At 43.7% G+C, this 72089-nt stretch overlaps 1 protein-coding gene and 1 long non-coding RNA gene across 5 annotated transcripts; both read right to left on the bottom strand.

Moving 5' to 3' along the window:
* Positions 1–21708: 21708 nt before the first annotated feature.
* LOC308467809 lies at positions 21709–26333 on the bottom strand. The gene is made up of 2 exons (XR_013981303.1): positions 25357–26333; positions 21709–22003 (listed from the first exon to the last, which is right to left on the bottom strand). It is a non-coding gene; the product is annotated as an uncharacterized lncRNA (long non-coding RNA).
* Positions 26334–26859: 526 nt separating this feature from the next.
* Positions 26860–40969, bottom strand: LOC308467746 (RNA-binding motif protein, X chromosome-like). 4 transcript variants are annotated; one of them, XM_080989450.1, is made up of 9 exons: positions 40804–40969; positions 40512–40618; positions 39092–39260; positions 38036–38155; positions 37282–37396; positions 31390–31515; positions 31201–31302; positions 27770–27870; positions 26860–27292 (listed from the first exon to the last, which is right to left on the bottom strand). In XM_080989450.1, exons 1-9 carry the CDS (start codon positions 40910–40912, stop codon positions 26982–26984), a joined length of 1260 nt encoding a protein of 419 aa, XP_080845576.1. In that variant the 5' UTR covers positions 40913–40969; the 3' UTR covers positions 26860–26981. The 4 variants fall into 4 exon arrangements, with proteins under 4 accessions (XP_080845576.1, XP_080845577.1, XP_080845578.1 ...); XM_080989451.1 differs by having other exon boundaries at positions 26861–27292; positions 27770–27855; XM_080989452.1 differs by lacking the exon at positions 31201–31302 and having other exon boundaries at positions 26866–27292.
* Between the last annotated feature and the right edge of the window lie 31120 nt (positions 40970–72089).

The raw sequence follows: 72089 nt of genomic DNA, 5'->3' as shown, positions 1-72089 counted from the left end.
CGATGACATGGCTGACCACTGGCACTGGGTATGCATGGGCCATGAGGGCCTTGTTTATGGTACATTTGTAGTCTGTGCAGATGCGGACCGAACCATTAGGCTTGACGGGTGTGACAATTGGGGTTTCCCAGGGGGCATTAGGCACAGGCTCCAGCACTCCTTGCTCCACAAGCCGGTCCAATTCCTCGTCTATACGGGGTTTCAGGGCGAACGAGACCCGGCGGGCCTTGAACCTGACAGGTCATACTGCGGGGTCAAGCTGTAGGGCAATGGGGGGGGGCGTATACTGTCCCAATTTCCCATCGAAAACCTCCGGAAATTCCTTGCATATGGCATCCACGTCCACTTGTAAGCTAGTGTGGTTCACCCCAGTGACGGCTAACCCCAGTGGTCCAAACCATGCCAATCCCAGTAAGTTAACGTAGGGGCCCTTGACCACAAGCTAGTCCAGTTGCCGCATCTGCCCTCGATATTGCACTCTGAAGGTCCCCACCCCCATTGTGGGGACCTTACGTTTCTGGAAGTCCTGGAGGGTGAATGGGGCGGGCCTGAGTTTGGGACCCCCCACTTGGGCACAGTTTCTTTAAGGTCCTTGCCGAGATTATGGATAGAGTTGAACCCGTGTCAAGCTCCATGCGGCACGGGGCCCCCTCTCTCTGTACCTCTACATAAATTTTCTCTATGCTGGGGTGGGGCAACTGGTATACCTGGCAAAGGTAGCTATATGTTGAGATGGTACTGTGTGGGAACAGGGTCCCAGGTTGGCTCCTGATATAGGGAGTTAGATTTATGTTCACTGCCTGCCAAGCATTAAGTAGTCCTTCAGTCTAGCAAGCAAGGCCATGGATAATATCTCAAGTACCAGATGTGCTTTGTGTAACCCCAATAATATATAAGTTCCATGAACACTTCTGCTGGTCAGAACCTTATCTCTGGATAGCCATGACTCTAGCTCCTACTCCAGCTCCTGTTTCAGGATTCATGTCTGTCACTGACAGGATTCTCAATGAACAAAAGAAGAGACGCAAAAGAATTGCAGTGTTCTAGCTTTCTGCTAGTTAGTAAATAAAATATTTCGCCTCCACCCCATTTGTGTGTTCATTGTGTTCCAAATCAAAAAAGAACCTCCCTGTCCATTGGCAGAATATCATATGTTGTTGTTTTCTGCTTACAACCCATCCAGATGAAGGGCAATTTAGAAAACATTAAAAGAAGTAAAATACTGATGGTTTTGGAAAGTTTGCATAGCCTTGAGCACTAGGTTGTTCAACAAGTGACTAATATATGGTCAAAAAGAACAAGCAAACCTTTTAACTCACTTGGACAGAATTTTAATACAATACCTAGAGAAGGCATCTGAATTCTGCGGCTTTTAAATTAACATTTATAGTGTAATTCTCAGACCACTTATTTTGGAATTTTCATTCACTTTATGATAAACCAAAGGGACCACTGAGAATTGTACTTTTTAGGTTCTTAATGGCGTTCACAAAGTCTAAAGTCTATTATGAAATAAACATATAAATAACTTTGAAAAACTTTTAACTATCCATTTGGATCCCTTCCAATCGGGATTCAGGCCTCACCATGGGACTGAAACTGCCTTGGTCGCGCTGGTTGATGATCTCTGGCGAGCTAGGGACAAAGGTGAGAGTTGTTTCCTGGTTCTGCTGGATCTCTCAGCAGCCTTTGATACAATCGACCATAACATCCTTCTGGACCGTCTAGAGGGGCTGGGAGCTGGGGGCACTGTTATACAGTGGTTTCGCTCCTTCCTCCTGGGCCGTGTTCAGAAAGTGGTGGGGGGGGGATGAGTGTTCAGACCCCTGGGCCCTCACTTGTGGGGTGCCTCAGGGTTCCGTCCTCTCCCCCATGCTTTTTAACATCTATATGAAGCCGCTGGGAGAGATCATCAGGGGATTTGGACTGGGTGTCCATCAATATGCAGATGATACCCAGCTCTACCTCTCTTTCAAATCAGAACCAGTGAAGGCGGTGAAGGTCCTGTGTGAGTGCCTGGAGGCGGTTGGAGGATGGATGGCGGCTAATGGATTGAAGTTGAATCCTGACAAGACAGAAGTATTGTTTTTGGGGGACAGGGGGCGGGCTGGTGTGGAGGACTCCCTGGTCCTGAATAGGGTAACTGTGCCCCTGAAAGACCAGGTGCGCAGCCTGGGAGTCATTTTGGACTCACAGCTGTCCATGGAGGCGCAGGTCAATTCTGTATCCAGGGCAGCTGTCTACCAACTCCACCTGGTACGCAGGCTGAGACCCTACCTGCCCGCGGACTGTCTCGCCAGAGTGGTGCATGCTCTAGTTATCTCCCGCTTGGACTACTGCAATGCGCTCTACGTGGGGCTACCTTTGAAGGTGACCCGGAAACTACAATTAATCCAGAATGCGGCAGCTAGACTGGTGACTGGGGGTGGCCGCCGAGACCACATAACACCGGTCTTGAAAGACCTACATTGGCTCCCAGTACGTTTCCGAGCACAATTCAAAGTGTTGGTGTTGACCTTTAAAGCCCTAAACGGCCTCGGCCCGGTATACCTGAAGGAGCGTCTCCACCCCCATCGTTCTGCCCAGACGCTGAGGTCCAGCGCCGAGGGCCTTCTGGCGGTTCCCTCATTGCGAGAAGCAAAGCTACAGGGAACCAGGCAGAGGGCCTTCTCGGTAGTGGCGCCCGCCCTGTGGAACGCCCTCCCATCAGATGTCAAAGCGATAAATAACTACCTGACATTTAGAAGACATCTTAAGGCAGCCCTGTTCAGGGAAGCTTTTAATCTGTGATATTTTACTGTATTTTTTGTTTCTATGGAAGCTGCCCAGAGTGGCTGGGGAAACCTAGCCAGATGGGCGGGGTACAAATAATAAATTATTATTATTATTATTATTATCCAATATGTGTGCTGCATTATTAACAAGACACAATTCACAAATTTCCAGGGGAGGAAACTAACAAGAACATTTAATTATCTCACTCATTACAATCACTAGAATTCAATTAATATATGTCCCTGTTGATATTATTAATAAAGCTCCTGATCAAATTAGATTTTGGCTACAGAAAGCAGAATAAACTCTTGTTAAGAGCAATGTGCATATGATGAGGACTGAAAATACACTTCTAACTTTATTAGGCTGCTTGGCATTTTGGTAAGTATGCATTTCATTGATCCATTGGCCAGAAGTGTCTGACTTGTTCTGTGTGGTCAGTGTACATTTAATACATTTAATGAATTATTATTTTTTTTAGCAGGTGTAGATTACCATGCAGGGATGAAAAAAGATGCCTTTGCTGAAATGTCTCAGCTGATAGAATCTCTTCACCAATATTTGGAAGTACAGTTGTACCTTGGATCTCGAACGCCTTGCAAGTCAAATGTTTTGGCTCCCGAACGCCACAAACCCAGAAGTGAGTATTCCAGTTTGCGAACGTTCTTTGGAACCTGAATGTCCAATACGACTTCCGCGGCTTCCGGTTGGCTGAACATTTTCAAACGTTTTGGAAGTCGAACGGGCTTCCAGAACGGATTCCATTCGACTTCCGAAATACAGTGGTACCTTGGGTTAAGAACTTAATTCGTTCTGGAGGTCCGTTCTTAACCTGAAACTGTTCTTAACCTGAAGCACCACTTTAGCTAATGGGGCCTCCCGTTGCTGCTGGCTCGCCACCGCTGCGTGATTTCTGTTCTCATCCTGAGGTAAAATTCTTAATCCGAGGTACTATTTCTGGGTTAGTGGAGTCTGTAACCTGAAGAGTCTGTAACCTGAAGCGTCTGTAACCCGAGGTACCACTGTACCACTATATTAATAGCTTGGACTGAAATGCAATTCAAGTGAAACTAAATCTGACATTGGGTGGCTCACTTGAATTAGGAGACAGTAGACTGGTTCTGTAACATAGCTGTCAACTTTTCCCTTTTCTTGCGAGGAATCCTATTCGGAATAAGGGAATTTCCCTTTAAAAAAGGGAAACATTGACAGCTATGTTCTGTAAGGATCTATAGTCCCCCTTGAAGGGTCCTGATCATAGCTCAGGGATGCTCCTGCCCCCAGCTGTGTTTCTGGAATCTTTTTGCTAGGACTCAGAGAAAATTGCCTACCAAAATTCTCCACACAATTTGTGAGCAGTTAATGGGGGGGGGGAGGGAGAAGAGATTTTGCTTACAATTATTGGAGGTTAAATTCCCCTGCAGTTTGCTCTTTTCTTTAGGCAACCATGTCCTATATTATTTATTCATATGGGTGGATGAAGAAAACAATGGGCTAAGAGAGATGGTCAAGAAGGACTAGGAGCGAAGACCATTGTTCCCTTCCACATTAAAATAACATTAAACATTATTAAAATGGAATCCGCAGCTGCACACAACGTTCACGAATGGTAATGTTGGCCAGCGGGTAGGTTGATAAAGAACATTTGCAAAATCTGTCAGAAAATTATTTTCTGGGAAATTTAGGCTCAGCCCTACATTTGTAAAATTTCTGTTGGTGTGTCAGTAGCACCCTCTCCTGGGGAGCCGGGATCAAGTCACTTTGAGACAGCACCGAAGGTTGTTGGTTGAAGAGCATAGGAGCCATTTTGTTAATGATCTGCACCAAGAGTACACTGTAGCAAAATGTACAGTGGTACCTCGGGTTACAGACGCTTCAGGTTACAGACTCCGCTAACCCAGAAATAGTACCTCGGGTTAAGAACTTTGCTTCAGGATGAGAACAGAAATCATGCAGCAGTGGGGGGGGGCAGCAGCGGGAGGCCCCTTTAGCTAAAGTGGTACCTCAGGTTAAGAACAGTTTCAGGTTAAGAACGGACCTCCGTAATCTTACATCCCTATCCATGGCATTCTCTGTACTGGTACCCTCACTATGGAACGTCCTTTGGGCCAATTTATTGCAGGCTTTAACAAAGGGAGTGCAAATGTTCCTTGCCCCCACCCTCCAAGAAAAAAAAAAAACCACAGACATTTGTAGCTTAGACAACTTGTGTGCTTTTTTTTGTTGGTTTGTTTTCATTGAATTTTTTTTATGGATAACAATGGTTCATATACCATCTCTGTTTTCAATTCAAAGAGTCCTTTCTACAGGTCAGTTACATTCAGTGTGAGGTGCTGCTGTCACAGACATTGTGAAGTTGGGCAGAGAGAGATGTGGGAGAAAGAAGGGGAAATAATGATCTTTAATTATTTTGCATAGTGTATGTGCAGAGTTTTGTGGCACTGACAGGTGGATAGGATCGTTATTTTTATTTTTAAAAACATATTTTTATTAAAGATTTCTTGCTTTACAAAAGTATGTGCAAGATCTCTTTTTTCAAGTTATATTTTCTACAGATCAGTTTCATTTGTTGAAACATTAGTGTTACATTAGGAAGAAAAGGGGGAAGAGGGGGAGGGGGAATGGTGGGTGGGGTGGGGTTGGGTGGCAATGCTTCTGTTCTACTTGGTGTATGTGTGGGGTTTTGTGTCAGCGTCGCTTGTGTGGGTTCTGTTTGCTATTCACTTGTATTCCTTTGGTGGTGAGAGAGGTTGGGGTTGGCCTAGGGTGTGGTTGTTTGTGATTGGCTGTGGTGAACTTTGTTTCCATGTGTGAGTGGGGTGGGTGGGTGTTGTGAATCAGGTTAGCCAGATCAGGGGCGAAGGAAGGCTCTCCGGCACCCGGGGCGGGGTGTTGAGGGGCAGGGCGAACCACCCACAGGGGCAGGGCAAACTGCTCAGTGGTGCATGTGCAGTGTCGCAACGTACGGCACCAATATTTTGAGAGGCTTCAGGCACCATTATTTTTTCCCCCCAACCCAGATATTTTACTCTTGGTGTGGTGGTACAACCATTGGCCCCACCCATGGCTATGTAGCTTTGGACTCCCAGAACAAAAATAGCTTGGCACCTGTGGCTTGGGTTGCCGTCAGTAAACTCGCTTGATGAATGAGCCAGCTCTGCTTCCTCCAAGTCTCCTCACCTGCTATTGTAGGGAGCTGAGAAATTGTGCTTTTATCATGTTGTCTGAAGGAAATGGGGAACATGTATCAAAGAAGCGGCTCTGTATTTTTCAGTTCTGCTTTCTATTCCTCCTTAGAAAAATCATGAGCAGAATGGCAAAAAGGCACATATTATTATTCTTTTCATCCGAACTGAACTGGTGGAGTGAGAATTTTGAAGCTGGAAAGTTTAGCATTAAATACACTCTACCTAAAGGGGATATTTTAACAGCTTGGAAATGAGTAAGGAGGAGGAGCTAAAATGCTTCAGGGGCTCAACTACCTTCCCTAAAAGGAAAGTCTGAAGTGTGAAGGGATTCTTCATTTGGGGCAGCGAAGAGATGAGACAGCCCATGGGAGGAACTGATGGGAATTTATAAAAATATATCATGTTATGGAGAGGTGGAAAGTTATATATTGTTCTCTTCATACAGTACTAGAACTCAGATTCACCTAAATGGGTTGGTCAATAGTAGACTCAAAACACACAAAATTTAATAATTTATAGTTATCTTACGGAATTCATTGCCACTGAAAGTTGTGATAGCCACTTACTGTTAAAGAAAGGAGGAGTATAGGCTGATCAACTGCTATTACCCACCACCATCACTGTCATCATCTTACTGTATACTGTCCTTCCTCCCACAGGAGGGAACTACTAAAACAGGGGTAACTCACAGGCCCCCTCTGGTGTTCAGGGCGGTTCTCAGGTACCTTCTATACCTTGCAATCCTCAGGCTTTTGCTCAGTTCTTTTCTGCTTTTGAAACCTTCTATCTACAATGCAGGCCAACGGTCGCAGGTACCTCCGTGGCAATTTCATGCACGCAGGACTGCACTCCGGACACCCCACTTGTGAACAGGGCCGCCCAGGTTCATCAGCATCAGGTTCCGGTGTGGCACAGCCTAGTAGCAGCTCGGGCAACCGCCCCCTCACACGTTCTCAGTTTTCATGCATCCAGAAATCTACCCCCAGTTCTGGGGGTGGCAGAGCAAAATTGGCTAGGTCTAATTGTTCTATTCCACAGCAGCAGGTTCTGGATGTCCCTAGCATATTTCAGGACACACCGTCTCAGCCCACCCCCACGGAGGGCGGATCTGGTTCATCATCCAAGGAGGAGGCGCAGGCACAGGAGGAAACGCCTGCAACCACTGAGCCGGCCCCGGTCGTCAGCGAGACATGGGGGGGCGGGGAGAGAAAAGCAAAGAAGAAGCACATTTTGAAGAAGAGTAAGAAGAGTAAGCCTTCTGACACTGAGGACGAGTCAGGTAAGTCATCTTCAGACTCTGACAGTGACACCCCACTGGAAGAGTACCTGGGCGAGGATATTTCTGGGGTCCCTCTTCGGGTTCACAAGAGGAGGGCTAATTCACATCGTAAAACATTTAATGGGTCCTTGGAATGGAAGGGTGGTGCCTTGGTGGAGGACGTTAAGACGTCCACTAATGTTTCCACAGACTTCATTTTGGACAATCACCTGTCCAAGAGGAAAAGGACCGAGATTCTAAATGGGGATTATGTAGATATGTTCATCCTGCTTCCACCAACGAAAGTGTCAGGGAAGGGGGAAAAGAAGCACACGTATGGGAAACGAAGGTACAGAACAGAGCGCAATTTTGAGAATTGGCTGGATGGTTTTCAGGTTTTCATGGGAGTAATTTCTGCTTGTTACCCCAAACACAGTATGCATCTGGCAGCCTACCTGGCCCACGTAAGAAGGGCCTATGCCCTGGCCGGGGAGGTGGCCGCTTTAACCTATGATGAAGATTTTCGCAGAAACGCTTCTTTGCTACCCACTACCCGCTGGGACCTTAGAGACCAGAACTATTGGATGGAGCATGTGGGTCCTTGTGTCGAAAAGAAACCTCAGGACCCATTTAAGTCTGGGAAGGTCGAGCTAAAACGACGTAGGCAGTGTTGGGAGTATAACCGCGGAACTTGTGTGTGTCCAGGTTGTAAGTACTTGCATGAATGTGAAAAGTGCCTGGGCAATCATCCGGCCACATCTTGCTTTAAAGGTAAGCAGCCCTTTCGGGGTGGCAGGGGGCACTTTCACCAGGGAAACCGAGGTGCCCCCGGTCCCTCCCAAAGGACAGCCAGAAACAGCTACTAATACATCCCTTTGTCTGGCCTTCTCTCCAATTAAACTGCAACCTCTAAAAATTCTCCTAGATTTATACCCTAATAAACAAGCCACCAGGTTTCTATTGGAGGGGTTTTCCCTTGGCTTTAGAAACCAGTATCATTCACACCTAACCCTGGGAACCCTCCTAATCAGAAATCGGTAAAAGACATGCCTGCTATCACTAAAAAGAAAATACAAAAAGAAATAAGGGCTGGGAGGGTAGCTGGCCCATTCGCAGTTCCTCCCATGGAGGGCTTACACATCTCATCTTTGGGCATTGTTCCAAAGAAGGCCCCTGGGGAATACCGCATGATACACAATCTTTCTTACTCTAGAGGGGGCTCAGTTAATGATGCTATTCCGCAGGAACTGTGTTCAGTGAAGTACGCTTCCTTTTACCAAGCGGTAAAGCTCATATGTAGTTTCAGGAGAGGAGCCCTGTTAGCTAAGTGTGACATTGAGTCTGCTTTTCGCCTCCTTCCGGTTCATCCAGACGACTACCGTTGGCTAGGTTTTTAATTTGAAGGGGCGTATTTCATAGATAAAGCCATACCCATGGGTTGCTCAGTAGCATGCGCAGCTTTTGAGACCTTCAACACATTTTTGGACTGGGCTCTTCACTTTAAAACCGGTTCTGAGGGGGTGGGACATTATTTGGATGACTTTATTCTCGTGGCAAGTAATGTGCCAGACTGTTTAGCACTGCTACAAGCCTTTACATCCCTGGAAGAGGAGCTCGGAGTTCCTTTGGCAAATGACAAAAGTGAGGGCCCAGTCACTACCATGATTTATTTGGGCATAGAGCTGGACACAATCGCTTAGACTTCTCACCTCCCTAAGGAAAAGTTAATTGCCCTTAAGGAGTTTATTTTATAGCTGCTGCCCCTCAAGAAGGTCGCATTAAGGCAAATTCAATTGCTCCTGGGTCATCTCAACTTCGCCTGCCAGGTTGTGGCCCCGGGCCGCCCTTTTTGTGGGCGGTTGGCAAGGTAGTCAGCAGGTCTGCGGGCCCAACACAGGGTGCGACTTCCAAAGGAGGTCAAGTCGGATTTAGAGGTTTGGCTCGAATTTTTGGAGGTGTACAACGGTATCTCACTATGGCAGGACAGCCTGTCGCTGCAGGCCGATTTTCAGGTGCAGTCCGATGCGGCGGGTTCCTTAGGGTTTGGAATCTATTTTAGAGGTCAGTGGTGTGCGCAACCATGGCCCTCGAACTGGCAAGGTATGCCTATAACCAGGGACTTTACCTTCTTAGAATTCTTTCCTATTGTGGTCGCGGTACATTTGTGGGCGGAGCAGTTTAAAGATCACAGGGTATGCTTTTGGACTGACAACCAGTCGGTTGTGTCAGTCCTGTCTAGGCAGTCTTCGCGTTCCCCGGGAGTCTCAGTCTTGCTGCGGTCCTTTGTCCTCTTATGCCTGAAGCTAAATATTTATTTCTCGGATAAGTTTGTACCAGGTATTAATAACGACATTGCGAATGCTCTGTCTCGTTTCCAGATGGATCGCTTCCACTCGTTGACACCGGATGCGCAGCAATTGCCACAACCGTTTCCGGAGCACCTTTGGAGCCTTGGGAGCGAGAAGTTCTAAAGGGAGTATTAGCATCTGTGGCACCATCAACTCTTAGATCATATAAGAAGGCGTGGTCTGACTTTTCAGCATTCCGGAGTAAAATGGGGAAGGATAGACTCAATACCCCCCCCCCCCTGCAAGGGCAGAAGTTTTAAAATGCCTAGTGCATTTGCGGGGGTTGGGTCGTGCTGCAAAGACGCTTAACATACAGTCTGCAGCAATATCCTTCTTTGTAAGGCCATGTACTCGATTGACCCTTGTGCTGACTTCCTGGTGCGAAAGGCGCTTGAAGGCTGGCGTAGGCTTCAACCCCCCAGCACCGATAGTAGAAGGCCCATAACATTTGATATCCTATGTCAAATTCATAAAAAACTAAGGACAATTTGTTGGTGAAAGTATGAAGCACGCCTATTCTCGGCGGCTTACTCCTTTGCCTTCTTTGGCACCCTGCGCATAGGCGAGGTCGTTTGCGATGACCAGCATGACCAGCCACACCCGGTCACGAGGGGGATCCTATTAAAGGACGTAGCGTTATCTCCCTTAGATCTGGTTCTTCATATTCGGAGCTCTAAAACCGACCAACTAGGAAGAGGGGCTTTAATTCGGCTTTTAGCTACGCAAAAGAAGGGTCCATGCCCAGTAAAGGATGCGAGATGATACTTATATGTGAGACCTAACACCCCCGGCCCATTTTTCATACATTCAGATGGCTCCCACCTCACTAAATATCAATTTACACGCGTGATGCGTAAGGCAATTGCGGCTTGCAGTCTCCCTCCAATGGAATTTGCCGCCCATTCATTTCGAATTGGGGCAGCCACTACTGCAGTACACTTAGGCCTACCGGCAGAAAGGATAAAGAACATGGGTAGATGGAAATCCGATGCTTTTAAGGGTTACATTCGGAAGACTTTTTGACTGGTTTGCATCACCCCTGACCCCCCCCCCCCCCCATCTTCTTTTCCTTTTAGGTGGCACGATTGTGCGTGTTTGGATCGTAGGCCATAGTATCGTCCATTGGGCCAGAAACAGAGCTGTCAGCCGTGGACGAGGGGGCGGTTTAGACCTACCAAAAAATGTTGAAATATCATGGATCACCCGCCGTGGAATGCGTTGGGTGGAATTTCTGCCTGCAGTCAAAGCTAGAGCCGCCACAGAAGGCACTGGTCATCCAGTTGAGTGAAAACAATCTTGCTTACCGGAAGGGAGTGGACTTAATGTGGAATATTTTTTATGATTTGGAGGATTTGTGAATCTCTTTCCCGAATCTAATTGTAATTTGGTCATCACTGCTAGAAAGGTGCACTTGGAGAGATTGCTGATGTCCTGTAGCTGTAAACAAAGCCAGGAAGATCCTGGAGCGCTCGGTGGCTCGTAGAGCGGCAGCACTGGGGGGGCGGGTCATAGACCACCCTGACATCCAGTTTAGCAAGGTGGCCCTCTACCATGAGGATGGCGTGCATCTTTCCGATGCGGGAAACGATGTTTGGCTTGCAGATATATTTGCTGGGATTAGGAACTGGTTGCAGGTTTGAGGGTATTGGCGGCAAGCTTTGCTCGAGTGGTGGTTAGGCATTGGTAGGGGTATTATTATGTAGATGTATTGGGGGGGAGCGCCATGACCTCCCCCAAATATTGAAGGGTAGTCCGGTAAAGGATTCTGGGGGGCGTTGCCTCGTCCGAGGCCTATGGAGGTCAGGGCCTAAAGCATGCCCCCGAGCGGTGACCCTGGGGGAGTCCCTAGTTGATGTGCATCAGCAGGGTTCCCCCTGCTGGTGTTAACCCTTCCCGGTCTTCATGCAAACAGGCTGAAGCCGGATAGTCTGATAGGACCAATGCCTAAGCCAATACCGCTCATCACCTGTAACCAATAAATTTGTGGCCAATTTTAGCCCATTAACCTAAAATATGGTGTCATGTGTTGTTATTTCCACTGGTGGGAGGCAGGAACTCGCCACACAACATTATGCCCTTCAGTTGTAGGGTACAAAAGGCTCTTTGTTGACTTTAGCAACAAAAACTGCATTAATAGACTATGCTTTACTGCTCGGGGGAAAGCGGAGGTGAATTGTTAGGTTTATGAGTCAGGCACCTTTATAATAATCATAATATAATTATACATATTCCTGATATTCCTCTTGGTCAAAGTTCCCTTTCCCTCCCCATCCCACCCCCACAAAAAAGCTTCAATATCTTCCATACTGAATGCTTTCATAAATGCATTACGCTTTCTTTGACATAGCCCAATTAAATCTCGCGCCCCCCCCCCCCCCAAGCTGGCTATCCTTTTTCCATAACTAGGGCTATCATGCCATTTCAGATATTTAAATATACCCCACATGGAACAACCACATGCTTATTAAGTGCAGGTGGCGCTGTGGTCTAAACCACTGAGCCTCTTGGGCTTGTCAATCAGAAGATTGGCGGTTCAAATCCCTGTGATGGGATGAGCTCCCATTGCTCTGTCCCAGCTCCTGCCAACCATTAATTCTAATAAATTGCTCAATTTTAGCATTATCTTCTTTACCCTTTATGTACAGTTGTTTATAATATTTCTGAAAAAATCTTCTTATGTCCACAGGGTTCTCCACAAACTTTCCTTCTGATACGATGCTTGTGATAGTGCTTTGTTTTTGCCTCTTTTGTATTTGCCAAGCCAGAAGTTTCCCACATTTGTCTGCAGATTCAAAGTTCCTTTGTCTCATCATCCTTAATTTCCATTCTATTTCTAGATTAATAATCTGTGAATATTGAGTCTGTAGAGCGTTAATCTCCTTTTGTGTCTGCAAATTCTTTGGGTTGCCTCTGAGGATCTTCTCTTTATCTTTCAGTTGGTCCAAAAATTTATCCTTTTTCTCATTCTGTATCTTTCTCCTAATTGAATTTTGTTGAATGAGGAATCCTCTCATTACTGCTTTACTGGCGTCCCAAATAACCCTTGTTTCCAATCCCTGGTTCATATTATTTTCAAAATAGTCCTTTAGGGCTTTTTGGGCTTTATTTACAATTTGGTCACTCCTCAACAAATCATCATTCATTCTCCATCTGAAGGTTCCCTGTAGAAATATTTTCATTTCCATAAAAACTGTGTTATGGTCTGAGCAAGTTTTAGGACAAATTTCCGTTTTTGATACTTTAGGAACCAAGTCTCTGGATATCCATAGATAATCAATTTTCGAGAATGATTGATTTGCATCTGAATACAATGTGAAGGCTTTTTCAGTTGGATTTCAAACTCTCCATATATCTGACAGATCAAATTTATCAGTTATTTCGAAAAAGTCTTAGGTAATCTGCCAGCATTCAATATTTTTTGTCTCTGAGTTCTATCCATTAACGTAGATGCCACTCCATTCAAATCTCCCATTAAAATTAATTTATAATCCAAATGTTCCAAAAGACTTGTTTCCAGATTCTAAAAAAAAATTCTGCTTTGCCATCATTAGGTGCGTAGATTCCCAATAACAAATATTTTTCGCTTTGTGCTGTAATTTCCACTGCAATGTATCTTCCCTCCTCATCTTTAAAGATCAATTTTGGATTCCATTTTTTTTTAACATAGAAAACCACTCCTCTTTTTTTCACTTTGTCTGAAGAGATAAATTCTTGACCAAGTTTCTTATTTGATAAAAAATTTCTATGTAATCTTGTAATATGTGTTTCCTGTAAACAAATTACATCCAAATTCTGCTTTGCCAAAACATAGTAAATCTGCCTCCTTTTCTGTGGAGAATTTAAGCCATTTACAATTCAAGAATAAATTCTCAAAGCCATGATGATAAATTAAAGGGTAGCTGCTCCCACCCCTGGCAACTGTGGGCTTTCCAATCCAAGTTCCACTGAGTACTTTTGCAGAAATCTGTCTTTCTCTCCAACAGTCTTGATTCTTTGCTTTCTTCCTCCATATTTAAAGGATGGACCCTCTGGGAATTCCCACCTAAAGAAAATATTTTTCCTCCTCAAAATGTTTGCCAAATCTGTGAAGTTGGATCTCAGGCTCAGGAAGTGTCTGGGAATCTCTTTAAAAGGACGATGGCTTTGTCCTAAATTTTAGTAATGCAGTCCCAAAATGGTATCTCTTTGTTCTTTGGTCTTAAAGACAACTATACAATCATAGGTGATTTTTTAATCCTTTTTGGGGCCAAATCTATAGGCCTTTTCTATCCACAAGTCTACTTCTTCTTTTTTCAAGTCCCACCATGCCACAAATTGATCTGTCAACCACTCCTTGAGTCGCTCTTCTTCCTGTTGAGGGACACCTCTCAATCTTAGATGAGATTCCCGTTCCTTCATCTGAAGAAATGCAATCGAATTTGAATTTTCATATTGTAATCTTTCCAAATCAGTAACTCTAACTGTCTCAAGCTGTGTCAGCCTTGTCTCATGTGTTGTAACCTCAGTCTTCACCTCTTTCAGTTCCACACTCAAATCTTCAAGCTTTTTATTTAGTTTTTCTATACCCTCTGAGTCACGATTCATATTGTCTTTAATTTCAGACAACAGTTTGAATTACAGAGTCCTCAAAAGCTGCACTTTTAGAGCCTCGTCTTACAGGTCCCTTGTCTGTTTGATCAGCACTCATAGTTGCTCAGGCATTTCAAGGTCAGTCCCACAATAAGCGGGAAAGAAGAGAAAAACAGATTCCCGCAATCCCACAGGAGTCAGTTTCAGGCAGCCAGCAGCCTCCCAGCTCCTTATTACTAAAAGGCAGGCTGTAAGAAAAAAAATTCAATCCCTTTTCGTATTTAAGAGGCAATCCTGGAGGTAACAGATACTTTTTGCTACTTAAAAACAAGTCCAGACAGCAGCAGGATACAATATATCAGAGTCAATGGAAAGGAAAGTTGAATGTTTCCTCTTCCATTGTGACGTCACAATGGAGTCTAGACTTTCCCTGCCGGGAGGTCCGCTGCAAAATGAAGGAGCTTCTTAGTCTTAATGCACAGTCTCGCATGGTTTATAAAGCTTAAAATAATTCCCCCCCTCTTCCAAGAAGGGGGGCTTTAAACTTAACTCGCAAACTTTCAAACAGTCTTCTCTCTCTTAGGGCTTCGGTCCTCGGTTACCGACTCTCCTTTAGTTCAGCAAAAGGGATCGACCTCCGTTTTTAAATCCCTTTCTCTCCCAATATTGGTCAAATTTAAGTTTCGTCCTTTACTCACAGTTCCGAATTTTATTCCTTTTTTTTTTTTTTTTGAGGAATTGGCCGCTTACGATCGCCAGACTCGGAGCTTCACGCTGTGAAGGAAGCAATCGTTTCCACTGTGCTGCGTCTCCAACCCCACTCGCTCTCGGGGCTATTTACGAGCTTACCGGGGAGTGGGGAAGTCGCCAAAAGGAACCCACCGGATCACCAGGTCTTCAGAACGCTTGATCTGAGGTTTTTTCCTGGAGGACTGCATCGCTCTCGCGGTCTCCCCTTGCTTCACTGCGCTGGGGCTCTTTCAGCCGAAAGAGCTCCCATCTGCCATTACCGGGTGACCAACCGGAAATGGATCCGTGGGTTTGTGGTGTGGTGCAGGCTGTCCGTGTGATTTGACAGTGAGTTAGGGGTGCCCCATTGCAAGAACCCTGAGGATCCATGAGGATCCGTTCTTCAAAACCATGTTTTTGGGCCATGTCACCAGGAAGTCGTGGAACTGCATTTCTTTTGGCACAAGCTGTGCCCATAGATTTGACGTTTAAGTTGACAGTAAGTTAGGCATGGCTCGATGCAAAAACCCTGAGGATCCATGAGGATCTGTTCTTCAAAAACATGTTTTTGGGCCACGGTGTTGCCAGGAAGCTGTGGATCCGTGTTTTTGGGGGTGCAGGCTGTGCCCATGGATATGACGTGTGATTTTACATTGATTTAGGGTTCGCCCAATGCCAAAACCCTGAGGAACCTTGAGGATCCATTGTTGAGAACCAGGTTTTTGGCCCACAGCGTCGCCAGGAACCCGTGGATCCATGCTTTTTATGGTGCAGCCTGTGCCCATGGATATGACGTGTGATTTGACAGTCAGTTTGGGGTGGCCCAATGCAAAAACTCTGAGGATCCATACTTCAAAACCACGTTTTTGGACTATGGTGTTGCCAGGAAGTCGTGGATCCATGATTTTTGTGGTGTGAACTGTGCCCGTGGACATGACGTCTGATTTGACAGTGAGTTTGGGGTGGCCCATTGCAAGAACCCTGAGGATCCATACTTCTAAACCACGTTTTTGGACCATGGTGTTGCCAGGAAGTCGTGGATCCATGATTTTTGTGGTGTGAACTGTGCCCGTGGACATGACGTCTGATTTGACAGTGAGTTAGGGGTGCCCCATTGCAAGAACTCTGAGGATCCATACTTCTAAACCACGTTTTTGGACCATGGTGTTGCCAGGAAGTCGTGGATCCATGATTTTTGTGGTGTGAACTGTGCCCGTGGACATGACGTCTGATGTGACAGTGAGTTAGGGGTGCCCGATTGCAAGAACCCTGAGGATCCATGAGGATCCGTACTTCAAAACCACATTTTTGGACCATGGTGTTGCCAGGAAGTCGGGGATCCACGTTTCTTTTGGCACAGGCTGTGCCCATAGAATTCACGTTTAAGTTGACATTAAGTTTGGGTTGTCCAATGCAAAAACCCTGAGGAACCATGAGGATCCATGGTATGGAACCACGTTTTTCAGCCACGGTGTCGCCAGGAATCCATGATTTTTGTGGTGCGAACTGTGCCCTTGGACATGACATCTGATTTGGCGGTGTGTTAGGGGTTCACCAATGCAAAAACGCTGATGATCCATGATGATTTGTGCACCGGAACGTTTTTGGGCCCTGGTGTCACCAGGAAGCAGTGGACCTGTGATATTTGTGGTGCGAACAATGCCCATGTACATGACGTGTGATTTAACGGTGAGTTAGGGGTGCCCCATTGCAAGAACCCCGAGGATCCGTTCTTCAAGACCATGTTTTTGGGCAATGGTGTCAAGTTGTGGATCCGTGTTTCTTTTGGCATAGGCTGTGCCCAAAGATTTGACGTTTAACTTGACCGTAAGTTTGGGGTGATCCAATGCAAAAACCCTTGAGGATACATGCTCCAAAACCATGTTTTTCAACCATGGTTTCTAGGAAGCCGTGGATCTGTGTATTTTGTGGAGCACTCTGTGCCCATGGACATGTCGTGTGATTTGACAGTGAGTTTTGGGTGGACCAATGCAAAAACCCTGAGAATGCATGAGGACCCGTTATTTAAAGCCATGTTTTTGGGCCATGGTGTCCCCAGGAATCCATGTTTTTTGTGTTGCAGGCTGTCTCCATGGACAAGACGTATGATTTGACGGTAATTTAGGAGTGGTCCAATGCAAAAACCCTGAGGATCCATGATGTGTGATTTGAGGTTTGGGTGTTTCCGGAGGTGGGAAATTGCTGAATCCCACACGGCCGGACTCCAGCCATGCCGGAAATTCAGGGCTGATATGGGGGTAATTAGCCCTGGCAGTCTCCCCAGGGTGCGGGAGGACTGTCTTATAGACCCACGGATTGTCTGAGATTGCCAACTTGCATCAAGGTACAAGTGGCAGTACACTGGGTTGCAGAGTACGGGACGGCTGGGACTCTCCGATGCCATTCTCATAGCCGGGAACATTGTTTGAACAACAAACAAACAAACATTGTTTGGACAATAAACAGACATGGACTGGATTGAAGAAGCTTAAGAAAAAACCTGCAGACGTGTACAGTCCCTGGGGGTTTAAGCTTGGACTTGGAAGCAGGAGTTATGTGCTGGGTGATTTTGCAACGATTTGAGATACCAACTTGGAACAATACACAGTGCAGCCGTTTGCAGAAGTTTTCATATTATGAGGGAGAGAGAAGGCCAAGGGCTGTCTAGCAGCCCCCCCCCCAGGCCCAGAGGGTGGATAGTGCGGTCCCCAAAGTCTGATCGATTGCCAAATGACTGATATTTGCGGAATACAGTTTATCTACTTTGCAATATTGCAAACAGTTTTGCCTAACAATTTAACTTGGAAGGTACTGGTTCAATAAAGCTCAAAAGGAAGGTTTGGACAATTAATGATTGTGTGCTGGTCCCGTGGGTTACCCAAGAGGCGAGGTCAAAGTCCGGTCTGTGGTCAAAGGTGCAACGTGGAGGCAGTCCGTAGTAGCCGATGCTGGGTGCAGGGTAGGAAGTCGGGTGAAGTCAGAAACAGGCTTGCAAGCAGGGAGCCAGGGCGGGTTAGGGTTCAGGCAGGAACTAGCAACCAACAACGTTGCTCCCACAACTTAGGACTGCCCAGCTTTTATCTGCCCCGAGGCACAGAGGGACCCTGATCCTCTGGTGACTCGCCTCTCCTGGCCTGGAGGCGAGCACTCCTCCTGCGGGAACTTAGTTCCCTCCACCTCTCTGCCCTGAGCCTCTGCAGCTCAGGAGAGATTGGAGAGTTACAATCTCTGACGTGGCTGAGAGTCGAGCACCTGCAGGCAATGGGTCCTCCATCACCTCAGGAGCCAGAGCAGACTCAGTTGATGCCTGCACCTGCTCATGCCTCAGCCCCAGCTCAGCTGGTTCTAGAGGCGGGGAATCCTGTGCAGGCTGGGATCCCTCAGGTTCAGCATCTGAGTCTGAATCCCAGACCATCACAGATTGGGAGTTGCTGCGCTATTAAACTTCAGATAACAGACTTGGACAACATCCCGGATTGGAATGGAGTCAGAGGAAGCTGCGTTGATAAAAAGGCAGTTGGAAAAATATATACTAATAAAGCTGTATTCGACGGATGAAAGTATAAGATGTTTGACATGATTGAGAATCGTGGCCTCAGGGACGCAGAATTATAAAGCGTTAAAATTGAGATGTGGAAGATAGGGAAACGAGAGGAAGGACTGAGATGTGGAAATAAGCTTCAGAGATCCAGACCATGGGGAGCTCCGAAAAATTAATTATAATTTGGACTATAACTTGGTCTTTTTATTTTAGTTTTTTATTTTAATTGGAGTATTATGATTGGATATATTAATTGGATGTTTCTTATTGGAAAATCAATAAAAAATATTTTTAAAAAGTCTGGATGCTATACTCACGGTGATGCAGCCTAGAGCTGCATTAGCTTTTTTTTGCTGCTGCATCACTCTCTTGACTCATGCGAGGCTTGTGGTCTATTAAAACCCCCAGCTCCTTTTCACATGTACAACTTGCAAGCCCGGTGATCTGCTTCTTATATTTGTGCAACTGGTTCTTCCTGCCTAAGCAGTGCCAGATCATCAAATGGGCAGAATAGACACTGGTCGATGAGCCCCATGCCTTTTAGGAGCCCCGTAACAATGGATCAAAATAATATTGATTAGATCTTGAAAGAAAATTACAATCAAGCTTTCTTAGTTCAGTGTTATGCCAACAAGAGGGGGACCCCCGAGATTTCAACTGCCTAGGGGCCTCCACAGGATTTAATCCAACACCATACCTAAGTGTAGAACCTTACATTTGCCCCTACTGAAATCCTCAGAAGCCAATTTCCTCACATAGCAGGGTTCACCGCTGTGTCCAACCAGTGGGTCTTGGGGAGGGATCAGTTGCATTTGGGATCCCTCAGCCTAGAGGCAACAGAACTAAGAAAGCAGTCTCTGCCAGAGGCCCCCGAAAGCTACTAGTCGAGGAAATAATGTGACCAGTTATAAAGCAGATGCTTTTGTCTCAAATTCTCATATCACCACCTTCCATGAAATCAATAGACAGAAATAGGCAAACCACTGTTCTCTCAGCTGCATTACTGCCCACCTCCTTTCTGCAATTTGGAGAAAGCAGCAGCAGCAGCTTACTCTATAGGGCTATTGCAGTTTCATAACTGCTGTTATGAAAAGCATTTTTTTTTTAATGCCAAGACACCTTAGCCACTCTAGTGGCAGATTCTGACAGCAGCTTTAACCAAGTTGACAAAGCATTGGCTGCTTCTATGTAGTCTGGGGTTTGTTGTCTTAGGGTAGCAGGCCTGTTGTTGCTCCCATACTAGCAGATTAACACAACCACTGTGCACCAGGACCATGCTTATTATCATCAACTTTCCTTCTTGCAAATATTAAAGTTTGTCGGAAAGAACCAGGGGTTCAGATTTAAAGCAATGGCCACATCCTTGCAGCAGGGCATTGGAAAATACAGTGGCACCTCGGGTTAAGTACTTAATTTGTTCTGGAGGTCTGTTCTTAACGTGAAGCACCACTTTAAGCTAATGGGGCCTCCTGCTGCTGCCATACCACCGGAGCACAATTTCTGTTCTCATCCTGACCTGAAGCAAAGGTACTATTTCTGAGGTACTACGGTATTTCTGGGTTAGCGGAGACTGTAACCTGAAGCATATGTAACCTGAGGTACCACTGTATATAGGATCACTTCCAAATGGTACCTCTCCTACAATGCCCGAAATAAAGGCTTTCGTCAGTGGGCAGGTGAACAACAACTTTCATGGTCTTACCTTTCCTACAGATCCTGGAAGAAGGCGGAGAAGCAATTTACACAGAACAACCCCATCTTTCAGAGATGTTTTCAAGAACTGCACAGGGTCGCCAATAATCATTTTGGGAGAATTTTAAGCCCCCATAGAAATCAGCCAGGTTACGATTTGTTCTTCTGGATTCATGGTTGAAGATGTAATGTCTTCAGCTTTGCAGACCTTGCATGCAACGATGCCTAACCCACATCCGTGACTGTATCTTCCTGCTTCTTCTGGAGTGAGCAGAACAGCAGTGGAGGTTACTTACCGCCCTGCACTTAAAGCCACAAACGGGTTGATTGTGGGGGGGATTACCAGAAAGACATTCCTCTGACTGGTGGAACAGGTTTGTGTGCATTTGCATGATGGTTTCTGGTCTTCTGCGATCATTTCTGAAGAAGTAGGAAGGGGAAGAGCTTTTGTGGCGGATGTTTTGCTGTAAGTATAGAGGTGCCCTTATCCTGCATCTCTCAAATGTTTACTTTGCACACCGCATAACATAAAACAGAGACCTTGACTACTCTTGCAGCAAAATGAGCCAGTAGAAGGGATCATGGGAGATGCCCTTTTTGAGTATTCCCCTGTGCAAAATTAATAATAAACTCACCAGCAAGCAAGTTAAGCCCAGGCTGAACCTTACTGCACTAGCTTTTTACATGCAGGTAAGTCTACCTCAGTCCCTGTCACTTCATTCTCACTCTGTTCTGCTCAGCAGCTAGACCTGCACAGGAAATGTTAAAGTGTTAGCTATAACTTTCAAGACAGCAGCCATCTTTTAAGAAACTATATTTAAGGCAGGTGTAATTTTAAGTTTGAAATAAATAATGTATGTTTTTTAGGCATCAGCTCACAAAACACACAAAACTAAGATTCCTTACCCAGTGTGTGAAGAATGCATCGGCCAGTGTACATTCACACAATGCAAAAATATGTGTATCCAATCCCAATTTAAAGGGGAACTCAGACCCAGCCCAAATATGCTGGGCAAGGTTAAAAAATGAACAGATAATTGACATTTAGATCCACTCTGTTACCCTAAACCAGGGGTGGGAACCTCAGACTCAGGAACTGAATGCGGCCCTTCAGACCTATGAACCCCCTGAGACACTCCCCAGGCCTGTTCTCCAGCGTTTTTTACTAGAATGCATGGCTGAACAAAGCAGTGCCTCTTGTAGGCCTAGATGGAGATGTGTAGAAATATCTAGACTTATGCATGACAGACCCTTTACAAGCTAGAATGTTACAAGCATTTAACTTGCAGGATTTGAGCCATTTTTACAAACTTTGTTTTTAAAATTTTCAATAAACAAAACATAACATACATGGTTGAAGCCTCCTAGTTGAAATCCTGCAAAGTTAAAAGCAAGCAAGGCAGAGAGCTTAAAAGTGCTTTTTTTGCATTGGGAAAACCCAATGCAAAGAGTTTTTAAGCTCTCTGCCTTGCTGGGGATGGGGGTGTTGAAGCCCTCTTGGCATGCCAGCTCTGGAAACCCTGGGATGCTCAAGTATGTGGGAGTTCCACAGGCTAGAGAGTGTTTTTGCATATACATGGAACCCCTGGAACCAAACTCCTGCACAAGTTGTCATCATATAATATTGTACTGCCAGAGTAGCACATTACATGCCAACGTTTGATACACAGTATTTGTAAGAGGGCACAAACAATCTGTATCCAGGTGTTTCTCACATTTAGGCCTCTTCCTCTTCTCTTCTATGAACATCCAATGCTCACAACAACGACTGACACTGGCATTTAAGATCTGACTTCCCTCTGAAATGTCTTCATGAAACACTGTAGACATATTTAAGTTGCTCAGCAGCTGCATTCTCCATGGGCATCCATTCCTCAAATGTCAGCCACAATTAACCTTGTACCTAAGATAAAGAGAGTAACATTAGCAGTGCCTCAAAAGGAAGTTATCAGAAAACTATGATTTGCTCAGGGACAGTCATGAATGGGTGTGCTTTGATGCAGATAACAAACTCAAAATACAGGCTGTATAAACTACGATGGTCTACTTGGAAAAAGTCTTATTTTACAGTCACAAGCGGGCACATGATCCTTAAGGGATAGAAGAGGCTTCCTCTAAAACAGCACAGCCAAACCCAAAAATATTAAGACACTCAAGGATCCTTATTAGGTGCAATGTGGCTGCTGAAAGCCTTATTCTGCTCACTGCTAATGTTTGTTTTTTGCAACTGTTTAGCTATGGCAAGCATAGACAAACTAGGCCCTCCAGATGTTTTGGGACTACAACTCCCATCATCCCTAGCTAACAGGACCAGTGGTCAGGGATGAGGCGAGTTGTAGTCGCAAAACATCTAGAGGGCCGAGTTTGCCTGTGCCTAAGCTATGGCATCTGCCCACTACCTTTCCTTTCGGGTGGAGGGAGGGAGGGAGAGAACTGAAGTGTTTTTTTAAAATTCTGGCAAGCTTCCCTAGGTGGGTGACTACTGTAAATTCCGGCGTATAAGGTGACTTTTTAACCCCGGAAAAGAGCTTAAAAGGTCGGGGGTCGCCTTATACACCGGGTATGGGTGGCGCGGAGCAGAGCTCGCCTCCCCGCTGCTGCTGCGATGGCGGCTCCGAAGCAGCAGCGGGCGGCGGGCTGAGCTCCGCGCTGGGAGAAAGCCGCCCGGTGAGGAGCCCGCCCCCCCCAAGTGGCAGGCTCAGCTCCGCCCCGGGCGGCTTTCTCCCGGCTTGGAGCTGCCCAGCGTATTAGGCGACTGGGCTTCTAAGACAAATCCCCAAATTGCAGCTGCTAATTTGGGGGGTCATCTAATACGCCCATAGGGACGTGGGTGGCGCTGTGGGTTAAACCACAGAGCCTAGGACTTGCTGATCAGGTCGGCGGTTCGAATCCCCGGGACGGGGTGAGCTCCCGTTGCTCGGTCCCAGCTCTTGCCAACCTAGCAGTTCGAAAGCACGTCAAAGTGCAAGTAGATAAATAGGTACCGCTCCGGAGGGAAGGTAAACGGCGTTTCTGTGCACTGCTCTGGTTCGCCAGAACCGGATTAGTCATGCTGGCCACATGACCCAGAAGCTGTACGCCGGCTCCCTCGGCCAATAAAGCGAGATGAGCGCCGCAACCCCAGTCGGCCACGACTGGACCTAATGGTCCCTTTACCTAATACACCCAGTTGCCTAATATGCCGGAATCTATGGTATATCTTTGCCACGGATGTCTTTTGTTTTTAATTCCATCTTGCTATTTTTCTGCTGTTTTTATTTTATTTCATACATCACCTTGGGACGTATGTGGAAGGTGAAAAATAGTAATACTCCCAAGACTACTGAACAGCATGTCTGAAATCCTGGTCAAAGCTTTTAACCAGTTTTCATCAGAGATTAAAGTCTACAGCTTTCTATGCCACCATTAAGGGCATTCCAGGTATCAGGGCAACAAGTGAACTGAACCCTGACAGCATATTTAACTGGTATTGAAGTCACCATCCCTAGTGGAGCCTCTTCAAAGCTTGCACTCATATCAGTGACATCTGCATATTCTTTTCCTGAAATGCCATTCACAGCTTGCCTTTAAAAAAAATTCTAGTTTTCGGGGGGGCCGCTAGGGGCGCCTTGAAAGATGGCCAACAATACCATCTCTCTGGCTTGCACGAGGTAATTAGAGGCTGATTATGGGGAGTACCGTATTTTTCGCTCTATAAGACGCACCAGACCACAAGACGCACCTAGTTTTTGGACGAGGAAAACAAGAAAAAAAATATTCTGAAACTCAGAAGCCAGAACAGCAAGAGGGATCGCTGTGCAGTAAAAGCAGCAATCCCTCTTGCTGTTCTGGCTTCTGTGATAGCTGTGCAGCCTGCATTCGCTCCATAAGACGCAAACACATTTCCCCTTACTTTTTAGGAGGGAAAAAGTGAGTCTTGTAGAGCAAAAAATACGGTATATCAGTCTCCCTCATTTTCCCAGGGGATGGGAAAATGCTGCCTCGCCCGCGGTTTGCCCATAAATCACCCCCAAGTTCGAAAGGAGGAGGGGGTGGGGGCACTGGGCGGAAAGCCCTTGTGCGAGTCCTGGAACTCCCGGATGCTACTTTCAGGAGCGAAACTGGCTGCGTTGCTTAAGAAGAAGAAAATTTGGAGAAGTAAACGCACATGCTTCGAGCGAGGTCAGGAGTGTGTTATCTGCTAAATAAATCTACCACTGAAATGATGAAGCTATGGAATGAACTGAGGACTATATCAAAGAAACACAACTATGTTGGTATGTGAAACGGAACGGAAAGAAGGGGGAGACTTTCTGCTTTTTAATATGATTTACCTAACAACCCCCCCCCCCCCTTTAGAAGAACTGCCACAATGACTGACAGCAAGTGAGATGGAAAAATAAACTGTGTGGAAACAAAAAATGCTAATAAAAGGTTTTACTCTGTGGGAGATCTGGAAAGAATGGAGGCTTTCTTGTGCGTAGTTACAAAAGCGATCTGCCATTAAGAGGCAGACCTTGCTGCAAGATTGCCAGTCATAGGGAGTATGAGCCACTGTTTTGTTATCAGGTTGGATCGTAAATTTGAAAGGGCAACAAACCTCCTGGAAAGGCTGATTTATTGTGCAGAAGGTCTGCGAAAATTAAAGAACGGACGCTGAGACTGTATTTCATCAGAATTGTCTAAAATCACGACTGCCGCTTGAACGGACTCTTGGATGGATTTATGTGAGATGAATTACGGGAAAGCATTTCAAAGTTCACACAGAAATATAAACAAGGCTGTTTCTTTTACCTCGCTTGTGGAGACAACTCGGAGGTTATTAAAAGAAAAAGGATAATGACAAGAAGATGAGAAGATGGGACTGTGAACATCAAAGCAGCAGAAATACAAGATTGGACTCCTACCGAACTCGAAGCATGGGTACCCCCTACAAAAAAAAAAAAAATTTTGGCTTAACATTTGGACTTTGTGATTTGAATTGATATAATTGGGAATATGATTGGATATGATTGGTTTGATAAATGGAATTTTAATAAAAATTATTTAAAAATAAAAATAATAAAAATCTAGTTTATTCTCTCCTCTTCCCTCAGAAATTTGCAAAGGCTAGATTCCAAAACAGGGTGGTTATTTATTTACCCAAATTGAGCAGCCAAGAACTCACCACAAACTTCACTGAAGGTATCAGCAATTTAAGTTGTACACTCTATCTGCCCATCTTTAACTTGCAAAAAGCATGCAGTGTTCCTAACATTGCGTCCATCCACAGCTTACCTGTTGTACTATTAGAGTAGAAATCCATGTTGTCCACCAGCACTGCCATGCACCAGGTCACATATTAAAGCCCGCTATCATCCTGCAACAATTAAAACAGGCATGAAAGATTATTCTAGCACAAACTGCCCAAGCCCCTAACCACCCCCAGAAACACAGCAAGAATGCCTGTGTTTGCCAATTAACCTGCTTCAAGCTCTGATGCTTTAAGTTTGAGAGGTGGAAGGTTCACTGGATTGGAATGAACTGGAATGGCTTATGGATTCTCATTTCCTTTCCAATGGTGCTTTTCGTGGTAAATCCACAACCTGACTGGCATGTTTTAAGGATTATAGCAGAACTTTCTTCAAGTCTTACTACATTTCAAGAGCATTTTTTGGACTTCCTGGCTGCACCTGGATCATGACAACTTGCCACAGGTTTGTATCAAAACTGCCCACCTGACTTAGTACAAAGAAGTCAGGCATCCAACTAAACATCAGGTTTGTATTAACGGCTTGTCTGTAATTCCCCAAGCTGGTATATATTTTGGCTATTTAAGCCAATTTCTGATTTGCTAGCATTTTAATTTCCTAGTATAGTATAGTACAAGCAGTTGTTTTTTTAAGTTCTTCCTCGAAACATACTGGGCAAAAAATAACCCCTCCCAACCCTTTAAAGAATTTTTTTGTCTACAGTGAGTTGCTATCTTAGTGTTGCTTTCAAAAGCTTTGTGCCATACACAGTTTCATCTAAGATAAGGTTATGTTGAATTTGTAAGGCTTCGCCTAAGGCTATCCAGCAGTTTTTCTATTGGGTGCTGCTTTAAAATTTAAAAGAGCTTCCATTGCCATGATGTACAGCAAAGATGTTCCTTTAAAAATGAGACACTACAGGATTGCAAAAATTTGAAACAGTAAGAGCAAGTACTGTTTTGCAGCTTCTTTGATGGAACTGGCCAAACCTCTTACACATCTGTAGCTTGCTTACTACAGGTTAATATGGTGAGGTTCTTGCAAATTCCCAAATGAAGTATTTAGAAAGGCACAATGTATATTCAGCATTATCCGTATGTCGTTTGGATTTAATGACTGAATGGTATCCTGAATTTTTACACAAGACTAAATTAATTTTCTATTTTGGAGCATTGTGTGCATTTCAGCATGGAGAGGATGTTTTAACATTTTAGTCTGGCACACATCCCACCACCCTCCAAAAGCTAAAATGGGTTTGCTAGAAAGAAGGCACATGTTTGCATGTGTAGAACGATCCATGGCCATTTTAGATGGCTGCACGTTGTACAGGAAGCCTTAGGGTTGCCGGTTTCATGGATGAGGTGAGAGCGTTGCATTTCAGGGTTAACCTTTACTTTAAGAAGTTACAACACTAGTACACAGGCTAAAAATGTCATACATTAACACCTGCATTCTGAGACAAATCTTAACAATTTTGAAATGAAATTAAAAGAAGTTTACTTTCTCCTCACCAAAAAAAAAAATATATATTAAGTAATGGAGGGGAACTTAACAAGAAACAATAAAAAAGATAAAGACAAATGTTTCAGTAGTCCTCTGGAGTGGGGATAGAACTTCCACATCTCATTTGTTGGAGGAAAAAACTGATTTGGTCCAGCACTTTTAAAGGTTTCAGTATCTGCTTCGGCCTCCACCTCTATCAGAGCGGCTCCCTCCACGGCCGCCACCTCTGGGTGCTCCGCGGCTGGAGCTGCTGTAAGAATCACGTGGAGGAGCATAACCCCTTTCCATAGAAGGGGTGAGGCCTCTGTCTTGTCTTCCCACACGATCCCGGCCACTTGAGTAGACATCACTTCTGCTGCTTGAGTAACTTTCTCGACTTCCACCATACCCATCTCGGGTGTTCCCATAATCGTCATAGCGACTGCTTCCACCATAAGATGGAGGGGGCCCTCGTGCAGGTGGAGCACTACGTGAGTTACCTGCAGGTTCAATGGTCAGGTAATAGGACAACACTATAAATCATATCACCACAACTTTACATCTAAGTTTAAAAGAATTTGTATCAATGGTGTCTGTTACTCTCTTGTATTAACTGAAAGTTTTAATATACATTTGGCAGGGGAGTATCGGATAGTGAATGAAATAAAGACTGTTCGAAGACGATATTTCTCAAGGCAGCTCTTTTTGGGATTATTCCAGAACAGCTTGCTATTTTTACAACAGAAATTCCACCATTTTTTTTCTCCAGTGATAGATGCAATTCAGAACAGTTGAACTTTTGCTTCGTTAGTTTATGGGAAATGTAATTCAATCATTTTGTTTAAAATGAAGTAACGGTGTATTTTCACTACAGTGGACAAGCCCAGAATGCCAATTCCCCACTTAAGTAGATGCAGTCTATTAAGTCAAGAGTGAGGCCTATTGAGTTCCTGAAGACCTTCAAAATAAGCACTTACCATAACTCTCATAGGAATTTCTGTATGAGCCCCCACTTGGGTGATCAGAGTAGTCCCGGTCACGCCCTCCACAGCCATCACGGTTACTGTAAGAAGAATAACTGCTGGGGTTTAGTACAGGCCATTGCTATAATAATAATAATAATAATAATAATAATAATAATAATAATTTATTATTTATACCCCGCCCATCTGGCTGGGTTTCCCCAGCCACTCTGGGCGGCTTCCAACAGAACACTAAAATACAATAACCTATTAAACATTAAAAGCTTTCCTAAACAGGCTGCCTTCAGGTGTCTTCTAAATGTTGAGTAGTTGTTTTTCTCTTTGACATCTGGTGTGAGGGCGTTCCACAGGGAGGGCGCCACTACCAAGAAGGCCCTCTGCCTGGTTCCCTGTAACCTTACTTATCGCAATGAGGGAACCGCCAGAAGGCCCTCAGCGCTGGATCTCAGTGTCTGGGCAGAAAGATTGAGGTGGAGACGCTCCTTCAGGTATACTGGACTGGAGCCATTTAGGGCTTTAAAGGTCAGCACCAACACTTTGAATTGTGCTCGGAAACGTACTGGGAGCCAGTGTAGGTCTTTATATGGTCTCGGCAGCTGCTCCCAGTCACCAGTCTAGCTGCCGCATTCTGGATTCGTTGTAGTTTCCGGGTCACCTTCAAAGGTAGCCCCACATAGAGTGCATTGCAGTAGTCCAAGCGAGAGATAACTAGAGCATACACCACTCTGGCGAGACAGTCTGCAGGCAGGTAGGGTCTCAGCCTGTGTACCAGCTGCCCTAGACACAGAATTAACCTGCGCCTCCATGGACAGCTGTGAATCCAAACTAACTCCCAGGCTGCGCACCTGGTCTTTCAGGGGCACAGTTACCCCATTCAGGACCAGGGAGTCCTCCACACCAGCCCGCCCCCCTGTCCCCCCAAAACAGTACTTCTGTCTTTTCAAGATTCAACCTCAATCCATTAGCCACCATCCATCCTCCAACCGCCTCCAGGCACTCACACAGGACCTTCACCGCATTCACTGGTTCTGATTTGAAAGAGAGGTTGAGCTGGGTTTCATCTGCATATTGATGAACACCCAGCCCAAAAGCCCTGATGCTCTCTCCCAGCGGCTTCATGTAGATGTTAAAAAGCATGGGGGAGAGGACGAAACGCTGAGGCACCCCACAAGTGAGAGCCCAGGGGTCTGGACACTCATCCCCCACCACCACTTTCTGAACATGGCCCATGAGAAAGGAGCGGTACCACTGTATAACAGTGCCCCCAGCTCCTCTAGACGGTCCAGAAGGATGTTCTGGTCGATCATGTCAAAAGCCGCTGAGAGATCCAGCAGAACTAGGAAACAGCTCTCACCTTTGTCCCTAGCCCACCAGAGATCATCAACCAGTGCAACCAAGGCAGTTTCAGTCCCATAGTGAGGCCTGAATCCCGACTGCAAGGGATCCAAATGGTCCGCTTCTTCCAGGCGTGCCTGGAGTTGTTCAGCAACCACTCTCTCAATACCTTGCCCAAGAATAGAAGATTTGAGACTGGGCGATAGTTGGCCATGTTGACAGCATCTAAAGATGTTTTTTTAAGAAGCGGTTTGATAACTGCCTCTTTCAGCGGGTCTGGGAAGGCTCCCTCACAGAGAGAAGCATTCACCACCCCGCAAAGCCCATCACCCAGCTAGCTTTTATAAGCCAGGATGGGCAAGGATCAAGGAGACAGGTGGTTGGTTTCACTCGTCCAAGCAGCCTGTCCACATCCTCGGAGGTAACAGATTGGAATTGATCCCACACAACTTGACTAGACAGGACTCTAGCACTCTCCCGCCCTGGCCCTGCTCCCACTGTGGAGTCTACCTCTTCCCGAATCTGAGCGACTTTATCTGCAAAAAACTTTGCAAAATCATTGCAGGAGATCATGTGGCCCATACTGGGCCCCGATGGAGCAGGTGGTTACGCTAAATTGCAAACCACCTGAAAAAGTCTCCTGCTGATGTTTTCTACAGATGCAATAGAGGCAGTGAAGAAAGTCTTCTCCGCTGTTGCTCCCGTCACTTGGTAGGCTCGACACTGAGCTCTAACCCGTGTCCGGTCAGCTTCAGAATGGGTTTTCCGCCACCGGAGCTCTAGCTGTCTCAGTGATTGTTTCATTGCCCTCAGATCCGTTGAAAAGCATGGGGCTGTCCGGGCTCCATGCAATCGGAAAGCATGCTTCGGAGCCAAACAGTCAATAGCCCTGGTTAACTCCACATTCCAGTGGGCCACCAGGGAATCAGCTGAAAGACCACCAACATGGGATAAAACATCCCCTAGCACTCTTTGGAAACCATTTGGATCCATTAAGTCGCAGGGGCAGACCATCCGAATTGGTCCCACGTCCCTGCAGAGGGGAAGGGTCACAGTGACTTTTGCACAGAGTAAGGTAGACCTTTCACTTATACCCTGTTCTTCCTCAAAAGAATCTTAGATTTGGTTCCCAAGCAGTCTCCCATCCAGTTCGTTTTGAGATGACCCACCCTTTAGTCCCAATACCCTGCCTGACTCAGTCTAAGTACACATAACTAAAATAATCAAAGATCTATCTATCCTTGCATCAATTACCCCCCCCCCCACTATTTCCTTTGTGTCTACATAAGTCACTTGGGGTAAGAACTAGTCAAAGCTGTTCTTTGCAGAGCATCATGAATATCAGGGGTGGTAGTCAGAAGATAGATCTGGATCTATTAGTAGATCAGCAAAGATTTGTGATTCCCAATTATAGCAGCAAAATGTAGAAAGCTTGTGGCAACCATTAAAGGGTCTGTGCGTAGAACATGAGCGCTGTTCAGTTGAACTCCTGGGCTCAAAATTCTTTAATTCCAAGTACATCATTTACACTAGACTCCTGTTACTAGATTCCTAGGTTTTAATAAAGTATATTCCAAAAGCCTGAAGTCTGCCCCATCCCTGATAAACATAGATGGTGCTATAGAAAATAATGACATATAGCTTCCCATAGACCTACATTATCCACCTTCACATGGCTGGCTAGTGGCTTTAGAACTGCTTAAAGAAAGCCAACAATTGTTCATTGGTTTCTCTTCTGTAACATAAGAGGGATACACATGTTCTTGTAGCACCTTAAATATAAACAGATTTAGTATGGCATAAGCTTCCATGCACCACAGTCCACTTCACCTGACACATGAAGTACTATCCTTAGTTGCAAGTAGGTATAAGACTTCAGAAGTGTCTGATGAAAAGGACTGTAGTCCACCAAACCTTCTGGCATAATGAAGCTGCTCAAGGTGCCACAAAACACTTGTTATATTATTGTGCTTATCGTTTGAATCAAGTACAAAGAAGCACACTGCAAACTGAAACATAAGCTTGACTAACTTGTTGAATGAAATATTAAAAGATTTGTTTGAGAATACACAAAAGTGAATGTTAAGTACCTGTAACCTCTTGAGGGATACTCATCACGTGAACGGGAATGACCATAATCACGGTAGGCATAATCTCTTGGAGGTGGAGTATATTCTTTTTTGTCTCTGGAACTTGCCAACTGAACAATGAGCTTGACTAGCGTGTTAATGGAATATGAGAGATTTGTTCAACAACACACAAAATCAAACATTAGCTACCTGTAGCCTCTTGAGGGGTATTCATCACGTGAACTGAAGTGACCATAATCACGGTAGGCATAATCTTTTGGCGGTGGGGCATAATCTCTTGTTTCTCTGGAGCTTGGATAGTCCCGACTTGAATAGCTATGGAAATGAAAACTAAAGTATTTTTTCCGATAGTGAAGTGCAGGAGCTCCTCATAACAGCTCACAGCCATACGCTCAAGCAGAGTCCTAATGCAGCAGCAGACACCCTACCACAAAGTGGAGGAGACATAGTGTAACATCTAATTAGACTTGGCTGACAAGTCACAGAATACTGAACTTCAAAAGGACCCTGAGATCAGTGCAATTAAAGCACTGAAGATGATTCAAGAGTTCGGACAAGTTGCAGGTTTCAAATTGAATAAGAATAAAACCAACGTTTTAGGGGGGAAAATAACAATACATGAAAAACTTAATTTAGAGGAAACCACAGGGCTGAAGTTTGTGAAAAAGGTGAAATATCTGGGTGTAAATATGACTGCAAAAAAACTGAATTTGTACAAAGACAACTATGAAAAGTTATGGAAAGATATCAAAAGGGATTTGTATATCTGGACAAGGTTGAAACTATCTTTGTTGGGCCAAATTTCTGGGATAAAGATGAATGTATTGCCTAAGTTGTTATTCTTGTTTCAAGTACTTCCTATCATTGACAAGTTGAATTGTTTTAAGGAATGGCAAAAGGTATTATCTAAATTTATCTGGCAGGGGGGAAAACCCAGAATTAAATTTAAATTATTAACAGATGTGAAAGAGAGAGGGGGTTTCTCCCTGCCAGATTTAATGATTTACTTAGAAGCTGCAGCCTTTTGCTGGCTGAAATAATGGTTTTTATTGGAAGATACAGATGTTTTAGATTTGGAAGGTTTTGATAATGTATTTGGTTGGCATGCATATTTATGGTACGACAAGATAAAAGCTCACAAAGGATTTAAAAATCATAGAGTTAGAAAATCTTTGTACAATGTTTGGATGAGATATAAGGATTTGTTTAGAAAGGAAAACACCCAGGTGGATATCACCATTGGAAGCTAAGACCCATAAAAGGTTGAATATGAAAGACACGTGGTTGAAGTATAATATTTTGATGGAAGTAGGTGACCAATTTAGATTAAAATCTTATGATCAGTTGAAAGATAAAGTAGATGATTGGTTCCAGTACATCCAGATAAATGAAGTGTTTAAAATGGATAAGAAAATTGGTTTTCAAACAGAGAAATCCAATCTGGAAACGGAATTACTAGATACAAAAACAAAAAACCTATCTAAGATATATAATTTATTGCTGGAATGGCATACGAAAAGAGGAACAAGTGAAATCTGTAATGACTGAATGGGCCAGGGATGTGGGGCACAGTATCATGATGGTGGATTGGGAGAAATTGTGGAAAAAGGGAATCAAATTTACAGCTTGTAACGTATTAAGAGAAAATTTGATGAAAATGAAGTACAGATTGTATTTAACACCAGTGAAGTTAGCAAAAATGTATCATACTCATGATAATAAATGCTGGAAATGTAAAGAAAAAGAAAGAACCTTTTACCACATGTGGTGGACGTGCCCCGAGGTAAAAGACTTCTGGGAAAGGATTTACAATGAACTGAAAAAAGTGTTGAAAAACACATTTATTAAGAAACCAGAAGCCTTTTACTTGGCATAGTGGGGGGTGAAATCCCCAAAAAGGATGTTACTTTTTTTCTGTATGCCACAACAGCTGTGAGAATGTTGCTAGCGAAGAATTGGAAGAAACAAGATTTACCAACTATAGAAGAATGGCAGATGAAGATGATGGACTATATGGAACTTGCCAAACTGACTGGGAGACTCCGAGACCAGAGAGAGACAGTGGAAGAAGATTGGAAAATGTTTAAGGAATATTTGAAAAAATATGTTAATATTTAAATCTTAGAATAGCTTTGGAAGTGGATATAGGCTGTAGGGTTAGAAATAGAAGCTAGTGTATTTTAAAATAGTATTATTTGTAAATGAAATGTGAAGATTTTTATGGTTAAAGTAAGTGTGATGATAAAAAAAATAGTTAGAAATTATGATATATGTAAACTGCTAAAGATGAGTTAAAATGAAAATCAGATGGGGGGACTTGGGGAAGCCCACCTGACAATGTTTAGAAAAAATAAGGATAAGACAAGAATGTTTAAAGAAGAGAATCCAAAATGAGAAGAAGGATAAAATATTGGAGAAAATAAAGGAAAGTGAAAAGAAATTGAGAGCAAAACGAAAGTCGCAAGAGATTTTGAGAGAAATAAAGTTATACCAAGTACAATACATGAAAATGATGAATCAGGAGATAGAATGGAAAATCAAACAAATGAGACAAAAGACATTCGAGTCGGCTAATAAATGTGGGAAATTGTTGGCTTGGCAAATGAAAAAAAGACAAAAACTAAATACTGTTACAAATTTAGAACTGGAAGGAAGGAACATACAGAACCCAGTTGAGATTAGAAACTGTTTCCAGAGGTATTTTAAACAACTATATACACAAGAGCCACAGAAAGAAATTGAGGTAGACCGATTTTTGAAAACAAATGGATTACAAAAAATCTCTCAAGAAAATAAATTAATGTTGAACTATAAAATAACTGAACAGGAGGTAGAAGGTGCCATTCAGAATATGCAATTAGGTAAATCTCCAGGACCGGATGGACTGACTTCCAGATACTATAGATCTCTGAAAGAGTGGTTATTGAAACCTTTGAAGGAAGTCTGCAATGAAATATTGGAAGGGAAAAGGGCGCCAGAGTCGTGGAAAGAGGCATATAGTACACTTGTACCGAAAACAGAGATTGAAAAGACGCAGCTTAAGAACTACCGCCCCATATCACTGCTCAATGTGGATTATAAAATCTTTGCAGACATTTTGGCTAAAAGACTAAAAAAAGTGCTAGTGGAAGAGATACATAAAGATCAAGCAGGCTTTCTCCCGGGTAGACATTTGTCTGATAATGTGAGAAACATAATCAATATTTTAGAAAAATTACAAGTGAATATAAATACTAAGGCAGTTTTGATATTTGTGGATGCGGAGAAAGCTTTTGACAACATTTCTTGGAGTTTCATGAAGAAGAACCTACAGGGGATGGGGGTAGGCCAAGGTTTTGGAAACGGTGTAAGTGCAATTTATTCAGAACAAAAGGCCAAATTAATTGTAAATAACGTGGTGACGGAAGAATTTAAGATAGAAAAAGGGACACGACAAGGTTGCCCAATCTCCCCATTGCTTTTTATATCGGTCCTGGAGGTCCTGCTGAATATGATTAGAAGGGACCAATTGGTTAAAGGTATACAAGTCGGAGCTAAACAGTACAAATTGAGAGCATTTGCAGATGACTTAGTATTGACATTACAGGAGCCAGAATCTAGTACTAAAAGGGTTTTGGAACTGATTCAAGAATTTGGTCGGGTTGCAGGATTTAAACTGAATAAGTTAAAAACTAAGGTTTTAGAGAAAAATTTAACAGCGATTGAGAGAGAGAGGTTTCAGAATGAGACAGGTTTAACAGTGGTTAAGAAAGTGAAATACCTGGGGATTAACATGACAGCTAAAAACGGGAATCTATTTAAAGACAATTATGAAAAATGCTGGACTGAAGTGAAAAAAGATTTAGAAATTTGGTCAAATTTGAAGCTTTCACTGCTAGGCCGTATTGCTGCGATAAAAACGAATGTTTTGCCTAGAATGTTGTTTCTGTTTCAAACATTGCAAATTTTGGACAAAATGGAAGTGGCAGAGAGATATCTCTAGATTTGTCTGGCAGGGCAAGAAGCCTAGAATAAAATTTAAAATACTAACGGATGCAAAGGAAAGAGGTGGATTGGCCCTGCCAGACCTTAGACTTTACTATGAATCAGCAGCTTTTTGCTGGCTGAAAGAATGGCTGCTTCTTGAAAACACAGACATTTTGGACTTAGAAGGTTTTAATAATGTATTTGGATGGCATGCATATTTGTGGTATGATAAGGTCAAAGCACATAAAGCATTTAAAAATCATATTGTCAGGAAAGCATTGTTTAATGTCTGGATAAGATATAAGGATCTACTGGAAAATAAAACCCCAAGGTGGCTGTCACCGATGGATGCGAAAGCTCAGAAAAAGCTCAATATGGAGGCCAAATGGCCGAAATATTGGGAAATTCTGGAACAAGAGGGAGATAGATTGAAATTGCAGAGTTTTGAGAAACTAAAAAACAAAGTGCGAGATTGGCTTCATTATTATCAGATAATGGAGGCATACAATTTGGACAAGAAAATTGGCTTCCAGGTGGAAAAATCAAAATTAGAAACAGAACTGTTAGAACCCAAAACTAAGATTTTGTCAAAGATGTATAACTTGCTGTTAAAATGGAATACTCAGGATGAAACGGTGAAATCTGCTATGATTAAATGGGCACAAAATGTTGGACATAACATAATGATGGCTGACTGGGAACAGTTATGGACCACAGGTATGAAGTTTACAGCATGTAATGCCTTAAGAGAGAATATTATGAAAATGATATACAGGTGGTACATGACACCAGTCAAGCTTGCAAAAATCTATCACTTGCCCGATAATAAATGTTGGAAATGTAAAGAAACTGAAGGTACATTCTTTCACCTTTGGTGGACGTGCCCAAGGATTAAGGCTTTCTGGGAGATGATTTATAACGAAATGAAAAAGGTATATAAATATACCTTTCTGAAGAAACCAGAGGCCTTTCTCCTGGGCATGGTCGGCCAATTGGTGCCAAAGAAGGACAGAACTTTCTTTATGTATGCCACAACAGCAGCAAGAATACTTATTGCAAAGTATTGGAAGACACAAGATTTACCCACTCTGGAAGAATGGCAGATGAAGGTGATGGACTATATGGAACTGGCGGAAATGACTGGCAGAATCCGAGACCAGGGAGAAGAGTTGGTGGAAGAAGATTGGAAGAAATTTAAAGACTATTTACAGAAATATTGCAAAAGTAATGAATGTTAGAATGATGTCAGAATGAAGTTAAGTGGTTTTAGCAGCAATGTTATAAAGGTGTATGTAAAAATGGATTGTTAACAGGTGAGAATCCAAAGTTATAATTTATTAAGTTAAAGGATTAAGACATAAACAAAGAGGGAAAGGAATTGCTGAATTAACTAATTGAACTGGAATACAAAAAAGGGAGGTGTGAGGAGGTCAAGGAAGCAAGGAAATGAAATGTAAGGCATGGAAGGATGGATTTGTTTTTAAGTGTTTTTTATCTTTTTTCTGTATTTTGTATTTTTTCTTTATTTCTTTCTTTTTTTCTTATCTATGTAATCTTTTTTTGAAACCTTAATAAATATCATTTTAAAAAAAATGTTTGTATTGTTTTTTTTCTGTTTGTGTTGTTTACTTGTGTTATAAAATATTTTTTTTTTAAAAAAAAAAAAGGTCACAGAATACTGAACTTCAAAAGGTGGTGTAGCCACTAGCATCTTAAACTTGGGATGCAGAAACCTGAGTTAACTTCTCTGATTAGCATTTAGCTTTAAATAAGAAATACAACCAATTCTACAATTAATTGCTACAATTTAAATGACTAGCATTAAGTACAAATTCAATTAAAAGAAAGAAAATATCCAGCCACTTTGATTTTCCTCATTCTTCCTTTATGCAGATAACAAATTGTTCATAAACAGTAAACACCGGAAGCCTCATTATCTCATTGATTTGCCAGAACAAATCAATTGTCTGGCTGTCCTGACAGATGGGACACGCCCAGTCCAAAAAATGTCCCAGACACCCTTTCCATTAAATCACTGCTTCTGCAATCAAAATGCAGTAGGTTCAATAATTAAGTTCCTTGATCTGAAAAATATCCAACAGGGTTTGATTTTACCTGTCTTTAGTACTGTAACCATCATCTCTTGGAGACAGGTAGACATCTCTTCGTGATGGCAGTGGTTCTCTGCGTGGCGGTCCTCCATAACCGTCTCTACCACGTGAGAGGGGTGCTTAAGTAATCAAGCAGAAAATGAAATATTTTTGAAATAAAGCCTTCTGAAAACAAGGTATTAGTAGAGAAAGTTGTTCCCACCATGAGCTAAGACCACACCATACTGAATCAAACTTTTCTGTGGTGGTTTAAGTTCAATACAACCTCTATCAGCAAGATGAAGAGATAGCAAAGTCCTACATTATACTGAAAGAAAGGTTGCTTTCAGTTCTTCCAAACAGAGGCCTAGTCAAACTAAGCATACATCAACAAGGGCTGACTAGTGAGTATTTAGCCCATATTCTACAACTCAAGAATCCTTTTCCAACGTGTTGCATAGGACTCACATGTGGAGATATGCTGAAAACTGAAGTCATCTAGCATAACTAAGGAGTGTCAATTCATACCTCTTAATCCAGCAAGGGGTATCTGCCCTAACACAGAGACACTAGCGGGGTCTTGCTCCCAACATAGCACTGCTGGAGGGTCCTGGAAGCAGCACAACTAACTTGCTATTTCTGAGTGCCAGTAAAACTCAGCACAGTTGTAAAAGCCTTTCTCCAACCACCACAGATTTGTGGATCCATGCAATGGACAATAAAAAAATACTTTATTACATTTACATGCTGTTTGGCATCAAAGTGATTAAAAAAATTACCTCTGCCTCCCATTCCACTACTGCTACGAACAGGTCCAGAAGGAGCAGGTCTTTTAGGTGGTGGGCCACCGCTACGTGGGGGTGGACCCCTTTTCATCGGTAGAGGGCCTCTAGAAGAACCTAAAAGATCAGCAATGTGCCAGCTAGATAGCAGAAACAGGATTCCTCAGACAGTTCTGCCTCACTAGGAGCACAATGTACCACTGTGGCAGTACCCATGATACACACAGAATATTCTACACTGTCCCTTCCCAGATTTGGAACAGAACTGATTCTCAGCAGCTCTTTCCGATAATTTGAATAACTATGATTTTACCATTCTGTTTTCATGAATTTGTTGTTTATTTATTTGCTGCTGTGTTTGTTATTATAGGGATTGCAATACTTGTTTTTAAATGTTACTGACACCGATTAAACAACTTCTGCCTAAACTTGCAAAATTTCAGTTAAGGCAAATTGCCAATTTGCTTAACATGAGATTAATCCCTGGCCCAATTTCCAAAATACACCTCAATGTTTTAAGCAAGCCTACAAGTTTGCTTAGCTTCATCTCTATACTTGAGTACATCAAACACAAGAACAGCATTCATCCTGTGAAATAGCAGGACGACAATCTTTTCCCAAACTTCCAAAAGGGGTAAGATAACCACCAGAAATTCATCATTTGTATTGTGTCTAGAGCTGGGTGATATATTGGTAAATTGTCTGAAACCAGTATGGCATTCAGATCGCAGTATCTGTTTCAGATATTTTTAGGGGCTTCTTGCCCCTCAGCCAAGAAGTTTAAGGCAATATGGGGCCTTACTTAACTGCAGGGTATATGCATCTAGGCTGTTTATTCCTCCCCTAAGGTGGAGAGAAGTGGCAGCTAAGATATATCATGATGTTTGGAATGTAGCAGTATAATACAATATTTAGCTGCTGATATATAAAATGTTGAAAACCAGACACTGCACAGTCCTAATTGTGTCTTGATTTTGAGAGTAGGCTGTAAACCAGCATTCTCTATGCAGTGTCTTGTATGCTGCCCAATTACACATGGGAAAACACACATACCCAAATAACTCCCTCTTGAAGGGGGACCCCGTGTTCCACTTCCACCTCTTCCACCTCTAAAACCTCTTGGAGGACCTCTGCTCCTTGGAGGGGGAGGGGGCCCACGTCTACCGGTTTCAAAGGATGGCTTGGTAGCTTGTTCAACTTTAATTGATCTTCCGTCTAAAGACTGAACAAAGGAATCTAACTTAACATTAATTGCAAATGCTTCTTTTTGTAGGACAGAGTGCCTCAGTTCTTATCCCTGCTATGGTTTCTAGCAAATACGTTTGGTTTTGTATTATGCAGATAAAAAACATAATTTTAAAGATGAATATATTGCTTTAACCCCACTTTGTAAACCACTCTAGGATTTAACCAACCAAGGGGAACTTAAAAATTGAACACCCATATTCTATGGCTACATGCTTTCAGTATGTCAATCTTATTTGTTTACATACAATTCTTCTAGATCTTTAGTTTCCAAGTGCATTCAAACCAATTTTCAGAAGCAAAGGTTTTGCCATGATGTGCATATTAGTTTCTGTTTTGCCACTGAGCAGCTGCTTAGAGTCACAAGGCTGTACCTATGTACAGAAATTGGGTTTGTACTGAGATTGTACTGACATGCTGCCCAGTGGTGTTCACAGAAAGGGGGAGGATGTTAGTTTCTGTTTTGCCACTGAGCAGCTGCTTAGAGTCACAAGGCTCTGTTTACATTCCAGAGATAGTCCAGACTGTTGGAAGTCTCACGGGAGACTAGAGGCGGATGTGACGTTAGTGGTTTCCTGTTTCCTTTGTTCCTTTGTTTCAGTTGCTCTCTGCTTTCATGGAGAGAGGATGTATATTTCTTTGCTTTCTGCGTAGTAAGAAATAAAGCATAGCATGTAGCCATAAATCTCATCACTTCTGCTGCTTTGATACTCTGCTTAATGTGGGAACGTGCCTTGGAACCTTATTAAAGGCTCAGGTCGTTAAACACGTCGGGAGGCGATTCCGAAGGACTCAGGGGAAGAAAATGAGCTTTATCAGCTTGGTCGAGCGGAGATGCCGACAGTGCATGTTATTAAAAAGTAACAGTCACTACAGGTATTTTCTAGAAATAATTGATTGAGCCATCACAATCAGGAAGCAATGCTGTATTATTCAGGCAGTTCTTGAGACATCCAGTTTCATTCTTAATTTAAGAGTAGCCCATAGAATGCCCATACTAGCATTCTTGAAGAAAATAAGCCATAAGGCTTTATTTGTCTTAAAGCTAACCCTTAACATCCTTAAACAAATTCCCTTAGCATCCCTAAATGCTATTACCCAAGCATTCACTCCATTATAACACATCACTGAACTTGTCTCATGAATAAAAGCAACTCTGTCAATCAATCAATCAATCAATCCAATCACCCTCAGCTTGACACTCTGCAATTAACACATTAGTTCCTACCTTTCCATTCATATCTCTGGCAGCATCCTTGGCATCTGCTGGACTCTCGAAGGTAACAAAAGCAAACCCTCTTGATTTGTTGGTTTCACGGTCTTTCATAAGGAGAACTGAAGAAAGACAAAAGTGTTATTCCACTTTCATCTTAGAATGGTGTATCCCAAGTTGTACACAAGCCTGCTCAGAACTTCTTAGAGGACATATAAGCTCTATCACTTCAACTGATCAAAGCTGTAAAATTCATCAAAGCAGACCTTTAACTTAATATTATACCCTAAAAAGGCTGTGTGCTTACCCTCTACTATATGGCCATATTTGCCAAAGACAGATTCAAGAGCCTTCTCATTAGTCTCTGTGTTCAGCCCACCAATGAACAGCTTGCCAGGACGATCTGCTTCAACCATTTTGACACAGTTTGGGATCTGGAACAACACACATTCAACTTGAAATGGGAGAAGCTTGGGTCCTTTGGAAATATTTGACAAAACAACAGGATAAATCCTCAGACAGCAATATGCAGATATTGAAAAATCTGATTAGGGCTTGATGGTCCTTATCAGCTTGTCCATGCCCTTAGTTGCTAAACAGAAATGGCAGCATCCTTTTTGTGGTGACCAAGGCGTTGCTTAAAAAGGTAAAGGGACCCCTGACCATTAGGTCCAGTCGTGGCTGACTCTGGGGTTGCGCGCTCATCTCGCTTTATTGGCCGAGGGAGCCGGCATACAGCTTCTGGGTCATGTGGCCTGCATGACTAAGCCAGTTCTGGCGAACCACAGCAGCACACGGAAACGCCGTTTACCTTCCCGCCGGAGCGGTACCTATTTATCTACTTGCACTTTGACGTGCTTTCGAACTGCTAGGTTGGCAGGAGCAGGGACCGAGCAACGGGAGCTCACCCCGTCGTGGGGATTCGAACCGCCGACCTTCTGATCGGCAAGTCCTAGGCTCTGTGGTTTAACCCACCGCGCCCCTAAGGCCTTGCTTAAAAGCATCTAATTGAGAACAAATATTGACACTACAAACACATTGCCCCAAAATACAGAACAATGGCCCTTTAATTACTACCTGCAAGCAAAAGCTCTAATGCAAGAAACTGTTACAATTTTTTAAAAAAGAAAAGCAAACCTACTTTAAGATAAGGAAACATTCACAGGGAAATAAAATACAACAGCTCCCCTATGATTTTTCAAAAACTGAAAAAGGTTGAAAATGCACCACAGTGGTTACTACAAAGGGAGCCGTCTCCCACATGGATGTTTATTTATTTATTTTGCTTTTTGTGAACTTTACTGAAATTGATTAATAGCAAAACATTATTTTGTATGTTATGTCCAAATATACAAATAAAAATCTGTTCAAACTTATACAATTCCTTTCCCCATACATTATTATTCATATACATAAGACTTCCCATCACCCCCACTGTATTTAGTATCTTTTTTCTGTTGTACTAATAGTTGTTACTTTGTTCTTTCTATGTTATCTTATACTTCCTTACATCTTTTTGTATCCATTTGCATTATCTTTGCTATTTTACACAGAAATATCCCACAGGGATATTTAAGTCGGCCCCCCACCTGAATTTTTTTCCCCATTAAAAGGAAGGTGGGGAAACTACTTAGCCCTTTTATTGAGACAAGGAATACATTCAGAATTCTACCGAACAGTTCACTAAACAATAATATAAACAAGCAACTTATGAATATATTAGATCACCACTATGTTGTATGCTTTGCAATGTTTCTATACTCCACCATCACAACATTATTGGCTAAAGGCTCAGTGAGGAACTTTCAGGATTTAAAAAACTGTGTTCAACGAGGTCCATCAACAGCCCAATCCTACCCACACATATTTTGAAGTAGCAAGCTGACCCAAATTCGTAGCAGGGAGGGAGAGCTTAAATCAATTTATGGTGCTTAAGCACACCAAATTACAAGGAGTCACTGCTCTTAACTCTGTTATATGAACTACAACTTGAGGAACTTACACACAGTAAGCCGATTGGTACATCCAGCTCAGTATTGTCTGCTCTCCAGGGTTTCAGGGGTCTTTGCCAGTCCTGCCTAGAGATGCTGGGACAGGACCTGAGACCTCCTGCCTGCCAAGCAGATGCTCCACCACTGAGCTACAGCCCTTCCCCTAAACATGAACCTGAGGCGTTTGCTTTCCCCTCCTCCATCCTATACCTTTTAAAATTTATTTTTAGCCTCTTAAGCCCAAGGACAGCGCCTGCCATAATAAAGATTTATGCTTTTATAATAGTGATTTTATAAGCCGCTCTCAGAGCCTTTCTTGGCTACAATAGAGAGGGGGGAGGGAAACTCAGAAATTAAAGAAAAGCAAGCAACTGAATATACCCAAAATGACAAGAGGCCACATTCAGGTAACCCTGCGGCCGCGCATGCGCGACGCTGAGACCGCAAAGAATAGGGGAGGGGTGAAAGCGCATTCCATTAAGACGCAAGAAAAGAACGAGTCGCGCCTGCGCAGTCGCGGTTTCCAGCGCCCACCCGGCGCCCTCGCGCGTGATGCGCACTTCGGAGAAAGGGGAGGGGGCCACAAAGGAGGGGCTGAAGGCGATCGCAAAATGGCGGCTTTGGCGACCCTCCCAGGCCAGCCCAGCCCAGCCCCCCTTCTCCTCCCCCCTCCGGCTCACTTTTCCCTCAGGGCTGGCCCAAGGCGGCAACCGACCCCCGCCCGCCCCTCCCTCACGGTTTAAAATGGCGCCTCCGTATGAATGAGAGGAACGGGCGTTGAGAAGGGCGTGTGCGTATGAGGAATTAAAAAGGAATAAGCGGCAGATCGCAGAAGGCGAATCTCTCCCCACGCTCACTGCCGCCGGTGTAAAACAATTGGTGTGGATAGTAAAGGGCAGGCGATTCGAAAGGCGTGCGCGCGTGCGCTTCTCTCGCCCCCCCGCCCGCGCGAACTTACCTCCGAAACGCTAGCTCATCAGCAACAATGCACTGAGGAGGAGGAAAGGCGCCGAGGGCCTTTATATAGCTGACGTCAGCACATTCGTCTCGAGGCCAGAAAGCCCGGATGTAGGAGTAAAAAGGAATGGGACAGGGCAAGGGGGGGAGCAGGGACACACCGGGCAAGATAGGCGTGGCCTTTTCAGATAGGAGGGCAGCTTTCTCTGGAGAATTGTTGGGGTGTGTGCATATGAAAGAAAGAAAGAAAAGGCTCAATCAGCACAAGCGCAAGAATATGTAAAAAAATCAAATGGGGGGGGGTTCTATATAACAGTGCAAAATGGTCCCCGACTGTACTGTATTGTTGCATGCCGCCCCAATCTCTGAGTGGGGATTCCTGGAGTTTTACACAGGGTCTGTGATGTCTTCTGAAAATGAGGCACTGTGTTGTCTTTCTGATATATGGGTAATTTGCACATACACTATATACAACCTTGATGGCTCATCTTCCAGGCCATTACCTCATCAGGAAACTGGCCTGTCTTATGTTTTAACTTTTCCTGGATCCAGGGATTCAGGAGACTTGCTTAAATTCTAGCACTTACTGGACCCAGGAATATTATATACTATTGTATTGTAATAGGAATTTTATGGTCTTAGATCTATGGTAATGTTCATAAGTGTACCAACCAAGCACATACATAGATCAGCACAGGAAGGTCTACCTGGAGCCATTTTGATTCCTAAACTGACCAAATCTTTTCTCTGCAAGGTCAAATTGGAAAAGCCTCCCCATTGTCTCTTTCCTCACAAATCCTGTCTTAAGGGTATGTCTGTGTTTGAATAAGGTGTGAGCCTGTGACCTGGCCAGGAACTAAGTATTTATCATTACAAAAGACTAGCCAGGTTACCCAGGAAATCCAATCAAGTAACCTGCTAGACAGGAGATAAACAAGGACAACAGATAAACAACATTTAAATTTCTGTTTAGACCGCCTTCTGTGATGTATGTATGATGTTTCTGGGGGTGGTCTTGAGGGGAGGCACCCTGTTGCAACAGATCAATAAAGATCAAGCTTACTAGCTGCTTTGCTTCTCAATATTCTCTGGTTGGCCTCTGTTATTCTTTCCTACCAATAGGGAACCTATGTAAGGACTCTATATGGGCTCTTGGATACCCCATAAGGGAAAAGGGCAATTTTTTTGTTTACAACAGTATATCATAATATTTGTGCACACACAGAGACATGCACGTACAATCTCAACACGGATATGTGTACGTACATACCCTCCAACATTTCTCCAATTAAAATAAAATAGGGACATCCTATTCCATAATAATAATAATAATAGCAGTACATTCTAGGAACAAATCAGAAAGTGGGACAGCTTCTGTAAATCTGGGACTGTCCCTGGAAAATAGGGACACTTGAGAACTTCTGGGTTGGTGCCTCCGGTAATGGCGGAATTCCTCTGATCGGGAGGAATTTGCCCCGTGGGAATCTGGGTCTGGCCGCCACGGCGAAGGCGGAGACCCGCAAAAAATCACAGGCGGAAGAAGCCTGTGAGCGTGGGATTCGGCGGGCACCCTTTGCGCCTCCCCTACTCGCGGGGAAACCCGGTTTTGGGGGTCCGGAGCAATGTGGGGTGAGCGGCGCGGTGCTTCGAATCGTCTGCTTCTTCCACGGAGCGAAGCCGCATAGCTGTTGCCGGAGAGCGCTGACTTTTTCCTGTGGACAATTTGACTTTAAAGTAATTACCCGTGAGTAGAGCTGAAGCGGGTGAATTGGATTTCTATTTTTTTAAAAAAATAATATTTATTATTTTTCCAAAAACACTAAAAAAAAAAAGAAAAACAATACAATACAACACATCGAATTAACAAAACAAGATTAAGACAATAAAATAAATCAACCAATTTCATTATCCCATCTTTCATTCACTTATTTCCACGACCTCCTCACACCTCCCTTTTTATATTCCACTTTTGTTAATTATTTCAGCAATTCCTTTCCATCCTCCTCTGTTTTCAATCCTATAATTATCTTAACTCATTCTAACCTTATTTTTTTCCTTTAATACTCTATTAACCTATTTGTACTTAATTCCTTATAATATTTCTACTAAAGCCATATAACTTCATTTCAACATTTTTCTAACATTCATTAATTTTACAATATTTCTGTAGATAATCTTTAAACTTTTTCCAGTCTTCTTCCACCAACTCCTCTCCCTGGTCTCGGATTCTGCCAGTCATTTCCGCCAGTTCCATGTAGTCCATCAACTTCATCTGCCATTCTTCCCGGGTGGGCAAATCTTGTGTCTTCCAATACTTCACGATGAGTATTCTTGCTGCTGTTGTTGCGTACATAAAAAAGGTTCTATCCTTCTTTGGCACCATTTGGCCGACCATGCCTAGGAGAAAGGCCTCTGGTTTCTACAAGAAGGTATATTTAAATACCTTTTTCATTTCATTATAAATCATCTCCCAGAATGTCTTAATCCTTGGGCACGTCCACCAAAGGTGAAAGAATGTACCTTCAGTCTCATTACATTTCCAACATTTATTGTCAGGCATATGATAAATTTTTGCAAGCTTGACTGGTGTCATGTACCACCTATAAATCATTTTCATTAAGTTTTCTCTTAGGGCATTACATGCCGTAAATTTCATACCTGTGGTCCATAACTGTTCCCAGTCAGCCATCATTATATTATGTCCAACATCTTGTGCCCATTTAATCATAGCTGATTTCACCATTTCATCCTGAGTGTTCCATTTCAACAGCAAGTTATACATTTTTGACAAATTCTTGATTTTTGGATCTAACAATTCTGTTTCCAATTTTGATTTTTCCACCTGGAAACCAACTTTTTTGTCCAAATTATATGCCTCCATTATTTGATAATAATGGAGCCAATCTCGCACTTTATTTTTCAATTTTTCAAAGCTCTGCAATTTTAGTCTGTCTCCCTCTTGTTCCAGAATTTCCCAATATTTCGGCCATTTGGCCTCCATATTGAGTTTTTTCTGTGCCTTCGCTTCCATTGGTGACAACCATCTTGGGGTTTTCTTTTCTAACAAATCTTTATATCTTATCCATACATTAAACAATGCTTTTCTGACAATATGATTTTTAAACACTTTATGTGCTTTTACCTTATCGTACCACAAATATGCATGCCAACCAAATACATTATTAAAACCTTCTAGGTCCAACACATCAGTGTTTTCAAGTAGCAGCCATTCTCTCAGCCAACAAAAAGCAGCTGATTCATAATAGAGTTTTAGGTCTGGCAGGGCAAATCCACCTCTTTCTTTAGCATCAGTTAATATCTTAAATTTTATTCGAGGCTTCTTGCCCTGCCAAACAAATCTGGAAATATCTTTCTGCCACTTCTTGAAACAATCCATCTTATCCAAAATTTGTAATGTTTGAAACAAGAACAACATCCTTGGCAGCACATTCATTTTTATCACAGCAATTCGGCCTAACAATGATAACTTCAAATTTGACCATATTTCTAAGTCTTTTTTCACTTCAATCCAACATTTTTCATAATTATCCTTAAATAAATTTACATTTTTAGCCGTCATATTAACCCCTAAATATTTCACTTTCTTAACCAATGTTAGTCCTGTCTCTTCCTGAAATTTCTCTCTCTCATTTACAGTTAGTAAATTTTTCTCTAAAACCTTCGTTTTCATCTTATTCAGCTTAAAACCTGCTACCTGTCCAAATTCTTGAATCAGTTCCAATACCCTTTTTGTGCTAGATTCTGGTTCCTGTAGGGTCAATACTAGATCATCAGCAAATGCTTTCAATTTATACTGTTTAACTCCCACTTGTATACCTTTGATCTCTTGGTCCTTTCTTATCATGTTTAACAAAACCTCAAGGACCCATATAAAAAGCAGTGGAGAAATTGGGCAACCTTGTCGTGTCCCTTTCTCAATCTTGAACTCTTCTGTCACAACATTGTTCACAATTAATTTTGCCTTTTGTTCTGAATAAATTGCACCTACACCATTTTCAAAACCTTGGCCTACCCCCATCCCCTGTAGATTCTTCTTCATAAAGCTCCAAGAAATGTTGTCAAAGGCTTTCTCCACGTCCACAAATATCAAGACAGCCTTAGTATTAATATTCACTTGTAGTTTTTCTAGAATATTAATTATATTTCTCATATTGTCAGACAAATGTCTGCCCGGGAGAAAGCCCGCTTGATCTTTATGAATTTCTTCTACTAACACCTTTTTTAATCTTTTGGCCAAAATGTCTGCAAAATTTTTATAATCCACATTTAGAAGCGATATGGGGTGGTAGTTTTTGAGCTTTGTCTTTTCAGTCTCTGTTTTCGGTATAAGTGTAATGTAAGCTTCCTTCCACGACTCTGGTGCCTTTCTTCCTTCCAATATTTCATTACAGACTTCCTTCAATGGTTGTATTAACCAATCTTTCAAAGATCTGTAATATCTTGAAGTCAAACCATCTGGTCCTGGAGATTTACCTAATTGCATGTTCTGGATAGCCCCTTCCACCTCTTGGTCCGTTATTTTGTAGTTCAACATTAGTTGTTTTTCCTGTGAGATTTTGTGTAGTCCATTTATTTTCAAGAATCGATCAATGTCTATTTCTTTCTGCTTCTCCTGTGTATAGAGTTGTTTGAAATACCTCTGGAAACACTTCCTAATTTCCACTGGGTTCTGTATATTTTTTCCTTCCACTTCCAAATTCGTGATAGTATTGAGTTTTTGTCTTTTTTTCATTTGCCAGGCCAACAATTTTCCACACTTATTTGCCGATTCAAATGTCTTTTGCCTCATCTGTTTTATCTTCCGTTCTATTTCCTGATTCATCAGTGTGATGGGACGATGAGCTGCTTGTGCGTAAAATCCAAGTCCCTCAGAGTTTGGTCAAGTTTGCAAACCTCTGTCTGTAACGGAGCCCCTTAAACATGGCTCTGTCAGTCGCTTGCAGATTCCGACAGTGGTTGCTTTCGGAATCGCTTCCAACATAAAAGCTCCTTAACGGAAACACGTCTTCTGGACTCTCTGCGTGACAGTTTCCGGCGAGGAGTGGGTGTCCCTACAGGAGGTCCTGAAACCTCCCCACTGTTTTCGCTGGAAGTGTCTCGGAGCCATCCCTCCTGCTCACTTTCCCTCAGCTCAGCTCTTCTCCCCCTACTGGTTCCCTCTTCAGCTGCTGAGTCTCTCCCAACCTGTGTGAGCCCTTCCACCTCCCTTCCTTCCGATGGCAGTTCCCTGACATCCACCTCCCCTCCAGGGCCCCCTTCACCCCTTCCCGCCCCCTCCTCTATGGGTGGTGAGGAGGCAAAACCCCGGAAGGAACTTCCTTCACCTTCCGATGTCTCGAACACTTCTCTCCACCTGTCGCGGTTCCTGGTCTCGAAGTACTCCTCCTCCTCAGAGTCCATCTCCCCTTCCCCTTCCGAATCCGTGAATCCTTCCAACTCCTCCTCCTCATCGGTGGTCCCAAAGTATTCCCTCCGGAACCTCTCCACAGGCTGAGGTTTCCTTGGGAACCTTTGATGGAACGTTTCTATCAATACCTCGTCATTGATATCTTCTGCCATTACCCAAGTGTTTTCTGACTCCGGTTCTCCTTCCCACGCTACCAAATACTCCACCTGATCCCCCTTCCACCTGGCGTCGAGGATTTCTGCCACATGGCTGCTGCATTCCCTTTCTTCTATGATCGGTCCCCGAGTGGACATCCCTTCTCGTCCCCCCTCATACGGTGACAGTAACGACCTGTGAAATACTGGGTGCAGTTTCATGTGGTTGGGTAACCGGAGCCTGAAAGCCACTGGGTTGACTTGTTGAATGACCTCAAAGGGACCCAACCTCCTGGGTCTTAATTTCTTACAACCTCCTTTGAACGGCAACCCTTGGGTTGACAGCCACACCCGATCTCCCACCCTTATGGTTTCACCTTCCCTTCGGTTCTTGTCTGCCTGCCTCTTGTATTCTTCCTTCGCCCTTTCTAAGTTGAGTTGGAGCTGACGATGGATTGCTTCCATTTCTTCTACAAAATGCTCGGCTGCCGGGATGCTCCATCTCTCCCCTCCTCCCCCTGGGAATGCCCTGGGATGACACCCATAATTAGCCAAGAAGGGGCTCATCCCTGTGGACACATTCTCTGCATTGTTGTAGGCAAATTCCGCCAGCGCCAACTTCTCTACCCAGTCATTCTCTCTGTCATTGACATAACACCTCAGGTATTGCTGGAGGACACCGTTTGCTCTTTCCGCCTGCCCGTTGGTTTCAGGGTGCCGGGCAGTCGAAAAGTTGACCTCCACCTGCAGTAAGCTCATGAGCTTCCTCCAGAACCTGGAAGTAAATTGTTTTCCCCTGTCTGAGACCACCCTCAATGGCATCCCGTGCAACCTAAAAATGTGTTCTACAAATAACTTCGCTGTCTCTTCCGCCGTGACTGCATGCGAACAGGCTACAAAGTGGCACATCTTTGTCAGTAGGTCTACCACCACCATGATGGCTGTTTTCCCCTTGGACTTCGGCAGATCAGTCATAAAATCTATCGACACTGCCTCCCAAGGTCGTTCTGGGGTTGGTAAGGGTTCTAATAGCCCCGCCGGCGCCCGCCTCTCCCCTTTGGCTCACTGGCATTGCTCACACCCTCTTACATACTCCCGTACATCTTCCCTCACCTTAGGCCACCAAAATTCCCTGGTGACCAACCACATGGTTTTGTGTTGTCCAAAATGCCCCGCCGTGGGGCTGTCGTGCAACTGCTTGAGTACCCTCCCCCTTAAGTCTCCTTCGGGGATATACAGTGCCCCTTTGTAATACAACGCTCCATTTCTTTCCTCAAAACCCCCTGGTTCCTCTCCCTCACCCCTAAGACCTCTGAGCTTATTCTGGGCATATTCATCATTCTCTGTTTCCTCTACCAGTTCTCTTTGCCCCACCAATGCCGCCCCACACACCCAGCGGTCCTCTGGGATGACATGTCTCTCTTCGGGTCCCCCCTCCCCTTCCAAATATTCAGGTTTGCGTGAGAGAGCGTCCGCCCTAACATTTTCTGGACCTGGCACATAACAGATTTCAAAGTGAAATTTGGAGAACTCCTGGGCCCATCGCACTTGCCGTTGGTTGAGCACTCGTGCCGTTCTCCAATACTCTAAGTTCTTGTGGTCCGTGCACACTTGCACCTTATGTTGTGCCCCAATTAATAAATGCCTCCATCTCCTGAACGCTTCATGAATGGCAAGTAGTTCTCGGTCATACACCGTGTAGTTCCTCTCAGATTTGTTCAGCTTTCGCGAAAAAAAGGCACACGGTCTCCACTCTGACTCCTCCTTCCCAGGCTGCAAAAGCACCGCCCCCACAGCCCGGTCTGATGCGTCCGTCTCCACTCGCATCGGTTTTTGTAAATCCACATGCAGGAGCTGTTCTTCCGAAGCGAACGCCCTTTTCAGTTCCTCAAAAGCTCGCTCCGCCTCCGCCGTCCAAACGAATTTCCTCTTACTGCTGAGACAGTCCGTAATGGGAGCCGTCAAGTGGGCAAAATTTCTGATGAACTTCCGATAGAAGTTTCCAAATCCAAGGAATCTTTGCACATCCTTCCTTGTTTTCGGTGTTTTCCATTCCAGTACCGCTTGGACCTTGCCAGGATCCATGGCCAATCCCTTGTCCGACAAGCGGTACCCCAGGAATTCCACCTCCTTGGCATGAAACTGACACTTCTCTAGCTTCACCCACAGCTGATTGGCTTGCAGTCTGCCCAACACTTCCCTGACGTCTTTTACATGCTGCTCCTCAGTCTCTGAATATACTAACACGTCATCTAAGAAGGCCACACAATTCTTGTAAAGCAAAGGCCCCAGGACGTGGTTCATAAACGATTGAAAGCACGCGGAGCCTCCTTGTAGGCCGAAGGGCATAACTAAATATTCAAATGCCCCCAAAGGGGTGAACATGGTGGTTTTCCATTCATCCCCCTTCCTTATTCGTATCAGGTTGTACGCCCCCCTCAGGTCCAGTTTAGTAAAAATCTTTCCCTTCCTGACCCTTGTCAAAATGTCATCAATTCTGGGCATTGGGAAAGTCACTGGTTCTGACACTGCATTTAAGGCCCTGAAGTCCACTACAAGCCTGGGTTTGTCCGTGTTTTTTTCTCCACAAAAAACACTGGGCTGCCCCCCACCGCCCTGGACTCTCTGATGAACCCTCTCTTCAGGTTCTTGTCAATGAACTCCTTTAGCTCCTGCATCTCTCTGTCTGACATGGCGTACAGCTTGCCTACAGGGAGCTGTGCCCCAGGGAGTAAATTGATTTGACAGTCAAAGGGCCTATGTGGGGGTAGTTTGTCTGCCTCCCTCTCGCTGAAGACGTTGCTCAGGTCGGCGTATTGTTGGGGAACCTTCCCCTTCTCCGTTACTTCCGTCCCTGCTAGAGTGGCTCTGGCCCCTCCTTGAGCCTCCCGCTCTTTGCAGTGTTCTAGACAATGTGCTGACCCAAAGGAGACCACTCTCTGATGCCAGCCCACTAGCGGATCATGTAACGCTAGCCAGCTCATCCCCAAAATAATGGGAGCTCCTCCCAAGGTAGCCACATTAAACGCTATTAGCTCAGTGTGTCTTGCTACCCTCATTATCATTGGGACGGTCTGCTGGCTGACTTCTCCTCCCAGCAGCTCCCTTCCATCGATCGTGGTCACCTGCAAAGGGTTACTTAAAGGGATAGTCTGTATCTGGTGCTCAGCAGCAAACTCCTTACTCATGAAATTGCAGGAGCTGCCTGAGTCCAATAGCGCCTTTATCTTTAGTGGGTGTCCGTTAGGCAGCTCTAGTAACACCTCTATCACTAGGGCGGGTTTAGGAGGTTCCGGCGTGGGCACTTTCACTGCTCTTTGGCCTGGCTGCTGTGCCCCGACGGTGGCAGCCAGGCGTTGGCTTTTACTTGCTCCGGTACCTTTTCCTCCCTCTCCCCAACAGCTCCCGCCATTCCTTGCCATTCCTTTCTTTGGGGGCAGACTCTGGCAAAATGACCTGGCTGTTGGCAGAGGTAACATTTCTTGGCGCCCTTTCCCTCCTTCTTCCGCTCTTCACTGGGCTTTGAAACTGCGCGCGCGCGCTGTTCCAATTTCCATCGGCTCTCCTGGCGGGAACGGTGGCTCTGGAATCTCTGGAATGCGAAGCTCCCTCCAACGTTCCCCCTTCCCTTCCCGCCTCTCCAAGGCTCTCGCCTCTTGGCGCGCTCCTATGGTCAGCGCTGATTTGGTCAGCTGGTCCATAGACTCCGCCCTGGGCGCCCGGGAAAGTTCGTCTTTCACAGCCGAAGAAAGCCCTTCTTCAAAGAGCATTTGAATGGGTTCCGCCGATAGATCCCACCCCAATTTATGGATCAACATGGTAAACTCAGTCCAGTACTCACGCACAGATCGGCTCCCCTGTTTGCACGCCATTAACTGTCTGCGTACCACTCCCTGCTCAATATCGCTGGAAAACATCAAATCCATAGCACGAAAAAACTTCCTCGTATCCTTCAGGATGTCATTGTTTGTTGCCATCAGGGGCCTCACCCAGTCTTTTGCCCCCTTTTCGAGATGCCCAATCACAAAAGCCACCCGCGATTCCTCGTCGGGAAAGTCATCAAACTGCAGATTAAGGGCATATTGCATCTCTGTCCTAAAGGCATGATAGTCCTTGGCCTCCCCCCCAAACTTCTGCACCAATCCTGGCAACTTTCTGGCGAGCGGGGTGGTTTTCCCCTTCTCTGCATCTTGAGCCCTCCTCTCCTCGAGCCTCGCCGTCTGCAGCGCTAGCTGGACCTCCAACGCCCGGTACCTTTCCTCCAGGCTTGGACCCGCTCCAGCTCCTGCTTCTCCGGTTCCGGCTGGGTTGCTCATGATGCCTTCTCCTGCACAAACTGCTCACAGAGACTGTCGGAATGCTGTGATGGGACGATGAGCTGCTTGTGCGTAAAATCCAAGTCCCTCAGAGTTTGGTCAAGTTTGCAAACCTCTGTCTGTAACGGAGCCCCTTAAACATGGCTCTGTCAGTCGCTTGCAGATTCCGACAGTGGTTGCTTTCGGAATCGCTTCCAACATAAAAGCTCCTTAACGGAAACACGTCTTCTGGACTCTCTGCGTGACAGTTTCCGGCGAGGAGTGGGTGTCCCTACAGGAGGTCCTGAAACCTCCCCACTGTTTTCGCTGGAAGTGTCTCGGAGCCATCCCTCCTGCTCACTTTCCCTCAGCTCAGCTCTTCTCCCCCTACTGGTTCCCTCTTCAGCTGCTGAGTCTCTCCCAACCTGTGTGAGCCCTTCCACCTCCCTTCCTTCCGATGGCAGTTCCCTGACAATCAGCTTCGCATATTGTACCTGGTATAACTTTATCTCTTTCAAAATCTCCTGTGACTTTAGTTTTGCTCTCAGTTTCTTCTCTCCTTCCCCTATCTTTCCCAGGATTTTATCCTTTTTTTCATTCTGAGTTCTCTTCTTAATTGCATTCTGTTGTATTAGGAATCCTCTCATAACCGCTTTGCTTGCATCCCAAATTACTCTTTTTTCCACTGTAGTGTTCATTCTTGGCCCAGTCTTTTATTGCTCAATATTTTCCTGTGTAGCCTTATCACATGTGTTTCTTGTAAACAAATTAAGTCCAAATGTTCTTTTTTTCAACAAAAGAAAGATTTTCCGGACTTCCGGGGTGACGCCATCGGTAATGGCTGCTTCTCTCTAATTCGGAGAGAACTGGCTCTACGGAATCTGGGTCCTGCCGCTACGGCGCAGCAGGGACCCCCCAAAAAATCACAGGCGGGTGAAGCCTGTGACTGTGGGACTCAGCGGGCACCGTTTGCGCCCCCCCAATTGCTAAAGGAGCTCGGCAACGGGCTCCGGAGCAGAGCGGGGGTGGTGTGGTGCTGTGAGCAAATTGCTTCTTCCGTGGAGTGAAGCCGCGAAGCTGTTACCGGAGAGCGCTGCCTTTTTCCTGGGATAATCAGAGTTTGAAAACAACTACCCATGAGTAGGATCAAATTGGATCTAAAAGAAAAAAGTTAATTTGGCACGGAGCGGGGAAGGTACAACCAGGAAGTCTGCCTTCCTTGTATTGTAAATAGATCAAAGCAAAGAGACTCTAAAGCGGAAACACAGAAAGTTACTTGAAAAAGAGCTAAATCCTAACATCTTGAAAGTGGTTCCCCCTCCGGATTGCAGGAGAGGAGGGGGGAAAAAGACTGAGCTGAATTTCCCTGCAATAAAGAAGGGGAAAGGAAGGAAAAATTTACTGTTTAAGACTTGGAACAGACTGCCTTGAGATAAGGGTTGCAAAGTGGAAAGTCTATTTCTGACAGCCAATTCTGCAAAAGGGATACAGTGTTTCTGGACTTCTTTTGGCTTGAAAGTAACTGTTTAAGTGCATTGAGACTGTGGTTTTTTAAAGTAAATTGGGGGACTTATAAAGACTATCTTTGTTTTTAAAAGTTGCAAGTTCTGGCTGTTACTGTGTCCCCCTAGAGGAAGTTGGACACTGTTACAACAACAGTTACAACAACAGTTGGTTTAGAGGAAAATTCCATTTTATTCCAAAACAACTGTTTGACTGTTTGACTGACCTTGAATTTCTATGAGACTGTTATGGCAGATGATAAAGGGAAGTTAGAGAAGGCAGAACCGCAGGAAAAAACTACTAGGTCTGGCAGACATTATCGGATAGACACTGCGCTGCCGCGAAGGGGCTCAACATCTGGAGCATCTGGAGCATCAGGGGCCGCACTCCCACAGGCTAAACCAAAAGTTATGTCGTCGGAAGAAGTTTTGGCACAGGCACTGGCAAAAATTAATGAATCTTTGGAAAGCTTAAGTAAACAGGTAACTGAGACAAATAGACAAGTAGCTGAGACAAATAGACAAGTAGCTGAGACAAATAGACAAGTTGTGGAAGCATCAAACAAAATTGATTTAAACACTGCAAGTATTAATACCTTGGGGCAAAAGGTGAATGCCAACACAGAGACCATTGAAAAACTACTACAGGAATCTGCCTCGATTCGAAAGACAGCAGAGGAAGCAAAAGACATTGCAACTGTTACTCAAGAGAAAATTCCACCAGTATATAAGAAATTGGAGGACCATGATGTGACATTTTCTATGATTGAACTGAAAGATAGACAAAGAAATTTAAGAATCAGGGCTGTTCCAGAACGGGAGAAAGATAACTTGGCTGACTTTCTTACACAGGAATTTACAGATTTTTGGCAACTGGACTTGGGGAAGGAAGAATTTAAGATAGTGAATGCATTTAGGCTCGGAAGAAGACAAGGTAAGGACAAGGTGAGAGACTGTTTGATTACCTTTCGAACAAAAGAAGAGAGAGATAAAATTCTGAATCTGCACTATCAAAAAACCTTGGAAATTGACGACTCAAGTTTGGTGATCTTTAAGGACATCCCAAAGCATCTGTTGGACTTAAGGTCCAATTACGGAGACCTAGTGACTTTGTTGAAAAGAAATAGAATTCTTTTCAGGTGGGAATTCCCTCAAGGCCTGTCCTTCAAACACAAAGGAAGAAAGATAAAAATAAAATCACTTGAGGAAAAAGACAGGTTCTTGAAAGACCACGAGGAAGACCTACTGAAAGAAGGGGAATCTGAAGAAGAACCAAAAGGTATATTAGATATATCAAATCTATCCTTTGGACTGCACGGTCCAGAAAAAGTGATACTACCCACAGAACAAGAACTGACGCTCGGAGCAGTTGGAGGTAAAGTGAAGTAGCCCCCATCATGGCTCTGCAACTATTAAGCTGGAATTGTAACGGTTTGAATTCTCCTCGGAGGAGAAAAAGTGTGTTTCATTTATTAAAAAAAGAACAATTGGACTTGATTTGTCTACAAGAAACACATATAACAAGGGCACATAGGAAGTTATTGATTAATAAAAGATTGGGGCAGGAGTTTGTTTCATCTGACAAAGTTAAAAAAAGAGGAGTTGTGATTTATGTAAAGGAGAGATTTTCACCGAAACTTATCTTTAAAGATGACCAAGGAAGATTTGTGGCAGTTGAAATCCAGGTACAAGGAGAGAAATTTTTGATTGTGGGAATTTATGCACCGAATGAGGGGAAATCTGGATTTTATAAAAAGTTGCATGAGACTTTACTGGATTATTTGGATTACAATTTGATTTTGATGGGGGACATGAATGGAGTAGTATCTACAAATATGGACAAGGCACAAAGACAGGTAGTTACCAAGGATGGTAGATTATCGAAAACATTCTTTGAGATGACAGACAATATGGACTTAGTGGACATTTGGAGGGTAAAGAACCCCCTGGGAAGAGAGGAAACCTTCTTTTCTGAAGCCAAGATGACATGGACTAGAATTGACCAAATATGGATAACTAGAGGAATGGCACCAAAGATAAAGAAAGTAGAAATCTGCCCAAAAACCTGCTCCGACCACAACGCTGTAAGGATGGAGATGAAACAAATAACAACCGGATCCTTTAGATGGAGGATGAATGACACCTTATTTAGAGATGAAGAAGTCTATAAAAAGGCCCAAAAAACTTTGAGAGACTACTTTGAAATAAACATGAACACCAATGTAGAAAAAAGAGTAATCTGGGACGCAAGCAAAGCTGTCATGAGAGGGTTTTTGATACAACAGAATGCAATAAAGAAGAGAAGTCAAAATGAAAAGAAAGACAAAATTTTGGAGAAAATAAAAGAAGGCGAGAAGAAATTGAGAGCAAAACCAAAGTCCCAGGAGATTTTGAGAGAAATAAAATTATATCAAGTACAATATATGGAAATGATGAATCAGGAAATAGAATGGAAAATCAAACAAATGAGACAAAAAACCTTTGAATCAGCTAACAAATGTGGGAAATTGTTGGCCTGGCAAATGAAAAAAAGACAAAAATTAAATACCATTACAAATTTAGAAGTGGAAGGAAAGAGTATACATAACCCAATTGAGATAAGAAATTGCTTCCAGAGGTACTTTAAACAATTATACACACAAGGGCCACAGAAGGAAATGGACATAGACCAATTTTTGAAGACAAATGGCCTACAAAAAAATCTCTCAAGGAAGTAAATTAATGCTGAACTATAAAATATCTGAACAGGAAGTAGAAGGTGCCATACAAAACATGCAACTGGGCAAATCTCCAGGACCGGATGGGCTGACTTCCAGATACTATAGATCTCTGAAAGAGTGGTTATTGAAACCTTTGAAGGAAGTCTGCAATGAAATATTGGAAGGGAAAAGGGCGCCAGAGTCGTGGAAAGAGGCATATATTACACTTATACCGAAAACAGAGACTGAAAAGACCCAGCTTAAGAACTACCGCCCTATATCGTTACTTAATGTGGATTACAAAATTTTTGCAGACATTTTGGCCAAGAGATTGAAAAAAGTGTTGATGGAAGAGATTCATAAAGACCAAGCGGGCTTTCTCCCGGGAAGACACTTGTCCGATAATTTGAGGAATATAATTGATATTTTGGAAAAACTAGAAGTGAACATAAATACTAAAGCAGTTTTGATATTTGTGGACGCGGAGAAAGCTTTTGATAATATCTCTTGGAGTTTTATGAAGAAGAACCTACAGGGGATGGGGGTAGGCCAAGGTTTTGAAAACGGTATAGGTGCAATATATTCTGAACAAAAGGCCAAATTAATTGTAAATAATGTGGTCACGGAAGAATTTAAGATAGAAAAAGGGACACGACAGGGGTGCCCAATTTCCCCATTGCTTTTTATATCGGTCCTGGAGGTTCTGCTAAACATGATTAGAAAGGACCGGTTGGTTAAAGGTATACAGGTCGGAGCTAAACAGTACAAACTGAGAGCATTTGCAGATGACTTAGTATTGACGTTACAGGAGCCAGAATCTAGCACTAAAAGAGTTTTAGAATTAATTCAAGAATTTGGTCAGGTGGCAGGCTTTAAATTGAACAAGCTAAAAACTTAGGTTTTAGAGAAAAATTTAACACCGATTGAAAGAGAGAGGTTTCAGAATGAGACAGGATTGACTGTGGTAAAGAAAGTGAAATACCTGGGGATTAATATGACAGCTAAAAATGGGAACTTACTTAAAGATAATTATGAAAAATGTTGGACTGAAGTGAAAAAAGATTTAGAAATCTGGTCAAATTTGAAACTTTCACTGCTGGGCCGTATTGCTGCGGTAAAGATGAATGTATTGCCTAGAATGTTGTTTTTGTTTCAGACACTACAAATTGTGGATAAGATGGACTGTTTCAAGAAGTGGCAGAGATATATTTCTAGATTTGTCTGGCAGGGCAAGAAGCCCAGAATAAAATTTAAGATATTAACTGATGCCAAGGAAAGAGGTGGATTTGCCCTGCCAGACTTTAAACTTTACTATGAATCAGCAGCTTTTTGCTGGCTGAAAGAATGGCTACTTCTTGAAAACACAGACATTTTGGATTTAGAAGGTTTTAACAATTTATTTGGATGGCATGCATACTTATGGTATGATAAGGTCAAAGCACACAAAGCATTTAAAAACCATATTGTCAGGAAAGCATTGTTTAATGTTTGGATAAGATATAAAGATTTATTGGAAAATAAAACCCCAAGGTGGCTGTCACCAATGGAAGCAAAAGCTCTGAAAAGGCTTAATATGGAGGCCAAATGGCTGACATATTGGGAAATTTTGGAACAAGAAGGAGATAAATTGAGATTGCAGAGTTTCGAAAAACTAAAAAACAAAGTGAGAGATTGGCTTCATTACTATCAGATAATGGAGGCATATAATTTGGATAAGAAAATAGGCTTCCAGGTGGAAAAGTCAAAATTAGAGACAGAACTGCTAGAACCCAAAACTAAGAATCTGTCAAGAATGTATAACTTGCTGTTGAAATGGAATACTCAGGATGAAACGGTGAAATCTGCTATGATTAAATGGGCACAAGATGTTGGACATAACATAATGATGGCTGACTGGGAACAGTTATGGACCACAGGTATGAAGTTTACGGCATGTAACGCCCTAAGAGAGAATATTATGAAAATGACATACAGGTGGTACATGACCCCAGTCAAGCTTGCAAAAATCTATCATTTGCCTGATAACAAATGTTGGAAATGTAAAGAAACTGAAGGTACATTCTTTCACCTTTGGTGGACGTGCCCAAAGATCAAGGCTTTCTGGGAAATGATATATAATGAACTGAAAAAGGTATTTAAATATACCTTTCTGAAGAAACCAGAGGCCTTTCTCCTGGGCATTGTCGGCCAATTGGTGCCAAAGAAGGATAGAACCTTTTGTTGTATGCTACAACAGCAGCAAGAATACTCATCGCAAAGTATTGGAAGACACAAGATCTACCCACTCTGGAAGAATGGCAGATGAAGGTGATTGACTACATGGAACTGGCGGAAATGACTGGCAGAATCCGAGACCAGAGAGAAGAGTCGGTGAAAGAAGACTGGAAGAAATTTAAAGACTATTTACAGAAATATTGTAAAATTAAGGAATTTTAGAAGGATGTTGGATAGAAACTAAGAGGTTTTTAGCTGTAATACTTTAAGAGATATGAAAAAAGGTTTGCAACTGGGTAATTTTAATGGTAAGGATTTGCTGAACTAACAAATTGAACTGGAATACAAAAAAGGGAGGTATGAGGAGGTCCGGGGAAATAAGTATAGGGAAGATAGGTTATGGAAAATTAATGTCTTTTTAACTGTTTATTTGGTATGTTTCTTTTTATTTATTTTTTACTTTTTTTGGTTATTATTTTTTTAAAAAAAAACTTTATTCTTTTTCTTTTTGTATTCTGTATTTTTTGTATTTTTTGAAACTTTAATATTTTTTTTTTTTTTTAAGAAAGATTTTCCGTCTCTTTTCAGGGGAATTCAGTCCATTTACATTCCAGCTCAAAACCTGCAACGCCATCATGTAGTTACGCTAATGTTCCTCCAACTGCACCCAATGCTTGCTCTTCTTCTGTTGGTAGTAATGGTAGCACTTTCACTGGGGAGTCCAGTCCAAAAGACAATGTTGATATGTCCAGTGTTCCCCTGTTTGGTGATCTTCTGTCCGATGCTCTTGGCTCTTTTCCAAGTCCCTTCTGCAAATCTTCCTCGTACTTGTACACAAATTTCACTTTGTCCTCTACTGATCTTATTTTTATTTTCCTACCTTTGAAACTGAAAGATAGGCCTTGGGGAAATTCCCACCTAAAGATAATTTTATTTTTTCTCAGCAGGGCAACAATATCTCTGTAGTCAGGCCTAAGATCCAAAAGATATTTCGGGACGTCTTTAAAAATTACCACTCTTGACTGTTGTACTTCTAGGTTCTTCTGGTAGTGCCAACCCAAGATTTTATCTCTCTCTTCTTTAGTTCGAAAAGTAATCAAGCAGTCTCTTATTATATTCTTCTCTTTTTCCCCTCCTCTTCCAAGTCTAAAGGCCCTCACAATTCTAAACTCTTCTTGTCCCAAGTCCAGTTCCCCAAAATCAGCAAATTCCTGTGTAAGAAAATCTATCAAACTTTCCTTCTCAAATTCAGGTAGGCCTCTGATCCTCAAATTTGTCTGTTTTTCTTTAAGTTCAATCATAGCAAGCGTCAGCTTTTGTTCATCATGTTGCCTCTGTAGGGCTGGGACTCTCTCTCTCTCCAATTGTGTTACTTTGCATTCAGCAGCTGCAGCCTTTTCCCTAGCTTCCTCCGCAGTCTGCCGTGTCAAATTGGATTTCTGTATCAATTTCTGAATCGTTTCTGTATTGGTATTCACCTTTAGTCCCAAATTGTTTATGCTTTCCGTATTTAAATCAATTTTTTTATTTCCAGCGTCCACTTTCTTATTAAGCTGTTCCAATGCATCATTTATCTTACTTAACGCAACTGCTATTACCTCTTCTGATAGCATTCCTTTTGATTTTGGTTGTGCTGATATTGACACAGCAGCAGCCGGAGGAAGGGGATTTGGTATTGAACTTCTCCTAGGTTGCTGCCTAATCCTCCCAGACCTTAATGTTTTTTCAGCAGTTGGCAAATCTATTTTTTCCTTTCCATTTGCCATAACACTTAAACAATTCAAGGTCAGTCCCAGAGTCACACAGTTCTTATCTTACAGCTGGAAATTCCCCTAGCTCCACACTTGTAGAACTCTTGTAGAACAACCAGTTTCAAAAACTTTCACTAGAGGGAAACAGTTTCAATTTATGTTACTTGTTTTGATAAATAGTGTCCTCTTTTAAACACAATTCAAACATCCAAAGTTAGTTTCAGTTTTCTGTTACTATTTGTTCCTTTTTAGAAACAACCAGAGACTGTAGAAGCAATGTAGAAACAATGTATTTGTCTTACTTAGCTAGCTGTCAGTGAACATTCTATACGCTGTCAATGGACATTCCAAAAGACGTCAATCCAGCAAGCAGCCCGTTTCCAGGGTCAGAGCGGCAGTATTCTGACTCTCTTCACTCTCTCCTGCAGGTCTGCTCAGTCCACAACTTCCCCCCTCTTCTCCTGCCCCCGAGGGAGGATTAAATGTTCTTTACTGTTGAAATTTTAGTCTTTTACAAAGGGCTTTCCAAGGCTTCAGCTTGCAGCCTTTTTGCCTCAGTCTATTTACAAAAAGGGAAGGTGGGGGAAAAAAGGGAAGCCGTGAAAAAAGCAGACAACTCGAAGCACCGCGCCACTCACCCCATGTCGCTCCGGAACCCCGAAATCTGGTTTCCCCGCGAGTAGGGGAGGCGCAAAAGGTGCCCGCCGAATCCCACGTTCACAGGCTTCTCCCGCCTGTGATTTTTTTTCGGGTCTCCGCCTTCGCCCTAGCGGCCAGACCCTATTTTCCACGGGGCAAATTCCTCCTGGTCAGAGGAATTCCGCCATTGCCGATGGATTTCTAAACGTTTAATTTGGTATTGTAACGGGGAGGCTCAATACAGGAAGTCCGCCTTCCCCTTTTGTAAATAGACTGAAGCAATGAGGCTGCAAGCTGAAGTCTTGGAAAGCCCTTTGTAAAAGACTAAATTTCCATCGGTAAAGAACAAAACCCCCCTTTGGAGGCAGGAGAAGAGGGGGGGAAGTTGTGGACTGAGTATGCCTGCAGGAGAGAGCGAAGAGAGCTAAAATACCGCCGCTCTGACCTGGAAACGGGCTGCTAGCAGGACTGACATCTTTTGGAATGTTCATTGACAGCATTTAGAACGTTCATTGACAGCTAGCTAAATAAGAGAAATACATTGTTTCTAATGTCTCCGGCTGCTTCTAAAAAGGAGTAAAAGTAACTGAAAAACTGAAACTAACTTTGGATTGTTTGAACTGTGTCTAAAAGAGGACATTACTGACTAATATAAATAGAAACTGTTTCCCCCTAGTGGAAGCCTTTGAAACTGGTTGCTTTACAAGAGCTGGGTTGGGGGAATTTCCAGCTGCAAGATAAAAAACTGTGAGACTCTGGGACTGACCTTGAATCTTTCAAGTGTTATGGCAAATGGGAAGGAAAAAACAGACCAGTCAACTGCTGAAAAAACATTAAGGTCTGGGAGGACTTGGCACCAACCCAGGAGAGGCTCAACATCAGGCCCCCCTGCTTCTTCTGCTGCTGCTTCTGTACCAGTACATTAGAAACCAAGAGGAATGTCAACAGAAGAGGTCTTAGCGGTCGCATTAAATAAGATAAATGATTCACTGGAACAGCTTAACAAGAAAGCAGATGCGACAAATGCGAAAGTGGATGCTGCAACTACTAAAATCGACCTAAATACAGAAAGTATAAATAATCTGGGACAAAAGGTGAATACCAATACAGAAACCATCCAGAAATTGATACAGGAATCTACTTTGATACGGCAGACTGCGGAGGAAGCCAGGGAGAAAGCCGTTGCTGCTGAATGTAAAGTAACACAACTGGAGAGAGAGAGAGTCCCAGCCCTACAGAGGCAACTTGATGAACATAAGTTGACGCTTGTTATGATTGAACTTAAAGAAAAACAGACGAATTTGAGGATCAGAGCCCTACCTGAATTGGAGAAGGAAAGTTTGACAGATTTTCTTACACAGGAATTTGCGGACTTTTGGACTTGGACTTGGGTCAAGAAGAGTTTAGAATTGTGAGGGCCTTCAGACTTGGAAGAGGAGGGAAAAAAGAGAAGAATAGAATAAGAGACTGCTTGATCACCCTTTGAACTAAAGAAGAGAGAGATAGAATCTTGGGTTGGCACTACCAGAAGAACCTAGAATTACAACAGTCAAGAGTGGAAATTTTTAAAGACGTTCCGAAATATCTTTTGGATTTTAGGCCTAACTACGGAGATATTGTTGCCCTGCTGAGAAGGAACAAAATCATCTTTAGGTGGGAATTCCCCCAAGGTCTATCCTTCAGTTTTAAAGGAAGGAAAATAAAAATAAGATCAGTAGAAGATAAAGTAAAGTTTTTGCATAAATACGAAGAAGATCTGCAGAAGGGACTTGGAAAAGAGCCAGGAGCATCGAATAGAAGATCATCAGATAGAGGACAAGAGCAAAAAGCATCGGATAGAAGATCACCAAACAGGGAAATATTGGATATATCAGCATTATCCTTTGGATTGGATCTCCCAGTGAACGTGTCACCACTACCACCAACAGAAGAGGAGCAAGCATTGGGTGCAGTTGGAGGAATATCAGTGTAATTACATGATGGCGTTGCAGGTTTCGAGCTGGAATGTGAATGGATTAAATTCCCCAGAAAAAAGGCGGAGAGTCTTTCATTTATTGAAAAAAGAACATTTGGACTTGATTTGTTTACAAGAAACACATGTGATAAGGCTACACAGGAAGATACTGAGTAATAAAAGATTGGGCCAAGACTTTATCTCATCAGATAAAGTTAAAAAAAGAGGAGTGGTCCTTTATGCAAAGGAGAGCCTATCACCGAAATTCATATTCAAAGATGACCAAGGAAGATTTGTTGCAATTGAAATTCAATCACAAGGAGAGAAATTCCTGATTGTAGGTATTTATGCACCAAATGAAGGTAAATCGGAGTTCTTTAAGAAGCTACATGAGACTCTGATGGATTACATGGACTATAATATGATCTTGATGGGAGATATGAATGGAGTGGTGTCTACAAATATGGACAAGGCACAGAGACAGGTAGTCACCAAAGATGGTAGACTACCAAAAACCTTTTTTGACATGACTGAAAATATGGACTTAGTCGACATTTGGAGAATGAAGAACCCTCTGGGAAGAGAGGGAACTTTCTTCTTCTCTGAGGCTAAAATGACATGGACAAGAATTGACCAAATCTGGGTAACCAGGGGATTGGCTCTGAAGATCAGCAAAGTGGAGATTTGCCCCAAAACTTGTTCTGACCATAATGCTGTGAAGATGGAAATGAAATTGACGCCAATTGGTTCCTTTAGATGGAGGATGTACGATACTTTGTTCAGGAATGAAGAGGGGACCAAGAAGGCCCAAAAAACTCTAAGAGACTGTTTCGAGATAAACATGAATACTACAGTGGAAAAAAGAGTAATTTGGGACGCAAGCAAAGCGGTTATGAGAGGATTCCTAATACAACAGAATGCAATTAAGAAGAGAACTCAGAATGAAAAAAAGGATAAAATCCTGGGGAAAATAAAGGAAGGAGAGAAGAAACTGAGAGCAAAACCAAAGTCACACGAGATTCTGAAAGAGATAAAGTTATACCAAGTATGATATATGAAGCTGATGAATCAGGAAATAGAATGGAAGATTAAACAGATGAGGCAAAAGACATTTGAATCGGCAAATAAGTGTGGAAAATTGTTGGCCTGGCAAATGAAAAAGAGACAAAAACTCAATACTATTACGAATTTGGAAGTGGAAGGAAAGAATATACAGAACCCAGTGGAGATCAGGAAGTGTTTTCAGAGGTATTTCAAACAACTTTATACACAAGAGAAGCAGAAAGAAATGGACATTGATCGATTTTTGAAAATAAATGGACTACACAAAATCTCTCAGGAAAAACAGCTAATGTTGAATTACAAAATAACGGATCAGGAGGTGGAAGGGGCCATCCAGAACATGCAGTTGCGTAAATCTCCAGGACCAGATGGTTTGACTTCAAGATATTACAGATCTTTGAAAGAATGGTTAATACAACCATTGAAGGAAGTCTGCAATGAAATATTGGAAGGGAGAAAGGCACCAGAGTCGTGGAAGGAAGCTTACATTACACTTATACCGAAAACAGAGACTGAAAAGACACAGCTCAAGAACTACCGCCCTATATCGCTGCTTAATGTGGATTACAAAATTTTTGCAGATATTTTGGCTAAAAGATTAAAAAAGGTGTTAGTAGAAGAAATTCATAAAGACCAAGCGGGCTTCCTCCCGGGCAGACATTTGTCTGACAACATGAGAAATATAATTAATATTCTAGAAAAACTACAAGTGAATATTAATACTAAGGCAGTTTTGATATTTGTGGATGCAGAGAAAGCCTTTGACAATATTTCTTGGAGTTTTATGAAGAAGAATCTACAGGGAATGGGGGTAGGTCAAGGTTTTGAAAATGGTATAGGTGCAATTTATTCAGAACAAAAGGCAAAATTAATTGTGAACAATGTTGTGACAGAAGAGTTTAAGATTGAGGACCAAGACGTTAAAGTTATACAAGTGGGAGCTAAACAGTACAAATTGAAAGCATTTGCTGATGACTTAGTATTGACTCTACAGGAGCCAGAATCTAGTACTAAAAGGGTATTGGAACTGATTCAAGAATATGGACAGGTAGCAGGTTTTAAGTTGAACAAGATGAAAACGAAGGTTTTAGAGAAAAACTTAACTGTGAATGAGAGAGAGAAGTTTCAGGAGGAGACAGGACTAACATTGGTTAAGAAAGTGAAATATTTAGGGGTTAACATGACTGCCAAAAATGTGAATTTATTTAAGGAAAATTATGAAAAATGTTGGATTGAAGTGAAAAAGGATTTAGAAATATGGACAAATTTGAAGTTATCATTGTTAGGCCGAATTGCTGTGATAAAAATGAATGTGTTGCCAAGGATGTTGTTTTTGTTTCAAACATTGCAAATTTTGGATAAGATGGATTGTTTCGAGAAGTGGCAGAAAGATATTTCCAGATTTGTTTGGCAGGGCAAGAAGCCTCGAATAAAATTTAAGATATTAACTGATGCCAAAGAAAGAGGTGGATTTGCCCTGCCAGACCTTAAACTTTATTATGAATCAGCTGCTTTTTGCTGGCTGAGAGAATGGCTGCTTCTTGAAAACACTGATGTGTTGGATTTAGAAGGTTTCAATAATTTATTTGGCTGGCATGCATATTTGTGGTACGATAAGGTAAAAGCACATAAAGTGTTTAAAAATCATATTGTCAGAAAAGCATTGTTTAATGTTTGGATAAGATATAAGGATTTGTTAGAAAAGAAAACCCCAAGATGGTTGTCACCAATGGAAGCGAAGGCACAGAAAAAACTCAATATGGAGGCCAAATGGCCGAAATATTGGGAAATTCTGGATCAAGAGGGAGACAGACTAAAATTGCAGAGCTTTGAAAAATTGAAAAATAAAGTGTGAGATTGGCTCCGTTATTATCAAATAATGGAGGCATACAATTTCGACAAAAAAGTTGGTTTCCAGGTGGAAAAATCAAAATTGGAAACAGAATTGTTAGATCCAAAAATTAAGAATTTGTCAAGAATGTATAACTTGCTGTTGAAATGGAACACTCAGGATGAAATGGTGAAATCAGCTATGATTAAATGGGCACAAGATGTTGGACATAACATAATGATGGCCGACTGGGAACAGTTATGGACCACAGGTATGAAATTCACGGCATGTAATGCCCTAAGAGAAAAATTAATGAAAATTTAATGATTTATAGGTGGTACATGACACCAGTCAAGCTTGCAAAAATTTACCATTTGCCCGACAATAAATGTTGGAAATGTAATGAGACTGAAGGTACATTCTTTCACCTTTGGTGGACATGCCCAAGGATTAAGACATTCTGGGAGATGATTTATAACGAAATGAAAAAGGTATTCAAATATACCTTCCTGAAGAAACCAGAGGCCTTTCTCCTGGGCATGGTCGGCCAATTGGTGCCAAAGAAGGATAGAACTTTTTTTATGTATGCAACAACAGCATCAAGAATACTCATCGCGAAGTATTGGAAGACACAAGAATTACCCACCCGGGAAGAATGGCAGATGAAGTTGATGGACTATATGGAACTGGCGGAAATGACTGGCAGAATCTGAGACCAGGGAGAAAAGTCGGTGGAAGAAGACTGGAAAAAGTTTAAAGACTATTTACAGAAATACTGTAAAATTAATGAATGTTAAAAAAATGTTGGAATGAAGTTATATGGCTTTAGTAGAAATGTTATAAGGAATTAAGTATAAATAGATTAATAGAGAATTAAAGGGAAAAATAAGGTTAGAATGTGTTAAGATAATTATAGGATAGAAAACAGAGGAAGATGGAAAGGAATTGCTGAAACAAGTAACAGAAGTGGAATACAAAAAGGGAGGTGTGAGGAGGTCGTGGAAATAAGTGAATGAAAGATAAGATATTGAAATTGTTTGATGTTGTGATGAGTATGAGTTACTCGTGCGTAAACTGGTGCCTCTCTAGGCTAATTTGCCTTGTTAAACCTTTCTGACTGCACAGCCCTTTCTAATCATGACTGTCTCAGTCACTAGCAGAATCCGTCAGTGGGCGTTTCTTGAATCTCTTCCAACATAAGAGTTGTTTGACACCCAATCTCCTCCTCCTCTCACTGCGCGGGAGCCTTCTGCGCAGGGAGGGCGTAGGTAGCGGAGGACCTGTCCCCTCCTCACTGAGTTCCAGTGAAGAGTCCGGGAGCCCTCTCTCCGATTTCCCCATCTGCCCACTTTTGTTCCTGGTGTTGCCCTTAAATGCTTCCCCCTCCACTGAGCTGCTTCTCCCCCTGCTGCTGGGTCCTTCTCCAGCATCATCTAGGAGCCTCCCCTTCGCCTCCCGCTCCGATGTCAGTTCCCTGACATCCACCTCCCCCCCAGAATCCCCTCCACCCCTGGACCGACCTGTGGGACCAACTTCGTCGGCCGAGGAGGCGGGGAACCCCCGGAAGGAACTGTCACCATCTTCTGTGGATTCGAAACCCGCTTCCCAACCGCTCTTCCACCTGCCAACGGGGTGGTCTTCCCAGTCTGATTCTTCTTCCTCCGAAACCTCTCCTCCCTCCTCCTCGGAGTCAGAAAATCCCTCAAAAACCTCTTCCTCATCTGTGGTTCCAAATTGCTCCTCCCAGAATCTCTCCAGGGGTTTGGGTTTGTCCGGGAACCGGCGGTGAAATACCTCCACCAGATACCTGTCCTCGAAGGCTTCCGTGGGGACCCACGTGTTTTCGGACCTGGGTTCCCCTTCCCACGCTACCAAATACTCCACCCGGCGCCCTTGCCACCTTGAGTCCAGTATTTCCGTGGCCCTGTGGTGGTGTTCCCTTTCTTCTACCTGCGGGTGTGTGGTGACTTCTCCCTCTTGCCCCTGGAATTCCCGCCCTTCCCTATGCGGTGAGAGCAGGGACCTGTGGAAAACCGGGTGTATTTTCATGCTATCAGGCAACTTGAGCTTAAATGCCACGGGATTAACTTGCTGTGTTACCTCAAAAGGTCCCAGCCATCTGAGCTGCAACTTCTTGCACCCCCCTTTGAAAGGTAGCCCTTGGGTGGACAACCACACCCGGTCCCCCACCCGTATGGTCTCCCCTTCCCTGCGGTGCTTGTCTGCCTGCCTCTTGTAAGTTTCCTTGGCCCGCTCCAAGTTCATCTTAAGTTGCTGGTCTAGGGCCTCCATTTCTTTCACAAACTGCTCTGCAGCGGGTACGCTCCAGCTTTCCTCCCCACTCCCCGGGAAGGCCCTGGGATGACACCCATGGTTGGCCATGAATGGGCTCATTCCCGTGGACACGTGTTCCGCGTTGTTGTACGCGAATTCAGCCAGCGCTAGTTTTTCTACCCAATCGTTCTGCCTCTCGCTGACATAGCAGCGTAGGTATTGCTGGAGTATACTGTTCGCTCTTTCTGCTTGCCCGTTGGTCTCTGGGTGTCTCGCCGTCAAGAAACCCACCTCCACCTGCAGCAAGCTCATGAGCTTCCTCCAGAACCGGGAAGTATATTGTTTTCCGCGGTCGGAGATAACCCTCAAGGGGGCGCCATGCAGCCGGAATATGTGCTCCACAAACAACCGGGCTGTTTCCTCTGCCGTTACAGCATGTGAGCAAGCTATAAAATGGCACATTTTTGTCAGTAGGTCGACCACTACCATGACCGCTGTCTTTCCCCGGGACTTCGGCAAATCTGTCATAAAATCAATGGATACCACCTCCCAGGGTTTCCCCGGCGTGGGTAAGGGTTCCAGTAATCCTGTGGGGGCAGCCCGCTCCCCCTTTGCCCTTTGGCAGCGGTCGCACCCCCGTACATATTCCCGTACATCCTCCCTCACCCTGGGCCACCAGAACTGCCTGGTCACAAGCATCATGGTTTTGTGCTGTCCAAAGTGCCCTGCTGTGGGGTTGTCGTGGAGTTGCTTGAGTACCTTTCCCCTCAGGGTCTCCCCCGGTACGTACAGCGCTCCCCTATAGTACAGTACCCCTTCCTTCTCCTCAAACCCTTCTTGGGTCCCTCTTCCGTCTCGTAGTTCCCGGATTTTAGTTTGCGCGAACACGTCGTTTCTGGTCAGCCCGGCTAGTTCTCGTTTCCCCACCAAAGTTCCCCCCCCACACCCATCGGTCCTCGGGGATCACGTGTCGTTTCTCCGGCGGCCCCTCTCCTTCCAGGTACTCCGGTTTACGCGAGAGAGCGTCTGCTCTTACGTTTTCCTCTCCGGGCACGTATCGGATTTCAAAGAAAAACTGGGAGAACTCCTGTGCCCATCGAATCTGTCTCTGGTTGAGTACTCGTGCGGTTCTCCAGTACTCCAAGTTCTTGTGATCTGTGCAAACCTGGATCTGTTGTTGCGCCCCTATCAGTAGATGACGCCAACGACGAAAGGCCGCGTAGATTGCCAGCAGTTCGCGGTCATACACTGTATAGTTTTGCTCCGACTTGCTCAGTTTTCTCGAGAAAAAGGCACACGGTTTCCATTCCTGCTTGCCCCTCCCTGGCTGCAAAAGGACCGCCCCTACGGCTCTGTCGGACGCGTCGGTCTCTAGCCTCAGGGGTTTCTCCAGATCTACGTGCAGGAGTTGCTCTTCCGATGCGAACGCCTTCTTCAGTTTTTCGAAGGATTGCTGGGCCTCTTCTGTCCACACAAACTTCTTTTTGCTACTGAGACAATCCGTGATGGGCGCTGTCAAGTGGGCGAAGTTCTTGATGAACTTCCTGTAGAAGTTGCTGAACCCTAGGAACCTCTGTACGTCCTTCCGTGTTTTGGGAGCCTTCCACTCCAGCACTGCCTGCACCTTGCTTGGGTCCATCGCTAAGCCTTTGTCAGACAACTTGTACCCCAGAAACTCGACTTCTCTGGCGTGAAACTGACATTTTTCCAGCTTGACCCACAACTGGTGCTTCTGCAGTCGTTGTAACACTTCCCTGACGTCTCTAACATGTTGCTCCTCATTGTCCGAATAAATTAAGACGTCGTCCAAGAAGGCTACGCAGTTCTTGTACAGCAGAGACCCCAACACGTGGTGCATGAAAGCTTGAAAACAGGCGGAGCCCGACTGTAATCCAAAAGGCATAACTAAGTACTCAAAGGCACCTAGGGGTGTGAACATTGTGGTCTTCCATTCATCCCCCTCCCTCATCCTGATCAAATTGTATGCGCCCCTGAGGTCCAGCTTGGTAAAAATTTTGCCTTTCCTCACTCACGTTAAAATGTCGTCAATCCTGGGCATTGGGAAGGTCACGGGTTCTGACACCAAATTGACAGCTCTATAGTCCACTACGAGCCTGGGTTTATTTGTGTCCTTTTTGTCCACAAAGAACACCGGACTGCCCCCTACTGCCTTTGATTCTCTTATGAAGCCTCTTTTCAGGTTCTTGTCAATAAATTCTCGCAACTCCTTCATCTCCCTGTCAGACATGGCGTACAGCTTACCCACTGGCAGCTGAGCCCCCGGAAGCAAGTTGATCTGGCAGTCAAAGGGCCTATGGGGTGGCAGTCTATCTGCCTCCTTCTCGCTGAAGACCTCCCGCAGATCTGCGTATTGTGGCGGCACCTCCCCTTTCCGCTCCACCGCCATCCCAGCCACCCTGGCCACGGTCATTCTTGGGGCTTCCCCCCCTAGACAGTGTTCCAGGCAGTAAGCTGACCCAAAGGTGACTGTCCTCTGATGCCACGCCACCACTGGATCATGTTGTGCTAGCCAGCTCATCCCTAATATTATTGGGGGCCCTGCTAGTGAGGCGACGTGAAAGGCGATGGTCTCCGAGTGCCTGGACACCCTCATTCTCATTGGTGGGGTCTGGTGTGTCACTTCCCCTCCTAGAAGCTCCCTGCCATCAATGGTGGTCACTTGCAAGGGAAAATCCAAAGGCAGTAAGTGGAGCTGGTGCTCTAATGCAAAGTCTTTGCTGAAGAAATTACATGAGCTGCCTGAATCCAGCATCCCTTTCACCTTGACTGGGTGCCCGTTCGGGAGTTCTAGCACCACTTCGATGGCTATTGCCGCCTTGGGGGGGTCTGGTTGGGGCACTT

Source organism: Podarcis pityusensis (assembly GCF_964106645.2).
Source record: "Podarcis pityusensis genome assembly, chromosome: W".
Taxonomy (NCBI): Eukaryota; Metazoa; Chordata; class Lepidosauria; order Squamata; family Lacertidae; genus Podarcis; species Podarcis pityusensis.
Note: the sequence above shows the minus strand (reverse complement) of the source record. Positions and strands in the feature narration are given on the sequence as shown.

Coding starts and splice junctions, on each gene's coding strand:
- LOC308467746 (XM_080989450.1), bottom strand. CDS start 40,912: ATGGTTGAAGCAGATCGTCCTGGCAAGCTGTTCATTGGTGGGCTGAAC. Junction 39,261..40,511: donor CCAGAGATATGAATGGAAAG/GTAGGAACTAAT, acceptor TCCTTTGTTCAG/TCTTTAGACGGAAGATCAAT. Junction 38,156..39,091: donor TTCAAGAGGGAGTTATTTGG/GTATGTGTGTTT, acceptor CTGATCTTTTAG/GTTCTTCTAGAGGCCCTCTA.